We start from the raw sequence: 72,089 nt of genomic DNA on the forward strand, positions 1-72,089 counted from the left end.
CTTTGGGATGTGGTGGAACGGGAGCTTCGTGCCCCGGATGTGCATCCCTCAAATCTCCATCAACTGCAAGATGCTATCCTATCAATATGGGCCAACATTTCTAAAGAATGCTATCAGCACCTTGTTGAATCAATGCCACGTAGAATTAAGACAGTTCTGAAGGCAAAAGGGGGTCCAACACCGTATTAGTATGGTGTTCCTAATAATTCTTTAGGTGAGTGTATTAGTGCTGGAGAAGCCCTGTGCACCTCCATGGGAGACCTGTTACGACCTCATATTTGAGACCATAACAGCTTTCAGCCAAGAAGATCTGATGTAGTAATGCATAAAATAGTTTTTTGGTAACAAAAATATTTCCATAGTATTGTAACATGGTGGAAAGGGGGAAATCTCACTTCCTAGGAGAAACTTTAGTTGAATTTTTTTTTTTAAGGAGGTTCAGGTGTTTGGCTAGGGGCCTCTTTTATTCGAGATAATGGCATGTCCCTCACCATTGTACTCGTAGTCAGTGCTGCAGAAAGGGTAACCCCCATTTAACAATGCTGCACATATTGTGGTATTCTCCCGCTTGTATCCATCTATTACTGTAGCAATTGGACTGACAAAGAATTAATTACAACTTAAACTAAAATGTCCTTCTTCATTGTCCGGTTGAATTTGCACATGAATAAGAGATCAGTGTTGTGATTTGCTTGCAAATGAGAGGGGAATCTCAGATGACTGCTTCCTTTCAAAGCACTAACCATATTCAACACCTCCAGAGTTTAAGTGTGAAATAAATACTTGCAGATTAGAAGGGATGCAATAAACAGCGACGCTCTTTCTGTCAACAGCACAGCCTGCCACCCACACTCTGAATGAAAGACACTTAGAACAGGGCCGCTTTCTTACCACCTTCAAGCAGATGAGCTAAATCATTTTTTTCTTTACCATCCTAAAATGACTTGCTGGCCACACTATTTGGTCTCCATTTGGTTTCCATATTTTCAGCTAAAATTTGAACCTCAGACCTTGTTTCTTGGGTTTTGGGTGCCAGGGAGGGAAGTCACTCTGCCTCTAAGGCTACTTTCACACTCACGTTTTGTGCAGATCCATCATGAACGGATCCGTTCAGATAGTACGACCATCTGCATCCGTTCAGAAAGGATCCGTCTGTATTATCTTTAACATAGCCAAGACGGATCCGTCATGAACACCATTGAAAGTCAATGGAGGACGGATCCGTTTTCTATTGTGCCAGATTATGTCAGTGAAAACCGTTTGGCTCAGTTTCATCATACAGACACCAAAACGCTGCAAGCAACGTTTTGATGTCCGCCTCCAAAGCGGAAAGGAGACGGAACGGAGGCAAACTGATGCATTTTGATCGGATCCTTTTCCATTCAGAATGCATTAGAATGCAAACTGATCCATTTTGGACAGCTCAGAAGAGCCCATGACGGATCCCACAAACGGAAAGCCAAAACGCTAGTGTGAAAGTAGACTAACGTGTAGATGTGGCTAGAGCAGCAAACCAAATCTTTTCATTTTCAGGAGGGAGATTTCTTAGGTTTTCCACTGTTAAAGGGAGTCTGTCAGCAGTTTTGACCATGCTAAACTGTTGCCAGCACTAGGTAGGTGCAGCGGAGAGCACTACAAACATACCTAATATGGAACTGTTATCATCAGGAGCAGTGTGAATTAGAACTTTTATTCTGCCAGATTTTGCTTCATAAGTGCAATGGTGACAGAGCTTCACCATGAAGTGTTCTCTGCTCTCTGCACTCAGTTCACTTCACATCCCATCCTCTCTGCTCTCAGTGACAGTTGCAGCATCCAAACAGGAGACCACTACATCTGTCAATCAGAGCAGAAGGGAGGGGATGTGACACAGCTCAATTCAGAGAGCAGAGGGTACTTCTCCAGTGCCCAAAGCAGATTCTGGCAGAATAAACGTTCTAATTCACACTGCTCCTGATGATAACATTTCCATAAACGGTATGTTTGTACTGCTTTCTGAGCCCTTACCTGGTGTTGTCAGCAGTTTAGAATGGTCAAACTGCTGACAGAATCCAAGTGTACCATGGAATACTTTTGACAACAAATGGATAAAATGTAGCATGGTAGGTACATCGCTTAGATCAGCGCTTCCAAACTGATGACACAGCTTAGAAAAACACTGTTAAGGTCCCCACAAACATGAATTTGGCTCTGTTTTTTTTTAACCTGTGAAAATTTAACCTGTGTGGGGATTCGCTCTGGTTGGTAGGGTGAGCGGACGCAGTACAGAGGCACAAAAACAGTTCTTAACCAGAATTCATTGTTTATTCACACTTGGCAGGTTAAAAGAAAGCAAAGTCACATTCGTTTTAAGTCCTTCTGGTCAGTTCACACCGTGCCACGCGTACAGCGTATAGAGTTCAAGTCCTGGTGTGTGTTCACACCTTGCAGCAGATCCACGTATGGAGTTCAGGTCCTGGATATCGTCGACCTGTCCTCAAAGATAGGTCACAAACATGCGTCCAGCCAGAAGCACCTTAACACACACAAACCTACTACACTCTAGCTGGCTTTTTAAGACAGTTAGGCGTCCGCCATGCCCGGACCGGCCCGTGAGATCCAGTCTGGTGCTTGACCTCACCTTTCTGCAATCAGTCTCTGCAGCACATGCTGGGAGGAAAATATCTCCCATCCACCAACCGATCCCTCACTGTGTCACACCTGACAGAATTGGCGCATACCACATACATATAATGTGTATGGCCAGCTTAAAGGGGTTTTTCAAAGTGAAATTTTCAGGCATCATGGGGTATTTTGTATTATCGTATGACTTCTGAGGATCAACACAGTCAACATCCATAATAATTATTTTCATCTCTATTGCTCCTTTGTATGTTTTGATAATTATAATATCAATATTTTTGATAAGTAGGTCAGCGTCACTATATATAAGAATACATAAAATGCAATGTAACTATATTTTGCTCACATATATTTGACTTTGTGCCAACGACTTCTTAAATGCATTTCCTTTGGGAGAGACCGAGTTACAAGCCCAGCAATTTGCTTGTGTTATAAATGAGGATGAGAGATGAAAGGCAGCAACTGTTGTATGCAAACAAGAGCTGCCCACTGCAAAGTGGGATTAAAGCACAGCCTGAGATTAAAGTGGAATTTAATACTGAGCTCCATTTGCTCATATTTCTATGTACAACTTCAACTTCTTCCAGAGTGGATTATTATTTTTTCCATCAAGTATAGTATAAGTAGCGGCTGATTTTATTTTTTCAATCAAAGTTTTTTAAATATGTGTCTATGCATTAATTTGGGATAAGCCAAATTCAGATTGCAGGACTTCAATGTATGTCATTCAAATTGCTGAGTACAGAATAAAAGGAGAATCTTACACATGCACTTTCAAGTACATTACAAGCTTTCAAGGCTGCTCAGCATTGTTATCTGTACAATAGTACTCCTCTCATCTCCACACATCAACCAGAAGTAACCTCCTCGGACAAGCTTTCCATCAAAACTAGGGTTTCTCAATGTTTCTTAAGGTGCCCATATGCATTAGATTAATGTCAGCAGAATTGGCCAATTTCAGCGGGTCAGTCAGTCAACATGTATATGGGACTGCCCAGACTGTACCTCGAAAAGATCATATCAGGGGAAAGAAGGAAGAGGCATGTCAAATTTTATATGCCCAATCCTTTTTTCTCAGGGGAATTAAACTGCTGCCAAAGATGACTCTTGTTATGTTCCGGGGGCCCGGGCAGACCTCCGAAACGTCATGCAAACAGGAGACAGGCAGAAACTGACCAGGGACCAACAGAATACTTTATTACACATGTAATAAATGAACATGACAGTAATAGGTATGCAAGTTAGGCAATAGTGGTAGAACTACCACAGAACCAAGTGCACCAGCAGACCAAAGGCAAAACCCAGAGGGCGGAGAGCCAGTAAGCCCCGTTCTTCACAGAGCCCCTGGTGGTGGGGATGAACTAGGCCGAGGACTCACTGGTCACACCTCTAGGATGGTCCCGGTACACTTGACCCCTACCTGCAAAGAACCACAACAGGACTGGAACCCAACTAAACACAGAACATTGATCAGACGACAAACGGGAACCAGCACACAAGCAGATGCCTGGACCCCAAGCGAAATGGAAGCATGGTGGTCACAGGCAGAGCTGCACACAGACAAGAGATCCTCCCTCCGGAGAACCCAGGAGCCCTCTCACGAAGGCAGGACAGAAACAGGAGCAGTAAGGCAATGCAGGCAAGATATGGAACAGACTGGATCCACTGCTGCACTCTCTGGCTGTAGTGCTGTCCAATCGCAGCGCAGAGCTCACAGCCAGGGAGAAGGAACGCCCAGGGAGAAACAGGGCAGACTCCTCCCCCGTGTTTTCCGATAGTAGCAATTACCATACAGTGTGGGAGAAGGTAACGGGGCCACAGCGGACGAACGGATCGGCGCCCAGGGATAATAGTAAGTACAGTGAGATCCCTGGGCGCTGCGCTACATATACAGATAGTTATCTTACAATGTTTAGACCCATGAAAGGTCCTCTTTAATACATTTTTCAGGGCCCCTTCGCATACACTGGCGCGGCGGCGCCATTGGTGGCCTGCCCTGTCCCTTACACCCCCCCTTCCCCCGTGCATCTTAATGCCAGCCAGCCAGAATCAAGCCGGTACAAGCCGGCCCTGTTCTAATTAGGCCCGCCCACCAAGTTCCGGGCCCGGCAACTGGAAGTCTGGAAAAGAGGAGCCGCGTGGGAGTCGGGACAGGGACGGGACCTCACCTCACAGGTTGTGGACAACTGCGGCGGTGCCAGTGACAGTCTGACAGACTGTGCCCCTCCCGAGACCAGGCTCTAGATCCGCCACTGACTGGATCAGAAGAAGTTTAGCACTGCCAAGCTATCAGACACAGTTAGAGTACTGCTAGGCTAACATGGAACAGACAATACCAACTGAGTTTTAACACCGGGTTGTTAGAAACACATTGTGCTGTGATCAGCCGCCTGCTCCCGACGTTGTTTCGCCAGTGAACTGGCTTCTTCCGGGCTCCCCTTCTTCACTGGCTCCCCGGAAGAAGCCAGTTCACTGGCGAAACGACGTCGGGAGGAGGCGGCTGAGGGATCCACACGCAGCTTGGGGTATTTATAACTATTAATTCCCACGCATAGCCCATTACTTTGCCTTTCTATTGGACCTTAATGTCTGGGGTTTGCATTTTTTCATGTTGGTTTCCTGTGTGGCTTTTTCTGTTACTCTGGGTGCCCCAGCGTGCCGACCCCTCAGCCCCCTCTAGGGTTTATGTTCCTCACTGAAGGTATCCCCCCTTTTTTACTGCTGATTTAATATGTTACAAGTACTGTCTAATGTATACTTAATAAAGATTTTCTATGTTTCTATATATAGAAGAGTTGTAGTTCAATTTTTTGTGGAGTAACTGTCACCGCCAGATCTCTGAGAAGTTCTGACAGACGTTCTTCAGTACCTCTTACATGATGTTCTTTTTTTTTTGGTTTCGTTTTGTCTTCTCTCCTCCCTCTCCCAGCTGTCATCTATTAGCAGTGATCGCCTCCCTTTATATCCCCTCCCATACTGCTTCACTTTGCGGTTTATACCACTTCCTGGATTGTGCTCACTGTTAGATGCTGCAACTGCTGGTTCCTCAGATAAGTCTATTCCTTTATTTGTGTTTATTTGTTGGCTTGATTCTAGGTGACCCTGACTCCTTCCGTACTGAGTGCAGGGAGCCGGTGTTCGTGTCCCCTCACTATTATAGGGTTTTCAGGTGTTACTCAGTCTAGGTACGGGGGCATGCAACTTTCTATCATTAAGATCTTTGCATGGGCTGAGCAGTCAGGGAGAGCTCTAGGGCTTTTGTAGGGCTCACCCATATGTTCCTTAGTTTGGAATCAAGTCAGTTGGATCTTTATTTGTGACTTCTAGTTTTCTGCATAACCATCCGTGACAGTAACATGGAACAGAGTTGATCAAGACACAGAACAGGAACAGAAGAACAGACAAGGCATGGACAAGGAGTCAGGAGGAAAAGCTGTCGGCTGAACAAGGGTTTGGCCAATACAGCCTGAAAGATGAATAGACACAAAAAAAAATCTTCTTCCAAACTAAGCCAAAGTGGCACCTTCCATTTTAAATATCCAATTCAGTACACTAGTGTGCAAAGTAGGGCAGGACAGATGAAGATGGAGAATCACATAACCCTGGGCAGGGCCCAGAGTAGCGGGCCTGCCAATAATCACTCAGCCTCACAGCCAATCAGGAGGAAAAATATTGACTTGTCTATTAGGCATTATGTAAGGTCTCAAGCAGAGACGCCATTCTGGGCTCAGCCACTGATGTGATAGGATGTGTCTGTCACAGAAAGACACATAAGACAGTGAGGTTACGGTCTTACAAGGACAGTGTTCGGGATTGAGAAGATATGTTTAGTTAGGTGGATTGAATTACTTGATACGAAGTCAAGTTTTAGCTCTAGGGACAGGATAGGTTGGGTTAATTTATTCTGTGTTACAGGGCTGGAGCTGTTCACATACATAAAAAAATCTATTGACTGGTGATATTTTAAGCATCATAGTTGCACTGGGCACTATGAAATTGTGCCTTTTTTCCCACTTACGTGTACAAACATATTTTACTGTGTCACCAGCAGGGTATATTTTTTTATTGCAAATGTTGTCCAATTGCCCCTTTTTTCCCCCCAAAACCTGCTGCAAATTTTCTGTAGTCACTAAGTGCACAATAAGTATATTTTACAGCTAATATTTTGGCCACAGACCTTTTTTTAGTGGCGCCATTTTTTCCAAAAATCTGTTGCAAAGCTTCAGATTGTACAATTGCTCAGTTTATTCCCAAAACCTGTTGTACATTTTCTATAGTTAATAAGTGTAGTAATAAGCGTTAAAAGAGAGAGAGAGAAAAAATATTACATTGCTTGTCCTGACCTCAACTTGTTTATTGACTACAGTGTGCCTGATCCCTTGGTGCTCTGCACCAGTTTCTCTTGACCTCGGTTGGGTCAGTAGCCGCTAAACATAGATTATTTCAAGAAATAGCAGCCTGGAGGTTCTCCTACAGTGGAGTCCTGATCCCTGTATAGGGGTTAAAGGGTGAAGACCAGAAGGCCACTTAGATAATGACTTTTTCCAGGGCCCAGTTTTGTGAACAAAAATAGGCATTTGTTACGTAATGTGGGAGCTGCAAAAGGGGAAAATGCGCGTTTGTGCAAAATGGATACAGTTGTGTGAATGCCTACCTGAGGAGTAGCCCCAAGTCAATCTGGACAGTTGCTCAGTGGATCCACATCTGCTTCCATTGTTCTCATCTCTGCCAAGTTTTTCATGAGCAGAGACTATTTGAAACTCTAGTAGTAGCAATAGCAGTATCACCTGCTCAAGACACCAGAAGATCATATCTTATGAAACCATTTTTTGTATCAATTCTGCTTCGTCGGACTGAGGTCCTAGACCAAGTGTTTCTCAATGTTTCTTAAGGTGCTCATATGCATTACTTTACCGTAGGCCGAACTCTCCTAATGTAACCTAGCCCTGGCTGCTTGGTGCTTTTATAATTAATATTGCAATAGTGTTTGTGCTTATGAAATGTTGTGCAGCTATAAAGTAGCATTAGCCAGCTTTGATAATAAACCACATTTATGTGATTCTAAGGAGTGCAATCCCACATACTAATACATACTAGAATCATTGCTATTCTGACTTTGCAGAGATTTTTGGATGCACAAAAGGGCTATAAGCACAGGCCTGATAAAGATGTAAATTATATGGTTAGTAAATGACTTCCATTAACAGTCTATTGGGGTTCCAAAGCTACAATACGTCTTCACAATAGAGCTGGCTAATGGCGGAAATGATGGGAGATACTCATCACTGCGATACTGAATGCAAGAAAATTATATTGTTCCACAAGGCTTCTTGTCAGGGCTATGTGTTTATCAAATCCTAAAGCTTTCTCTAAATACGTTTCCTTTAATGAAACGTATTTGGATACATTTCCGAGGCAAACAACCCCGTTATTGATTTTTCTCTTGTTATGCGCAAAATGTATCTTAAAAGATTCCGGTGTCTGGGCTGGGATTATGTTCTGTGAAATGTAATAATTGCGGATCGCTCCAGAGTTTCTCTTTCTATGGCCCCTGCACTCCTAAGCCTGAGAATATAGATAGCGATTTTATAAAAACCAATATACATAATTACAATATTACTTCTTGTTGCGCAGGGGTCAATCTTCTATTTCTCCAGGGAGATTAACTGTAGGAAGAACAAAAGCAGCGTGTAAATTTAATTGTGCCGTTCCTGATACAGAGTTGGGATTTCAATTATGAAATAATAGGGTTTTTGTCACTCATGGACCACATTTTTAAAACTCATTTTCAGTGACATCTCCAGAGAGGTTGGTATTTGCAGAGCTCTATATGCCCGAGGTTCTCATAACTCTAGTGTAAAATGCAAAAACTGATACTGGTCCATCGGGATTTCCAGAACCATGGTTTCCATGGAACTGAAGTCAGGCGCTGAAGTATAACTTGTAGGTCCTTTGACAACAAATCCTCAAAAATCATAGTCATCCTGAATTACTATTACCGTATATCTTATCGATTTACAGTCGGCATTGGGGAAATATTTGACCTTGTGCACTCAGGTTACACTCTGTCCTTAGGTAAAGAAGTGCCCATGTTTGCAGGCTGTCAGATATCAGTCATTTAAGGACCTGTCACCTCTCCTGAGTCCAGACATGTCTGTTTTAGTGACTACTTGCATCCTCCATGTAATAACAATCCTGGAACATCTATTCTTATGACTCAATCATGTGCATTTCCTTTATTATTCCTAGTTTATGAATGAAATGCCAACAGTCTGCCATAAAGGTCCATCTGGTGTTACCAGTTGGGAAGGGGGATGTCCCTGCACAGTCTGACACACACTGGCAGAACGGATTGGATAATGTCAAATTGTGCAGAGGCACACCTTAGCTGGTAACTAGAGATGGCCTTGCGGTTCGCCCGGCGGTCGTTTCGCGGCAAACTTTGCGTGTTCACTATTCGCCGAACATGCGAACATATGGAGAAATTTGCGCCCGCCATATTCTTTTACATTGTGAAGAACTTTGACCCATGACACATCCATCAGGTTGTACAGGACAGCCAATTGAGACGTTTCAGCACATAGACATACCCCCTACCTTATAAATAAACCTGATCTGGCCGCCATTTTACATTCAGTCTTTTGCCAGTGTAGGGAGAGGTTGCTGTGTGGAGCAGGGACAGACTGTTAGGGACACCAAACGCTAGCCAATAGGTCCACAAAAGTTCTTTTAAGCACTAGTATAGGTGTGCTATCTACAGTTGCAAGAAAAAGTATGTGAACCCTTTGGAATGATATGGATTTCTGCACAAATTGGTCATAAAATGTGATCTGATCTTCATCTAAGTCACAACAATAGACAATCACAGTCTGCTTAAACTAATAACTCACAAAGAATTACATGTTACCATGTTTTTATTGAACACACCATGTAAACATTCACAGTGCAGGTGGAAAAAGTATGTGAACCCTTGGATTTAATAACTGTTTGAACCTCCTTTGGCAGCAATAACTTCAACCAAACGTTTCCTGTAGTTGCAGATCAGACGTGCACAACGGTCAGGAGTAATTCTTGACTATTCCTCTTTACAGAACTGTTTCAGTACAGCAATATTCTTGGGATGTCTGGTGTGAATCACTTTCTTGAGGTCATGCAACAGCATCTCAATCGGGTTGAGGTCAGGACTCTGACTGGGCCACTCCAGAAGACGTATTTTCTTCTGTTTAAGCCATTCTGTTGTTGATTTACTTCTATGCTTTGGGTCGTTGTCCTGTTGCAACACCCATCTTCTGTTGAGCTTCAGCTGGTGAACATATGGCCCTAAGTTCTCCTGCAAAATGTCTTGATAAACTTGGGAATTCATATTTCCTTCGATGATAGCAATCTGTCCAGGCCCTGACGCAGCAAAGCAGCCCAAAACCATGATGCCCCCACCACCATACTTCACAGTTGGGAGAAGGTTTTGATGTTGGTGTGTTGTGCCTCTTTTTCTCCACACATAGTGTTGTGTGTTTCTTCCAAACAACTCAACTTTGGTTCTGTCCACAGAATATTTTGCCAGTACTGCAGTGGGACATCCAGGTGCTCTTGTGCAAACTGTAAACGTACAGCAATGTTTTTTTTGGACAGCAGTGGCTTCCTCTGTGGTATCCTCCCATGAAATCCATTCTTGTTTAGTGTTTTACGTATTGTAGATTCGCTAACAGGTATGTTAGCATATGCCAGAGACTTTTGTAAGTCTTTAGCTGACACTCTAGGATTCTTCTTCACCTCATTGAGCAGTCTGCGCTGTGCTATTGCAGTCATCTTTACAGGACGGCCACTCCTAGGGAGAGTAGCAGCAGTGCAGAACTTTCTCCATTTATAGACAATTTGTCTTACCGTGGACTAATGAACAGCAAGGCTTTTGGAGATACTTTTATAACCCTTTCCAGCTTTATGCAAGTCAACAATTCTTAATCGTAGGTCTTCTGAGAGCTCTTTTGTGCGAGGCATCATTCACATCAGGCAATGCTTCTTGTAAAAAGCAAACCCAAAACTGGTGTGTGTTTTTTATAGGGTAGGGCAGCTGTAACCAACACCTCCAATCTCATCTCATTGATTGGACTCCAGTTGGCTGACACCTCACTCCAATTAGCTCTTGGAGATGTCATTAGTCTAGGGGTTCACATACTTTTTCCACCTGCACTGTGAATGTTTACATGGTGTGTTCAATAAAAACATGGTAACATTTAATTCTTTGTGTGTTATTAGTTTAAGCAGACTGTGATTGTCTATTGTTGTGACCTAGATGAAGATCAGGTCACATTTTATGACCAATTTGTGCAGAAATCCATATCATTCCAAAGGGTTCACATAATTTTCTTGCAACTGTATAGACAATTTGTCTTACTGTGGACTGATGAACAGCAAGGCTTTTGGAGATACTTTTATAACCCTTTCCAGCTTTATGCAAGTCAACAATTCTTAATCGTAGGTCTTCGGAGAGCTCTTTTGTGCGAGGCATCATTTACATCAGGCAATGCTTCTTGTGAAAAGCAAACCCAGAACTGGTGTGTGTTTTTTATAGGGCAGGGCAGCTGTAACCAACACCTCCAATCTCAATGTCATTGATTGGACTCCAGTTGGCTGACATCTCACTCCAATTAGCTCTTGGAGATGTCATTAGTCTAGGGGTTCACATACTTTTTCCACCTGCACTGTGAATGTTTACATGGTGTGTTCAATAAAAAACATGGTAACATTTAATTCTTTGTATGTTATTAGTTTAAGCAGACTGTGATTGTCTATTGTTGTGACTTAGATGAAGATCAGATCACATTTTATGACCAATTTGTGCAGAAATCCATATCATTCAAAGGGTCCACATACTTTGTCTTGCAACTGTATATGTGTGATACACAGAGGGGTGCGATATACTTATAATATACTTTTATAATGAGTCAAAAACACATAGATCTATATAGTGATCACCTGGAAGTCAGGAGCCTATGGGCTAGGGGCTTAGTAGGGCCATTTTTATATAGGGTAAGGTTCTGGACGAGGTCGCTCTTATCAGGGCAGGTGGTCTGTGGTTAGGCTATCAGGGCCAGAATAGCACCCCCCTGTAGGGCAATATCAGGGACAGTTCTTTGCCCACCCTGTCCTTCAATACCACATCATCATCTAGCACAGGGATGGATGTTTTTTTGCTTTCCCTCCTGGATTCATGGATGTGCACTGGAACCCCCCGGATTGTGGTAGGACATATGGTTTCTGATTTAGTGCCGCTGAACACTTGTTATTGCCTACCACATCTATGCTTTTTGGTTAACTTTAATAATTTAATATATTTTCATTTTGAGGGATATCTTTTCCATTCACACGTCCGCAAAATGGGTCCGCATCTGTTCCGCAATTTTTCAGAACGGGTGCAGACCCATTCATTTTTAATGGGGCCGGAATGTGCTGTCCGCTTTTGCGGATCCACATCTGCATTTGCAGATCCACATCTGCATTTGCGGATCCGCACTTCTGCATCTGTGCTTCCGTTTCCGCAAAAAAATAGAACATGTCCTATTCTTGTCCGCAATTGCAGACAAGATTAGGCATTTTCCATTATAGTGCTGGCGTTGTGCGGTCCACAAATTGCGGAATACACATTGCCGGTGTCCGTGTTTTGCGGATCCGCAAACACTTACGGACGAGTGAATGGACCCTCATAGTAACATTATTAAAGTTTACGTTTTATCTTCATGTATATTCTAATGGATTGCCTTTCTTGTACAATGTTATAATTTACTTTCTATGTTAGAAAGTATATTATAGTGCATTTGTATTGTGCGGCAGTTGTGTGCGGTTCTGCTGCGATACTGCAGGTATATAGAGGGACAAGCTTTATTGGAACAAATCATTTCTACTGGTGTGATATACCAGTCGTCCCCCAAAAAAACTGATTGAAGCGGGGTGTCATATACCAATATACATTCTTTATAGTGCATTTCGGTACTGTATAGTGCATTTGCGCATGCGTACGCAAAAATTGAATTGACGATTTTTCGCATTGAATTTTTTTTTGATGGAGATTGCAAATTCTAATAATTCATCTGGTATGTCACTGTCCATGTTGTGGGACTATTTGTGCACTTATATTATGGGACTATTTGTGCACTAGTAATTATTTCTTGGCTGCAAATATGAGCTGAAGGTTTTTCTGGTTCGCCTGCCATTAAAATTAATGGGACCCGCCGCGAACTTACGGTTCGCGAACATTTGATCGCGTTCGCGAACCTTCCCGGCAGATGTTCGTCCCTCACTACTGGTAACACCCATATGGACTGCTAGCAATTCATTAATACAATTCTAGTAGGAATAATAGTGGAACTGTACTACAAAGAGTCATATGAAATAGTGCCCCACAATTGTTATTACATAGGGAATGTAGGTGACTACTACTAAAGACCTGTCAGAAGAAGGTACGTATCTTCTTTAAATAAATCATGTCAATACATGATCAGGTTCCCTTGTGATGCCACAGAGAAGAGACAAAGGAGAGTTGGGGTTACCATTTACTCAATTTACAGGGGTGAATAAAGGTACCCAGGTGCCTATGCCCCATAAGACCATAGCAGTTACATAAGGGGCCATGTGGAGGTTTAATGATACTGAACACTTTTGTGTGTATTGCAGATAATTTAATGCTGTGATGTCATCATACACAATGATGTCACGGAATGTTCGCTGTACTGTTTACAATTGCTATAATGTTTGCACTGAGCCCGAGGATCACCAAGCTCTGGTTCCTGCATTATTATTGTCCACACAGAATAAAGTATGATAAGCCAGAGAACATCAATCAGTTTGTTCATGGCGGAGACCAAGTATGATCGTTATCAGAAATGATATAATATATTGTGGTTCAGCCATCCTAACTTCATGCAAATGCAGATTTATCACAGAGAACAAAACCCGGCACAATTCTTGACAAGTGTGATTTAAAGGGCTCATTATTATCAGCCACATTAGTATTCTCTGGCATAATGAAACACATAAATCCATAGGATGACGTGTGTAAATATATATTAACAAGTGGTGCACTTTATGGCACGTGGTTGGCTGACATTTTCTATATGGAGAATGACCACCAAAATGCGTCCATTTCTAAAGCGGGCACACACATTCGGTGTATGTCAGCTGAACCCACTTCCGTCTATAAGGACCTCCTGACTGCCTAATTCTTTAGTTCTTGGGGGATAAACCCCTGCCAGCTCCTCAGGCAGTGTTTTGTCCCCCTGATTCTTCAGGCATGTATGAGGTCATCAAGGTGATAGCTGTCTGCAACAGCCATCTTATGAGCGTGGCAGCTTAAAGGGGTTTTCCGGGATTTTAATATTGATGACCTATCCTCTGGATAGGTCATCAATATAAGATTGGCGAAGGGTCAGACACCCAGCACCCCCGCCGATCAACAGGTTAAGGCTCCATTCACACGTCCACAAATGGGTCCGCATTCGTTCCGCAATTTTTCGGAACGGGTGCGGACCCATTAATTTTCTATGGGGACGGAATGGATGCGGACAGCACACAGTGTGCTGTCAGCATCCGCATCTGCGGAGCGCGGCCCCGAACTTCAGGTCCGCAGCTCCGCAAAAGATAGAACATGTCCTATTCTTGTCCGCAGCTTGCGGACAAGAATAGGCATTTCTATAGGGGTGTCGGGCGGGTGTGTTGCGGATCCACAATTTGCGGGTCCGCAACACACCACGGACGTGTGAATGGAGCCTTAGTTAAGTTATTTTTTTTCCATTTACGGTCCGTTTTTTGCGTTCCGTATACGGAACCATTCATTTCAATGGTTCCGCAAAAAAACTGAATGTACTCCGTATGCATTCCATTTCCGTATTTCCGTTTCGTTGAAAGATAGAACATGTCCTATTATTGCCCGCAAATCACGTTCCGTGGCTCCATTCAAGTCAATGGGTCAGCAAAAAAAAGGAACACATACGGAAATGCACCTGTATGTCTTCCGTATCCGTTCCGTTTTTTGCGGAACCATCTATTGAAAATGTTATGCCCAGCCCAATTTTTTCTATGTAATTACTGTATACTGTATATGCCATACGGAAAAACGGAACCGAAATGGAAACACAACGGAAACAAAAAATGGAACAACGGATCCGGAAAAAACGGCCCGCAAAACACTGAAAAGGCCATACGGTCGTGTGAAAGAGGCCTAATGAGAAGGCCGGGCGCTGTGCCAGCGCTGCCTCCTCTTCATTGTTTACCTGCTCGCCGTCAACATTGCAGCGGTAAGCAGGTTTTATTACAAGAAGCCGTTCTATTCACTTCAATGAGACAGCTCGGTCCTATACACTTGAATAGGAAGGAGCAGACTAGGGTTGCATCGGGTATCAAACTTTCGATACCCAATCAATACTTTTGTACCCAGATCGATACGATACCGGGATTTGCTATTTTCTGATACTAGGCTGCGCTACTGCGCAACCTAGTATCTGTTAGGGATCATGGCACACGCCGCCCTCGGTGCGCACCATGTTCTCATCAGCCTGAACAGTGGAGAAGGAGACAGCCGCTGCCACCAATGAAGATAATTAACATGAATATAATACTGAGGGGGGAGGCCACTGCGCCACCAATGCATATGATTAACCCTTAAATACAAATGTAGGCTGCAGGTGCCAGCGGTATCACACAGCACGGCACCTGGCCTTTATGACAGAGCGCTGCCATTCGCCAAACCGGGTCAATTAACCCCTCAGGTGTCCCAAAAAGTCTGAACTATTAGGCCCCTTTCACAAGGGCGAGTATTCCGCACGGATGCGATGCGTGAGTTGAACGCATTGCACCCGCACTGAATACCGACCCATTCATTTCTATGGGGCCGTTCACATGAGCGGTGATTTTCACGCATCACTTGTGCGTTGTGTGAAAATCGCAGCATGCTCTATATTCTGCGTTTTTCACGCAACGCAGGCCCCATAGAAGTGAATGGGGTTGCGTGAAAATCAAGCAAGCAAGTGCGGATGCGGTGTGATTTTCACTCACGGTTGCTAGGAGACGATCGGGATGGAGACCCGATCATTATTATTTCCCCTTATAACATGGTTATAAGGGAAAATAATAGCATTCTGAATACAGAATGCATAGTAAAATAGCGCTGGAGGGGTTAAAAAAAATAAAAAAATAATTTAACTCACCTTAGTCCACTTGTTCGCGCTGCTCGGCATCTCCTTCTGTCTCCTTTCTTCAGGACCTGGGTAAAGGACCTGTGGTGACGTCACTCTGGTCATCACATGATCCATCACATGATCTTTTACCATGGTGATGAATCATGTGATGGACCATGTGACGACCGGAGTGACGTCACCACAGGTCCTTTACCCAGGTCCTGAAGAAAGGAGACAGAAGGAGATGCCGGGCTGCGCTATCAAGTGGACTAAGGTGAGTTAAATTATTTATTTATTTTTTTAACCCCTCCAGCGCTATTTTACTATGCATGTTAACAGTTGTTTGTAAGGAAATATACATAAACATTATGCAGGACATGGCAATATATGCATAAGATGATACAGGATCACCCATAAGAAGATAGTGGGGGTGTGCAAAAAAGTAATAATGCCACTCTAGGGTATTACATTCCCCGTCACTTAAGAACCAAGCCGCCCTCGGCTTGTTCTTAGGGTACACATAAATACCAATATATACATGCTCTTCAGGTACCTGAAACAAATACAATGTGCTGCATAGGAACAGACTTACATAGACTGACATAAAAGACGGCTACCTCTGGAACCTGACTGAGTTAGGGTGTCTTATAACGGTTCTCCCTCTCGCAGCGAACCAACTAAACAATTGTACTTCCTTTTAAGTACTCACAATGCACTAAGCGCTCAATACTCCAGTGACAACCTGGCCAAAGTCACCACTCTAGAGCATGGTGGGGGTGTCATGTACAGTAGTCCCTCCACATTCTTTGATATGCCCGCAGATAAAAGGGTGGCTTTATCCTGTATTCCCTTCTTGGCACCAAGGTCTTATAATGCTTAACACTTCGTCACCTTGATGAACACTTAGGTAGCTACACAAATTGTCCAATCTCTCCATACACATAATAGCAGCGGGTTACCCTACACGATCTTAGACGATCTGCTTGTGACTTTACTACTTGGTTCCTCTGGTGTAGCAATAGGCTATGTCACTCAGGGACCATTAGTATTTACCATCCTCACAGGCGGTCCATAATGAGCATGGCGATGTTAGATCTGCTTGGAACATACACTCACCTAAAGAATTATTAGGAACACCATACTAATACGGTGTTGGACCCCCTTTTGCCTTCAGAACTGCCTTAATTCTACGTGGCATTGATTCAACAAGGTGCTGATAGCATTCTTTAGAAATGTTGGCCCATATTGATAGGATAGCATCTTGCAGTTGATGGAGATTTGAGGGATGCACATCCAGGACACGAAGCTCCCGTTCCACCACATCCCAAAGATGCTCTATTGGGTTGAGATCTGGTGACTGTGGGGGCCATTTTAGTACAGTGAACTCATTGTCATGTTCAAGAAACCAATTTGAAATGATTCGAGCTTTGTGACATAGTGCATTATCCTGCTGGAAGTAGCCATCAGAGGATGGATACATGTTCTCATTCTGTTTACGCCAAATTCGGACTCTACCATTTGAATGTCTCAACAGAAATCGAGACTCATCAGAGCAACATTTTTCCAGTCTTCAACAGTCCAATTTTGGTGAGCTCGTGCAAATTGTAGCCTCTCTTTCCTATTTGTAGTGGAGATGAGTGGTACCCGGTGGGGTCTTCTGCTGTTGTAGCCCATCCGCCTCAAGGTTGTGCGTGTTGTGGCTTCACAAATGCTTTGCTGCATACCTCGGTTGTAACGAGTGGTTATTTCAGTCAACGTTGCTCTTCTATCAGCTTGAATCAGTCGGCCCATTCTCCTCTGACCTCTAGCATCCACAAGGCATTTTCGCCCACAGGACTGCCGCATACTGGATGTTTTTCCCTTTTCACACCATTCTTTGTAAACCCTAGAAATGGTTGTGCGTGAAAATCCCAGTAACTGAGCAGATTGTGAAATACTCAGACCTGCCCGTCTGGCACCAACAACCATGCCACGCTCAAAATTGCTTAAATCACCTTTCTTTCCCATTCTGACATTCAGTTTGGAGTTCAGGAGATTGTCTTGACCAGGACCACACCCCTAAATGCATTGAAGCAACTGCCATGTGATTGGTTGACTAGATAATTGCATTAATGAGAAATAGAACAGGTGTTCCTAATAATTCTTTAGGTGAGTGTATATTAACGTACTCAGAGGCAGTCCATAATAACTAAGCAATACATAAGTTTCTGACTATCTGATGACCTAAAAAAAGCGAAAAAACATAATCCATACAATAGTGCATATAAAATATCACATTGTTGCACCTACAAAAGAATACACAATGGGCATAATACTTGTAACATTGCTGAAAATGTATAACGTTAGTGCAGATCTATAAGGCATATATAAAGTACTCGGCACTGAACTGTTTCTAAAGTGCAATAACAGTCCTTTGTAATCCATGGGAACAACAATGTCACTTTTTGTAATCCAAATGAGGTAATAAAGTCATTTGTAATCCACATGGGCTTAAAAGTAGCAGCACAGGCTATGAGAACTGTTAGCAAAGGGCTCCCAAATAATCTGAAAAGGGGGGGGGGGACGACAATTTTTTTTTGCGCTAAATAAACCGCACCCGAAATGGAAAGGAAGGTGGGGGGAGTCCTTACTAAAATGACCATCTGGGTGAGGACACAACGGGGGACAACCTGAAGCATAAAAACAATGCCAACAGGCCCTCGCACCTTCAGGAGTAGTCCACGTCGTGGTGTCACAACCAGACAGTTGAGAAGCTCTGACAGGAGCTTTCCAGATCCTCCTCCTTGAGTTTCTTTGTTTTGGTTAAGTTCCTCATCTCGTTAGTCTATCTCAGCTGTCATGCAGTTGGACTGATTGCTGCCCTTTAAGTTCCTCCCCAGATTGCAGTAGTGTGCGGCTTATACAACTTCCTGGAGTGTGTGTGCATGCTGTTCCTAGTTCTCAGTCCACAGTCCCCAGTCGTCTGCAAGATAAGTTCTGTTTATGTATTTATGATTTTCTGTTTTCTGGATCCAGGTGACCCTGACTCCCTTCGTGTCTGTGTAGGGAGCCGGTGGTCGTGTCCCCTCACTATTGTAGGGTCATCAGGTGTAAGATAGTCGAGGTACGTGGATATGCGCCCATCCACCTTTGGGGTGGTCGCATAGGCTGAGCAATAAGGGAGAGCGGCAGGTCTCTTGCAGGGGTCTCCCTTTTGTTCCTTAGTTGTGGATCCAGTGAGTCATTGTTCATATTGTATTGTCTTGTTTCCTGTACACCATCCGTGACACGTGGCTCCCAGAGTCATTGTTTTCCTTTAAAGAAAGTCCTCCTCACTGCTGGAGCTGCTGAAGCTCATGAGAGGCTTTTCCTGCCTCTGAAAACCCATCCGGGCATGAGTAGTGGAGCGCCACTGCCCTCCGGTGTGGAATTGACCTGGTGGTCACACTTTTCATCTGCGCAGCCATCTTCTGTTTAATTGGTGCTGCCGCTCTGGTAATTTCAAAGGGGTCCAGGATCTCTGGCTGGAGGGGCGCTGGTAGTTAAACCTCCATTTGGGTCGGTTGGATCAATAACTGCAGCTGGGATTTCCAAGGTAATTGGTAGGACACAATAGTTGGACTATACACCAAGGCTGTCTGATACATAAGTCCCATCTGCCAAACTATGGTTGGGGGTGTGGGCAGTCCCGGTATGAGGGGTTCTGGCTCTGCTGCTGCTCTCTCTTGATATGTCGAACTCCGCTCTCCTTCTCCTGTGGGCGACTAACCCAATCCTGGGCAGCTGGGCCTTCCTGCCAGTGCTCCTGCTCGGGCACTGATGCCAGTGATTTATGGAGTAGACTCACTCCGACAGCAAAGAGACCCTTCGGGGACCGCATAGGGGTGTACTGCACCTGCTCACCTTTGTAAAGATTATGACGGGCCTTGGGAAGATATGGCCTCTTAACTGAGCGACGGTTCACAAAAAATTCCGTCCCCGACCGGTCATCTTGAATAAACCCTGTACCTCGGTCGCTGTGGAACCACAGCACGTTTCCAATCTGGCGCTCCAGTATCGGGTCATGAGGCAGTGGTTGGTCAAGGATCCAGAGGACCCAGTTCTCAACAGCTTTGTGATGCTCCCAGGCATCGGTGGCATGAGCTCTCACTCTCCGGGGTACCATGGGGTTGAGAAAGTCAGCCCTCTTACTGGGTAGAACGCTTCTTCGGGGCGGCAGAGTAGGATCTCCAGCTGCCCCCACCGCACCAGCCGGCGCAGGGCTTGCAGGCACCTACTTCCCCTATCCCTGGACAAGTTGCAGGAGACGGATCTCCTCTAGAGCTTCTTTCAAGTCGGAGAGGTTGCCCCTGCTGGGCATCTCTTCCCCAGTAGACTTTGGGGTGGTCTCCTGGTGTGGCTCAGTTGCCATCTTGCGATCTTTTGCGTGGGCTAAAACTGGAGAGAAAGGAGGAGCTGGAAGGGAGGAGCTTTCGCCTTCTCTAAGCATACAGTAACATCGCTCCCGGTGGGCAGGGTTAGAGTTTCTCGCTCTGACTGGGGGCATTGCTGTAGTTTCCCTCTTTGCTTGGGCATGAAGAAGCTGCGCCATAGTATGTAAAAATGGTGGATTAACCCTTCGGGCGCCGGCGCGCATGCTCCTGCACCTGTTGCTCCACAGTAAATGCATCAAAATCATTTTTAAATGCAATTTTGTAAGTCCAATAGGCCAGGCACATTACATGTTAACAGTTATTTGCAAGGAAATATACATACACATTATGCAGGATATGGCAATATATGCATAAGATGATACAGGATCACCCATAAGAAGATAGTGGGGAATGCAAAAAGTAGTAATGCCACTCTGGGGTATTACCCTAGGCATTGATAATGGGTGATTATAGTGGTTGAACACCTACTGATGTAAGTTGATATACCATAAAATCATTTGGTTGTGAGGGGAACACCGGACAGAACACTAATGTACATATTAGGTCATCTGTCTAACTATGCCCTAATAGTGATCTACTGCATTCTATATATGTCTCACCCCAATAATTCTTCTTTTGCAAGGGCTCCATTAGACTCATAACAGAGCATGCTCAATTGTCCGGATTCCATCTTTAAGCATTGACAATTGTACTCCATACATTTCCCTTGGGAAAGAAAACTTGAAATATCTTCTAAGTTCTAAGCAACAGCGTCTTAACTACATAAGTATGACATATGCCACTTGGGTCAATTTTCGGAAAGCTCATACCCCAGTTGTCTAGCTGCAGTAAATCTGTATGTAGGATGACTCTTACACTGATGACAGAAATAATTTGTTACTGTTTGTGAACTTTCTAAACTATTTATCACAATTTGGATTACTTGTGCTGAACAGATCCCAGAAAGGGGAAAAGGTTCAATCTTCCTTTTATTAGTTTTTTTTCTGGGATGTTCACACTTTTTTAAGAACAATTTTTTTTTTAAATACACAAGGGAAGCCTCGAGAAATCTATGGTCTGCCTTATAGGCCGTGAAGCTCTATTCATTTATAAAATGAGCTATGTACTAAACCAAAGGCCCACCCACACATGGTTTTGCCTAAACAAACTTTATATCATTATATCAGACCTCACAGAGTGGCCGACCCACTGTGGTGATCATACTGATCTGGTCCCTGCCACTGGGTTTAATCTCTACTGCTCTCTGGCCAGCTCTTCATTAGAGATGTCCTGAACTATTCGCCGGCGAACATCGCTTGTTCACGTTTTGCCGCGGCAGGCGAACATATACGATGTTCGGTCCGCCCAATATACGTCATCATTGAGCAAACTTTGACCCTGTACCTCACAGTCAGCAGACACATTCCAGCCAATCAGCATACCCTCCCTCCCAGACCCTCCCACCTCTTATCAAAAAGCAAGGACAGCATCCATCTTGGATTCATTCTGAAGCTGCAGTGTTAGTTAGAGCAGGGAGAGTGCTGCTGCTGCTGAATTAATAGGGAAATCGTTAGCTTGGCCAGTGTTCTGTGTCCATTCCAGTCCTCAAAGACTCATCTGCTGTAAGGACAGCGTCCTGACAGCACCCTAAAAAGCCCTTTTTAGGGCTGTACATCAGTCTGCTTTTTTCTTTTCTATATATATATTGCAGTTGCCTGCCCGTGTGTGAGAGGCCACAGGCCCACAGACTGTACTGTGTGCCCACCACTCATATCGGATGGCACAGTACCTTGCAGATAAAAAAGTCATTTAATTTTTTCTCTGTAATATAATTGCAGTTGCCTGCCAGTGTGTGTCAGGCCCACTGACTGTACTTGTCACAGTGGGGAGTGCGGGAAATCCCAGGGGAGAGACAACCTGTTCATCCCAGTCATGGAGGAACAGGAGTCTCTATCTGAGGCCAGGCTGCAAGGAGAGGGGAACACATACAGCTATAAGGAGATGGCAGGTAAGTGAAACCAGTAACACACTTACCTGACACAGACACACTGACTGGAACCCGTGCACAAGTGCTGGTGTCACTGTCCACACCAACATCAAAAGGACACAGCACACACCACAACCACACAGGAACCCAGGACAGGCATAGCTGCAATAAATGTGAGACACCATAAAAACATCTTCTATGACCACAAGGGTGGCCCTCACTGGACAGATGGAATATGAAGACCAGGAAGATAGCTCCAGCATACACCATGGCTGGAGTACCCCTCAGCTTCAGGCATCCAGCAGAGGCTAAATAGCCCAAGCAGCCACACCCACACACACATAAACCCAGTGTTAACAAAACACTAGGAAGGGAGTTAACCCTTCCAGCACCAGACAAGGGAAGGAAGCCACTTAAAGGGGAAGTGCACACACAAGCATAGAAAGCTACACGTGGCTGCAGGCAACAACATGCGTGGCAACCATGTCACGGCAATCGCCCAGAAGGCCGAGACACTGCCACCGCATGCACACACAGCAACACGTTGCCGCAGGCAACCGCAAGTGTAGCAACAGTGTCACAGCGCACACCATATGCCGTGACAGTACTGTGCCCACTGCCAGTGCCCACCACTCATATCGGGTGGCACAGTATCTTGCAGATAAAAAAGTAATTTAATTTTTTCTCTGTAATATAATTGCAGTTGCCTGCCAGTGTGTGTCAGGCCCACTGACTGTACTGTGCCCACTGCCCTCCACTCATATCGGGTGGCACAGTACCTTGCAGATAAAAAAGTCATTTAATTTTTTCTCTGTAATATAATTGCAGTTGCCTGCCAGTGAGTTTCAGGCCCACAGACTGTACTGTGCCCACTGCCCACCACTCATATAGGGTGGCACAGTACCTTGCAGATAAAAAAGTCATTTAATTTTTTCTCTGTAATATAATTGCAGTTGCCTGCCAGTGTGTGTCAGGCCCACTGACTGTACTGTGCCCACTGCTAGTGCCCACCACTCATATCGGGTGGCACAGTACCTTGCAGATAAAAAAGTCATATAATTTTTACCCTTTCATATAATTGCAGTTGCCTGCCAGTGTGTGTCAGGCCCACTGACTGTACTGTGCCCACTGCCAGTGCCCACCACTCATATCGGGTGGCACAGTACCTTGCAGATAAAAAAGTCATTTCATTTTTTCTCTGTAATATAATTGAAGTTGCCTGCCAGTGAGTGTCAGGCCGACAGACTGTACTGTGCCCACTGCCCACCACTCATATCGGGTAGCACAGTACCTTGCAGATAAAAAAAGTCATTTAATTTTTTCTCTGTAATATAATTGCAGTTGCCTGCCAGTCCCACAGACTGTACTGTGCCCACTGCCCTCCACTCATATCGGGTGGCACAGTACATTGCAGATAAAAAAGTCATTTAATTTTTTCTCTGTAATATAATTGCAGTTGCCTGCCAGTGAGTGTCAGGCCCACAGACTGTACTGTGCCCACTGCCCACCACTCATATAGGGTGGCACAGTACCTTGCACGCATAGTACCACTAATCTAAAAAAAAATGACAGGCAGAGGCAGGCCACCCCGCAGGGGCCGTCGTGGTCATGGTGCTGTGATTTCCTTTGGCCCTAGAATAATGCCCAGTGTTCAGAGGCCAAGTACCCTGAACTCGAAAAATTCTGAGGACATAGTTGACTGGCTTACACAGGACACCCAATCTTCTACAGCTTCCGCTCGGAACCTTGACGCACCATCCTCCTCCAGCTCAGCTTCGGGCACCTCTCAAGTTACCACTCGCCCGCCCGCCGCCACCACCAACACTAGCACCACAGCCGCTTTACTTGATCTGTCAGAGGAGTTATTTACACATCAGTTGGAAGAAATGAGTGCTGCGCAACCATTATTGCCAGAGGATGTAGATAACAGGGATATGTCTCAGTCAGGCAACATTACACACATGGACGTACGGTGTGATGATGATGATGATGATGTTGTACCCGCTACTGCTTCCTTTGCTGAGTTGTCCGATACAAGTGAAGCGGTTGATGATGACGATGTGTCCGTGGATGTCATGTGGGTGCCCGCTCGAAGAGAAGAAGAACAGGGGGAAAGTTCAGATGGGGAGACAGAGAGGAGGAGGAGACGAGTTGGAAGCAGGGGAGGTCGTCGCAAGGAGCTAGTGGCACAGTCAGACAGCATGCATCGGCACCCGGGGTCAGCCAGACAGCACGCCAATCAACGCATGCTGTTGCCACCACCAGAATGCCGTCATTGCAAAGCTCAGCAGTGTGGCATTTTTTTTGTGTGTCTGCCTCTGATAACATCAATGCCATTTGCAACCTGTGCCAAAAGAAACTGAGTCGTGGGAAGTCCAACACCAGCCTAGGTACAACTGCTTTGCGAAGGCACATGATCTCACATCACAAACGCCTATGGGATCAGCACATGATGAGTACAAGCAGCACACAAACTCAAAGCCACCATCCTCCTCCTGGTCCAGCATCTTCAGCCACGTCAACCACTGCTGTCCTCCTTGCCCCATCTCAACCACCCGCCACTTCGCCTCTCACCTTCAGCAGTTCCTGCTCATCTGCCCACAGTCAGGTGTCTGTCAAGGAAATGTTTGAGCGTAAGAAGCCAATGTCACAGAGTCACCCCCTTGCCCGGCGTCTGACAGCTGGCTAGTCGGAATTCTTAGCCCGCCAGCTTTTACCATACAAGCTGGTGGAGTCTGAGGCCTTCAAAAAAATTTTAGCTATTGGGACACCGCAGTGGAAGGTACCCGGCCGAATTTTTTTTCCACAAAAGGCAATCCCCAACCTGTACTCTATTGTGCAAAAGGAAGTCATGGCATGTCTGGCACACAGTGTTGGGGCAAGGGTCCATCTGACCACTGATACCTGGTCTGCAAAGTACGGTCAGGGCAGGTATATCACGTACACTGCGCATTGGGTAAACCTGCTGACGGCTGCCAAGCATGGAATGCGTGGCTCTGCAGAGGAGTTGGCGACACCGCCACGACTTGCAGGCAGGCCTGCTGCCACCTCCTCTACTCCTCCTACTCCATCCTCTTCGCTAACCTCCTCGGCTGAGTCCTCTTCTGCTGCTGCGTCTTGCTCCACATCAACTGCACCCCCCCAGCTCCCCAGGGGCTATTCAACATCCCGGATACGACAGTGTCACACCGTCTTCGGGTTGACTTGCCTGAAAGCAGAGAGTCACACCGGACCAGCACTCCTGTCCGTCCTGAACGCACAGGTGGATCAGTGACTGACCCTGCACCAACTGGAGATCGGCAAAGTGGTGTGTGACAACGGAAGCAATTTGTTGGCCGCATTGAATTTGGGCAAGTTGACACATGTGCCGTGCATGGCACATGTGTTGAATCTGATCGTACAACGCTTTGTGCATAAGTACCCAGGCTTACATGGTGTCCTCAAGCAGGCCAATAAGGTGTGTGGCCATTTCAGGCGTTCCTACACGGCCATGGCGCACTTTTCCGATATTCAGCGGCGAAACAACATGCCAGTGAGGCGCTTGATTTGCGACAGCCCGACACGTTGGAATTCAACACTCCTAATGTTCGACCGCCTGCTCCAACAAGAAAAAGACGTCAACGAGTATTTGTATGACCGGGGTGCTAGGACAGCCTCTGCGGAGCTGGGTATTTTTTTGCCACATTACTGGACGCTCATGCGCAATGCCTGTAGGCTCATGCGTCCATTTGAGGAGGTGACAAACCTAGTCAGTCGCACCGAAGGCACCAGCAGCGACATCATCCCATTTGTTTTCTTCCTGCAGCGTGCCCTGCGAAGAGTGCTGGATCAGGCCGTAGATGAGCGTGAAGAGGAAGAGGAAGAGTTGTGGTCACCATCACCACCAGAAACAGCCTTATCATCATCGCTTGCTGGACCTGCGGCAACGCTGGAAGAGGAGTCTGAGGAAGAGGAGTCAGAGGAGGAATGTGGCTTTGAGGAGGAGGAAGACCAACCACAGCAGACATCCCAGGGTGCTTGTTGTCACCTATCTGGTAGCTGTGGTGTTGTACGTGGCTGGGGGGACGAACAGACCTTCAATAAGATCAGTGAGGATGAGGAACGGGACATGAGTAGCTCGGCATTCAACCTTGTGCAAATGGGGTCTTTCATGCTGTCATGCCTGTTGAGGGACCCTCGTATAAAAAGGCTGAAGGAGAACGACCTGTACTGGGTGGCCACGCTACTAGACCCCCGGTATAAGCAGAAAGTGGCTGAAATGTTACCGAATTACCGGAAGTCGGAAAGGATGCAGCAGTTCCAAAACAAGTTAAAAAGTATGCTTTACACAGCGTATAAGGGTGATGTCACAGCACAACGGGAATCTAACAGGGGAAGAGGTGAAAGTAATCCTCCTCCTACCACGACCACGCCGGCAAGGACAGGACGCTTTACAGACGTGTTGTTGATGGAGGACATGCAGAGCTTTTTAAGTCCGACGCATCGCCACAGCCCTTCGGGGTCCACCCTCGGAGAACAACTCGACCGACAGGTAGCAGACTACCTCGCCTTAACTGCAGATATCGACACTCTGAGGAGCGATGAACCCCTTGACTACTGGGTGTGCAGGCTTGACCTGTGGCCTGAGCTATCCCAATTTGCGATAGAACTTCTGGCCTGCCCCGCTTCAAGTGTCCTGTCAGAAAGGACCTTCAGCGCAGCAGGAGGTATTGTCACTGAGAAGAGAAGTTGCCTAGGTCAAAAAAGTCTAGATTACCTCACCTTTTTGACGCATAGAGGAATAAAATTTATGTCATGAGTGTGTCAACTATTGACAACTCTTTGCGGTTGTCTAAAATCTATTCGATACACGTCCCCTGATAGGGGACGTAACAGGGATTAAACTGATAAGAATAGTACTACTTAACACACCACTCATATAGGGTGGCATAGTACATTGCACGGCGCACGCGCAGTGCCCCAAATTGGAAGTAAGTGGACCGACCAACCATCTTTTTCCATCTCCCGGTTCCTAAAATCTATTCCATACACCGGCCCTTGATAGGGGACGTAACAGGGATTAAACTGATAGGAATAGTACTACTTAACACACCACTCATAAAGGGTGGCACAGTACATTTCACAGCGCACGCGCAGTGCCCCAAATTGGAAGTAAGAGGACCGACCAACCATATTTTTCCATCTCCCGGCTCCTAAAATCTATTCAATACACCGGCCCCTGACAGGGGACGTAACAGGGATTAAAGTGATAGGAATAGTACTACTTAACACACCACTCATATAGGGTGGCACAGTACATTGCACAGCGCACGCGCAGTGCCCCAAATTGGAAGTAAGAGGACCGACCAACCATCTTTTTCCATCTCCCGGTTCCTAAAATCTATTCCATACACCGGCCCCTGATAGGGGACAAAACAGAGATTAAACTGGTAAGAACAGATTTAAAAAAAAAAAACAAAAAAAAAAAACAGGACAGCCTCTGCGGAGCTGGGTATTTTTTGGCCGCGTTACTGAACGCTCATGCACAATGGCTGTAGGCTCATGCATCCTTTTGCGGAGGTGACAAACCTGGTCAGTCAAACCCAAGGCAACATCATCAACCTCATCCCATATGCGTTTTTTCTGGAGCGTGCCCTGCGAAGAGTGCTGGATCAGGCCGTAGATGAGCATGAAGAGGAAGAGTTGTGGTCACCATCACCACCAGAAGCAGCCTTGTCGTCGTCGATTGCTGGACCTGCGGCAATGCAGAGAGAGGAGTCTGAAGAAGAGGAGTCAAAGGAGGAAGGTGGCTTTGAGGAGGTGGAAGATCAACCACAGCAGGCGTCCCAGGGGGCTTGTTGTCACCTTTCGGGGACCCTTGGTGTTGTACGTGGCTGGGTGGAGGAAGAGACCTTCAATGACGTCAGTGAGGATAAGTACTTTGGCTAGCTTGGTATCCAACCTTGTGCAAATGGGGAGTTTGCGCTTGTGCAAATGGACTGTTTGCGGTTGTTTGCGGTGCGTTAAACGGGGAGTTTGGTCTGTCAGAGTTTGGTCTGTCACTGTGAAGCGGGCGTAACCCTTACACTAACTGATCGATACAACATCATACCTGATCGTATACACACACTGGATGTTTTAAAGCACGTTATTCCAAACAATTTTGGAATGTTAGGTGATTTATGCCCTTTATGGATTAAAACCCAACTCTGCGTCAACTACGTAATTTTCCATGGGAGTTTTGCCATGGATCCCCCTCCGGCATGCCACAGTCCATGTGTTAGTCCCCTTGAAACAACTTTTCCATCACTATTGTGGCCAAAAAGAGTCCCTGTGGGTTTTAAAATTCGCCTGCCTATTGAAGTCTATGGCGGTTTGCCTGTTCGCGAACATTTGTGGAAATTCGCCGTTCGCGAACTGAAAATTTTATGTTCGCGACATCTCTACTCTTCATCTCCCTGGTGCACTGATATCAATGTGACCACTGCATCCAAACTCTGCCCACAGCATAAGGGGAGTAAGTCACCTCTGCAGCCATAGATTGGCTGCAGCAGTCAGATGCCCCCGTCAACAGCATGTTAATATCAGCTCACCAGGGAGATGAAGAGCTAGTCGGGAAGCAATAGAGACCAAACCCAGCAGAGGGGACCAGGTAAGCATGATCACCATCGTGGGTTGGCCAATCTGTGAAGTCAGATATAATATGGGATAACCCCTCTAATGTAGAATCCTAAAGTGTTTGAGGTCTAGGTCTTATAAAAATTATGATGAAATGATGCTGTATTATGACCACGTGAAGTGGCCTAAATAATAAATGAAACCCCTGTGTTATCTTACTCATATGCGCTGCTAGAGCTTATAGACATTATAGGGCAGGGTTCTGCACCCTCTGACGCACTAGAAACATCCATGTATTATATTGTTATCATGGTCTCATGATCTTCGATGTGCTGAATAGTGTTGATCGCGAATATTCTAATCGCTAATTTTTATCGCGAATATCGACACTTCGAGAATTTGCGAAGATGTAGAATATAGTGCTATATATTCGTAATCGCGAATATTCTAGATTTTGTTTTCATCAGTAACCTCCCTTCTTGCTTGTGGGCCAATGAGAAGGCTGCAATATCTTTGTCAGAGCTTAGCAACATCCCTAGCAACCAATAGGAAAGTTGCCTACCCCTTACTATATAAGAACCTCCCCAGCAGCCATTTTCTGCTGTTTTTTTGCAGTTCTGAGAGTGAGAGCAGTGACATTACTGTGCTCTGTGCTTTCATCCGGATCCTATTCCCTATCCAATTACATTAGATGGTTAGCTCATATATATAATACAGATAGTTACTGGGAGATAGTCAGTGTCGGTTAGATAGTGATATAGTGTAGCTGATAGGTTCCAGTGCAGGGTGTTAGGTAGTGTGATAGGAATTACTGTTTCTCTGCTGTCCATACATACATGCTACAGACATAGTGCTGTGATGTCACAACAATACATAGTGCACCAATCAGCAATATCTACTCAGACCTGATAAAATGTGAAGTTGCATGCATTGCGCAAAAAATATGTGCATCATTAGTGCCAATTTGCGCAATTGCGAAAATAATGACTGGAGATCACGAATTCACAAATTAATTGCAAATATTATGCAAAAAATTAGCGAAATATCGCAAAAACGAATATTGCCTATGCCGCTCATCACTAGTGCTGAATATGTCAGTAATACAGAACTTGATTGAACATGGAACAACTTTTAAAAGAACTAGTGTGGTGAGCTGTAATATAATCTGTGTATGATGCCTAAATGTAGCTGTTGGAATCCTTCTGCAGTACCCCAGACCTAGGGGCTATCTGCTATGTCTGGTTTGTAATGCAATGTTATGTAATGTTTGTAATGTTATGTCATGTTTCCACTGTACACCAACATGTGAGGTTTGGTTGGCAATAGGGATGGGACTAACCATCCCATTCCTCCCCTCTTGGTAGGAGTGGATTGATCCGACTTTCAGTCAAAGGAGGGCAGAGCTAAAGTAGCAAGTGAGGAGTGAGGGAGGACGACCATCTGCTCCTCCTCCATAGGGCCCCAGGACCATAAATCTAGCTCCAACTGTGAGGAACAGGGATACAGCTACAGCGTTTACAGTCAGCAGAGTGATCAGCAAACATAGCTATACAGAGCCTGCTGGAGTTGAGGGGAAACATGTTAAGACATCTATCACCATAGTTCAGTTCAGGGTACCTACAGCCACAAGTGCCAGCTTAGGCTATTATCTAGAAGTTCAGGAGAGACACATCAGCAAGACAGCATACTAGAGATGCTAGAGGTGTCATTATCTGCCCCATTTGTCAACCACCATACCTCATAATCTGGGGAGAGAAATTACAACTCCTATCTTGCACTAAGTAAAGACTTTTATTCTTCTACTTCTGGTCTGATTCCTTATATCACCTCTTCACTGCACTGATCCCTAAGGTGCAATGACCTGAGGGTGTACACCATGACACCTCATCTCATCAGGGCCACTACCACTCCCATCCTCTGCAACGGCTCTTCAGGCTCTTGCTGCACATTCTATGTAGATGTTCCTTTGAGATCATAGGATGCATTCTCCAAAAATGCTGTTTTACTTTTGTAGCCAAATTTTCTTATAAATCCCTGTCACTCGATGCTATTTTAGTGTAAGTCCTCTTTAAAGGAGCTTTTTAGTTGGCATCACCATCCTGTGAAATAATGATTTATGAAGGTAACTGTAATTTTATAATGCATTTCTTTTATAGTTATTGCTGCTATCTCCAGCTCTGGGCTGTGGTCACATGACCATGTCTATGCAGCTCTTTCCTGTGATGTTATGTCCATGGGCATGTCAAAGCAGCAACAGTGATAGGAGGGTGTCTTTGTAACTAGCTGGATGTTGTTTGGGGCAGTGATAGGGGAGTGTCTATGTAACTAGCTGGTGGGAGGAGCTATAAACTAGCTGGATGTTAGGGGCAGTGATAGGAGAGTGTCTATGTAACTAGCGGAGTGGGAGGAGCTATAAACTAGCTGGATGTTAGGGGCAGTGATAGAGGAGTGTCTATGTAACTAGCGGGGTGGGAGGAGCTATAAATTAGCTGGGTGTTGTTAGGGCTATTCTAGAGCTGTAGCAGGGAAAGGAGAAGTGCATCATGGGTTTGGTTGGATACAGCAACAGGAAGTGCCACATACAGGATGGAAATAAACCAGAGTGATTTGTTTACATGGTGAAAACGGGTCAGAAGAGTCTATAGTGAGTGGGGAAGAGGTACATGAGGTAAACAACTACATGAGCATATCTGTTAAAACCATAGTAATCCTGGAAAACCCCATTTGAGGACACCTCTGTTGTGTAATATGATGAAGACATATATATATACTGTATATATTTGTGCTGGACTGGTCTAAGGACATAAGACCTTTGTATAGGATTCTGTGTCTGCATTTTACACATTGACCTTTTTCCTTCATGTTTTCTGACAAGCATATGTGATTTCCTAACAGGCATCAGCAAACACATCACTGACCGCTCCCAGCTAACGGCGCAACAAATTACCCGAATGACGGCTATTTTGCTGGCTCTTCAGCAATGAAGCCATTGATGTCAAAACATTTTAATTAATAGTACATGGCAGAAAACATTACTCATATATACAGCACTCAGGCCTCTTTCAGAGAAGACAGTGGAATATAGCCATGCCGATCTTAGATAATGAAGACAAAAGCCACATACCAGGACGTCTCATTAAGTTTATCATTTAATTGTTGCTTACCTACACACATGTAAAAACCTTGCCACGGCCTGAAATGAATATTCACGCTATGAGAATCGCCGCCTTCTCATAATGAGGCTTTTGTGATCTGGCAGAATTCATCATGCTCTCTTCTACCCCTACCTTTCACTATGGGGTGGCTTTTCTCCAAGGTTAAATTGTAAAAGAAAAGACAGCTTTTCCTTGACAGTCTTCAAAAATTCCCTGCCTTAATTTAATTGCGATTGTCTAAAAGAACATACATCAAGTCATTGTAAATGCGATTTCACATCCAGATTATTGCGAGGGCTGAGTTATATCACAGGTCGATCACAGGATATCAATAATGCATGGTGCTGTCTGGAATCTCATCAGGATTTTTATTTAGCTCCATGTATTTTTAAAGCTTTTATGGAGTAAATGAAATTCTATAAAAAGGTTCTGATTTGTTTCGATTTATAGAGATATTGCGTGTAATCACACTAGAAAGGGCAGACATTGCTGGAAGCCTTTAAAGGGGGTGAGGAGCTGTGCCACCCCTTGTCTGCTTTAGGCCTCATGCCAAATCCATATTCTAGTAAATTCACTCATGGCAGAAATGAAAATGGGGTTGATTCTGCTACATGTGAATGGATTTCTGCAAAGCCCATTCAGGTGAACTGGACATCCACAGAAATGTCTGCAGTAGTCAACCATAGAAGGTCATTACTGATCTCTGCTTGCTATGAAAGATTGTTAACATCAAGGGAGAGATGCTCAACCTGCGGCCCTCCAGCTGTCGTAAAACTACAACTCTCATCATGCCATGCTGTAGTCTGTCTGGACTGCCTGGGAGTTGTAATTTTGCAACAGATGGAGGGACACAGGTTGGGCATCCCTGATCTAGGCCATTTCCAACTAAAATAAAGGGCCTATTAAGGCTAGGTGGAGATGTTTGCCGTTCAACAGCAAGTTTCGGACAAGTCACGTGACCAAAACCATTTGTATGACTTGCCCATGACTTGCTTTTGCATGTCACTTTTAGAATTGGAATTTGGCTGTTAATGGCAGGTCTTATCCAACTTGCATTGCTCTCTATCCTGGCATAGTCAATTGCAACTTGCAACCTAAAATCCTACCGTGTTGGACATTTTGTGACAGTCATGTCCCTGCCTCGGTGGAAATGGGACATATCAACTCCCCGCATGTCAATATTGTTAGCCCAACAGTGGTCTCATCAATCAGTCATGTGTAGCTGGATGACCATTTTATACTCATAAATAGAGATGAGTGGATCAAATCCCACGAAGTGAAATTCGATCCGAATTTCAGGATAAATTCAATTTGCCTCAAAGCCGAATTTCCTTGTGCTTCATGTTAGGCTACTTTCACACTAGCGTTGTTTTAATCCGGCGTTCAATTCCGACACCGGAACTGCCCGCCGGATCCAGAAAAACGTGTGAAAACGGATTACATTTGAATCCTGATCAGGATTTTGATCACAATGAAAAAATGCATTGGAAAAAACGGATCCGCCATTTATGGACTTTAACATTTTTTTCACATTTTTCGGGTTTAACATGCAAAAGCCGGATCCGTTTTGACTGAACACACAGCGCCAGATCCGGCGTTAATGCAAGTCAATGGGAAAAAGGCCTGATCCGGCGTTCAGTCAAAATGTTCAGGCTTTTTGGCCGGAGGTAAAAATACTGCATGCTACGTTTTTCTGAAAAGCCTGATCAGTCAAAAAGACTGAACTGAAGACATCCTGATGCATCCTGAAGGACTGACTCTCCATTCAGAATGCATGGGGATAAAACTGATCAGTTCTTTTCCGGATTTGAGCCCCTAGGACGGAACTCAGGGCCGGAAAAGAAAAACGCTAGTGTGAAAGTACCCTTAGCGAATTGATTTAAACTGAAATGGTGTAAAAAACTAAAAAAAATCATACTTACCTCCTCCATTTGCTCGCGACGGGCTACCAGCCGCTATCTTTATTGGAGATCTCTCAGCCGAAATCCTGTGCGTGGTGACGTATGACATCATCACCCCGGCCGGCGTGATGACGTAATCTAGTGCAGTGTGAGATTTCGCTCCAGATCTTCAAGCAAGATGGCGGCGGCTGGCCCTTCACGAGCAAATGGAGGAGGTAAGTTTGATGAAATTTTTTTAATGTTAATTTCACACAGTTTTTACACTCAGATGCCGCGATTATGTATGAACGCGGCATCTCATGGGCAGTGATGGCCAGTTCGCCCGCGAACACATGCGATCTGCCATCTTAACTGACAAGTCCGGCGATGCACAGGTAAGCCCTTACTACGGAGTGCTTCTGCGGGGTTTCGTCCCGTACTTCCATCCCGCAAAAAGATAGAACATGTCCAATCTTTTTGCGGAACGGCCAGATCGCGGACCCATTAAAGTGAATGGGTCCGCAATCTGCTGCGGCTGCCCCACGGACTGTGCTCGTGCATTGCGGCCCGCATTTTGTGGACGTTCGTGTGCAAGAGGCCTTAGCCAGACATTTCTCTTGTGGCAAATTTAGTATCATATGGTGACGATAAAGTTAAATTGCCATCCATATAATGGATGGCTTAGGCTACTTTTACACTCGCGTTTTGTGCAGATCCGTTATGGACGGATCTGTTCAGATAATACAACCGTCTGCATCTGTTCAGAACGGATCCATTTGCATTATCTTTAACAAAGCCAAGACGGATCGGTTTTCTATTGTGCCAGATTGTGTCAGTGAAAACTGATCCGTCCCTATTGACTTACATTGTGTGTCAGAACTGATCCGTTTAGCTCAGTTTCATCAGACGAACACCAAAACGCTGCAAGCAGCATTTTGGTGTCCGTCTCCAAAGCAAAATGGAGACGGATCGGAGGCAAACTGATGCATTCTGAGCGGATCCTTTTCCCTTCAGAATGCATTAGAATGCAAACTGATCCGTTTTGGACCGCTTGTGAGAGCCCTGAATGGATCTCACAAACGGAAAGCCAAAATGATAGTGTGAAAGTAGCCTTAAAGAGGACCTTTCACCGATTATTACTCTATGAACTAACTATACAGACATGGAGAGCGGCGCCGGGGGATCTCACTGCACTTACTATTATCCCCGGGCGCCGCTCCGTTCTCCTGCTATGTCCTCCGGTATCTCCGTTCACTAAGTTATGGTAGGCGGAGTCTGCCCTTGTTCTTCTGTAGCGTTGGCCAATCGCATTGCAGAGCTCACAGCCTGGGAGAAAATAACCTCCCAGGCTGTGAGCTCTGCGCTGCGATTGGCCAGCGCTAGAGCAGAACAAGGGCAGACTCCGCCTACCATAACTTAGTGACTGGAATCTCCGCCTACTATAACTTAGTGAGCGGAGATACCGGAGGGCATAACGGGAGAACGGAGCGGTGCCTGGGGATAATAGTAAGTGCAGTGAGATCCCCGGGCGCAGCTCTACATGTATGTATACTTAGTTCATAGTGTAATAATCGGTGAAAGGTCCTCTTTAAGTCCATTCCATCCTGCCAGAGCTGATGAGGATGAGGTCCCAAATGGGGAACTCCCTCTCCATAACATCCATGTATTCTTATATGGTAAACTGGAAAGAGTTGTCATGAGGCAACCTCTTTAAAGGTGGTCAACTCCTTAAGAAGTGATGGTCCAGCCTCAGGATAGGCCATCACTATCTTATCAGCAGGGGTTCTTACACCCTACGGCCACGCCAATCAACTGCTCTGCAGTAGCTTCAGCACAGGAAGTCATAGCTGGCCATAGACCCTACAGGGAAATTTCCCAGTGGGCTGATGCCCATGGGGCTGCCTGAGCCCTCCTCAAGACCGCCATCTGTGTACATAACAATCTCATGCTCTCAGCGTAATGCTAGGAGCACCAGCTGCATATGCACCTGGCCGGCGGCCGCAGATACCCTCCTAGATTCAACTGTATCGTTGTCCTCAGGAAAGTTGAATACTGTGTTGAGGTTGACAGTATTTTGTGCTGCACTGTGGTATTTAGTTCTGTTGGGCGGTACTTTTTGCTGCACTAAAGTATTGCTGACCCCCACCTACTTGTATTGCCCTGCCTTATGTCAGTTGGGATTCGTCTACAACAGGGAACCACTTTTAGTTTTTTTTCCAGCACCACTTTAAGTTCTCAGTCCGTCTCTGTTTAAGGACATTGGCCTAAAGTCCTCTACTATTACTATCTGTAAATCAACAGATGGTTGGCAACCCTGCTCTTCCCAATACCCAGAGAACAGTAAGCGGTCCAGTTTATGGACCCCAAGTAGGGAAAACTTCTAACTAGTCTCTGTTGAAAACCAGAAACCCCTTTAAGAGCTGGATATATTTAGTTGACAATTAAGAAGGCCGAATATGAAATTTAGAGCAAGCAGTACAGAAGTCTTAAAAATAAACGGATTTGGGAGATCATTCAGTTTTTTATGCATCGAGATATGAAGACCAATTTTATCACGATGAACCATATTTAAGAATTTATCGTTGGTTAATTTGCACATTATCCTCTAATTAAGGTGCATTTAATTTTATGAACGCTCATAGTCTGAACACTAATTGCTTCATAGATAGAGGCCTCGGGAAAAAATAGTTTTCTTTGAGTTGTGTTTAAACTGAAGGACTAGAGTACATTTATATATGAATGAATTGAATTTGGTTCTTCTGATTACATTTCTAATTTGCCTTAAAGGTTTTTTCCGGTAATAATTATTTTGATCAAGTTCCTGCAGCATGCCCCCTGAAACAGAAGATTCATACTTACCTGCTCCACAGCACTCCAGTAGTCCCCGCTGCCTTTGCTCTCTCCATCTTTTGATCCCCACGCTGTTTACATCTGGCTGGCCATGGCCATGGTCACATTCACCACTCCAGCCAATGACTGGCTTCAGCGGTGATGTTACCACAAGAAGCACATCACCACTGAAACCATTGGCAGGAGCAGTGTCTGTGACCATGGCCATAGCCAGCCAGATGTAAGCAGCGTGGGGACCGGAAAGGTCGCGACAGCCGGTGCAGCATGGAGGATGTAAGTGTGAATCTTCTATTTCAAGGGGCATGTTGCAGGCACTTGATAAAAAATAATTATCACCCGAAAAGTCTTTTAACCCCTAAAATAATAAAGGGGTTTATATGCTCTCTTAGGCATTTGGACATAATAGAGTAGTGAATCCTCTGCTCAGGACCCACTTTTTTAGTCAGAATGCAGAGTCTGGCATATCCATGGTTGACTATAAACTCAACTAGCCAGTATGGAATACTAAACTTTCCATTCTGTGGCCACTTCAATGGAAATATCTGGCCAGTTGCTGCCTTTCTTGCTGCTAACATTTGTTTGGCAGGGAAACTGGAAGCTGGATTTGGGATGGTGGTGGTCAGCTGATTACTTGGTGGGCTGCAATCTGAAAATGGGTGGTCTTCATTAGATATCTCCTTTAAGAATGCTATTAGTGATGAGCGAATCAAAGTGCACACCTCATCCCTTTGAGCGCGAAGAGCCCTTGATTGAAGATCCTGCAAAATACTGTGCGTGGTGACGGGACTCGCAAGATTTTACAATGGATCTTCAATCAAGATGGTGGCGACGGGTTCTTTGCGATCGAATGGATGAGGTAAGTATGATTTTATTTATATATTTTTATTATAGGCTTAAATATTAAAGTCAGATGCCGTGATCAGCGATGAACGTGGCATCTAAGGCTACTTTCACACTCGCGTTTGGTGTGGATCCGTCATGGATCTGCACAGACGGATCCGTTCAGATAACACAACCATCTGCATCCGTTTTGTATTATCTTTAACATAGCCGAGACGGATCCGTCTTGAACACCATTGAAAGACAATGGAGGACGGATCCGTTTTCTATTGTGCCAGATTGTGTCATAGAAAACGGATCCGTCCCCATTGACTTACATTGTGTGCCAGAACGGATCCGTTTAGCTCAGTTTCTTCAGATGGACACCAAAACGCTGCAAGCAGCGTTTTGGTGTCCGCCTCCAGAGCGGAATTGAGGAGAAACGAAGCCAAACTGATGCATTCCGAGCGGATCCTTTTCCATTCATATTGCATTAGAATGTAAAATTCGTGGAAGTAGCCATATTGAATTTTAGAGAACTTCGATCAACACTAACTGCTATAAAAAAGTGATTTCAGTAGGAAAAAAGTGGCCAAGAAAGGTTTAAGGGAGGCCTTCTTTATAATACGATCTGTGAGACTTTATAGTGCAAACAGACATTTTCATTTTCAGACATTTTCACTCTGGATATTCTAGAACTGTCCAATGCAGATACTGATTTAGTGCTGTGCATGCCCTGGCTGCTCTCTGACCTCAGATACAGTCAAACAGGGGTATTTACACGCGCAGCAGTATTTGTCAGGCCAGCTCCTCGGCATATTTGCAGAGAATGGGGCCAGATGGAACCTCGGCAGCGCATGGCAGTGCCCGGTATTCACGGATCTGGCAGGTTGTTGACGGCCGGAACAGTCTGCCGGATCTGCTTATGGGTATGTAAAACAAGCCTTAGGGCTTGTTCACACGACTGTATGGCTTTTTCAGTGTTTTGAGGGCCGTTTTTTTAACAGATCCGTTTTTGTTGTGTTTCCATTCCGTTTTTCCGTTCCGTTTTTCTGTATGGCATATAAAGTAATTACATAGAAAAAATTCGGCTGGACATAAAATTTACAATAGATGGTTCAGCAAAAACGGAACGGATATGGAAATGTACAGAGTACATTCCGTATGTGTTCTGTTTTTTTTGCGGACCCATTGACTTGAATGGAGCAACGGAACATGATTTGCGAGCAATAATAGGACATATTCTATCTTTGAACGGAACGGAAAAACGGAAATACGGAAACGCAATGCATACAGAGTACATAAAAAAAAAATTGGGGTGGAACCATTGAAATGAATGGTTCCATATACGGACCGTATACGGAACTCAAAAAACGTCCCGTATACAGAACGCAAAAAACGTTTGTGTGAACGAGCCCTTAGACACATTTCACATAGATTTTGGCACGGAATACATGGCAAAATCCGCGTGGAAAATCCATGATGTGTCGTACCCTTAGGGTCCATTCACACGTCCGTAGTGTATTGCGGATCCGCAAATTGCGGAAAGAATAGTACATGTTCTATTTTTTTCAAGAGCCGTGGACCGGAAGATCGGGGGCACGCTCCGGAAATGCGGATGCGGACAGCATGTGCTGGTCCGCATCCATTCCTGCCCCATAGAGAATGAATGGGTCCGCACCCGTTCCGCAGAATTGCGGAACGGTTGCGGACACATTCACGGACGTGTGAATGGACCCTAACAGTTGGAAACTATTAAAGGGTTTCTGTCACCCCGCAAAACTCATATTTTTTTTTTTGGATAGTTAGATTCTTCATAGTGCGATATAGGAGAATATAATGCTCTTACTTACTTTCATGCGGCCGATTCTTTATAAAACGAACTTTTATAATATGTAAATGAGGGCTCTACCAGCAAGTAGGGCGTCTACTTGCTGGTAGCTGCTGCAGAAATCCGCCCCCTCGCCGTGTTGATTGACAGGGCCAGCCGTGATCTCCTCCTCCGGCTGGCCCTGTCAGTAATTCAAAAATCGCGCGCAGGCGCTCTGAGATGAGGAGGCTCGTCTCCTCAGCACTCCCTCAGTGCGCCTGCGCCGATGACGTCTTCTCTTTCGGTGATGTCATCGGCGCAGGCGCACTGAGGGAGTGCTGAGGAGACGAGCCTCCTCATCTCAGAGCGCCTGCGCCGAATGACGCGAGGCGCGCGATTTTTGAATTACTGACAGGGCCGGCAGGAGGAGGAGATCACGGCTGGCCCTGTCAATCAACACGGCGAGGGGGCGGATTTCTGCAGCAGCTACCAGCAAGTAGACGCCCTACTTGCTGGTAGAGACCGGATTTACATATTATAAAAGTTCGTTTTATAAAGAATCGGCCGCATGAAAGTAAGTAAGAGCATTATATTCTCCTATATCGCACTATGAAGAATCTAACTATCCAAAAAAAAAAAAAAGAGTTTTGCAGGGTGACAGAAACCCTTTAATGATATATTCAAGTGTGTCAAATTTGTAGCAGAATTTTCTGTAACTGTTGCATCCATGTGAATGGGGCTTGCAGAAAGCCATGTGTTACTTCTGACAGAACCCTATTCAGATAAATAGAATCGACTGTCAGTTGCAGAAACTTCTGCAACAAATCTGCCATGAGTGAACATACCTGTACCTGACCATCTTGACAATGTATTCCTTCCTTTAATGGGTTGTCCCATTACAACAACTTAAGGCCTCATGCACACGACCGTTGGCTGTTTTGCAGTCTGCAAATTACATATCTACAAAACACTGATACCGGTCATATGCATTCCAAATTTTGCGGAACAGAAATGCCGGCCTATAATAGAACAGTCCTATCCTTGTCTGTATTGCGGACAAGAATAGGACATGTTCTATAATTGTGCGCACAGCACGGAATGGACGTGCGCATGCGGACAGCACATTGAGTGCTCTCCGCACCTTTGCGGCCCCATTGAAGGGCTCATGCACACAAACATATTTTTTGTCCTCATCTGATCCACATATTTTGCGAGTCGGATGCAGACCCATTCACTTCAATGGGGCCATAAAAGATGCGGACAGCCAACTGTCATGTGCATGAGCCCTTAACAAGTATCCACTGGATAGGAGATAAGTGTCTGGGCTGGGGTCCCCACGACAACTACAACAGGGGCGCCAGCTGTCGGACTTCTGCTGATCAGACACATCCCCTATACGGTGGGTAGGTGATAAGTAGTTGTAATGGGACAACCCCTTTAATGAATATACAGCTTTTATTGTAGGATGCTAACCTTGTAATACATGCCCTTGCAACAATTGTTGGAGAGGATACACTTTTCTACTATAAACATTTAATTCAAGGTAAAAAAAGAGAACATATAATATAAGTTATGAAAGGGAGAAAATATTCAGAGAAAATAATCAGATAATGCCCTATTTGTGCAGAGATATGGACATGCAGTAACAAACCCAACCCTTGATTTGTGTTCTTTGGGAGATAGAAATAAAAACAAGTAACTACCAGTCAGATAGATTCTATGGCTGCTCTCTCCTTCCACAGTTCTCACCAGCACCAGAAAATTTGCTTTTAGGTGTAAATTGCAAAATGAAACCTCTCTGAAAGATCACCTCTTTGGGAAGACCACCAACACCACCGTTTACCGTGACATATTTAATCAAGGATAGTGTTGAGCGAGCATGCTCGGCCGAATACCAGTTTGGCTCGAGTCTCCTCTCTGCACGTTTCGTGGCTGCTAATCAGCCAATAAACATGCAGGTAAGTACTGCCATCACTGTAATGTCAGTAGCTATGTTGGGTACTGGCATTACAGTGATTGGCTGGCCGAAACGCGTCATCGGGTGCTATATAGAACCCGATGACGCATGTTCGGCTCATTCGAAGTCATGGAGAACTGCGCTTAGGAAGGGACAGAGACTGTAGAGAGTTTAATTGAATATTATTTCTGTACAAAAACGTTTTAAAGACCCAAACGTCCTTGTAAGGACTATTGTGTGTGACAGCAGCAATATATGTTTGTAGCGTAACCTGCGCTAAATTGCTCAGTGTTAGGGAGAGCTGTGCATAGGAAGGGACAGACAGTGTAGGGAGTGTAATAGGAAGATTTCTATACAAAACACTTTTCAGAGACCCAAAAGTCCTTTTAAGGACTATTGTGTGTGACCAGGGCCGTCTTTAACGCGGGGCAAAAGGGGCAGCTGCCTCTTGAGCCCCGCTGGCCACTGCCCTCAAATTCAATGACATCGATTGGCATGCATAGGGGTGGGGAGCTTTTTTGTGTGAAGATTACATCAGGAAAAAGTGACAGGGGTTATGCTAATATACTGTAAGCTACTGTATAGTGGGGTGCTGTATAGTGTCGGGTGCTATACTGCTCTACTGTATACTATGGGGTGCTGTATACTGTGGGGTGCTGTATATTGTGGAATGCTATACTGCTCTACTGTATACTGTGGCGTGCTTTATATTGTGGAGTGCTATACTGCTCAACAGTATACTGTGGGGTGCTGTATACTATATAATGTGGGGTGCTGTATAGTGTGGCCTGCTGTATACTGTGGGCTACTGTATACTGTGGGGTGCTATACTGCTCTACTGTGGGGTGCTGTATAGTGTGGGGTGCTGTATACTGTATAGTGTGGGGTGCTGTATACTGTATACTGTGGGGTGCTATATAGTGTGGGGTGCTGTATACTGTATAGTGTGGGGTACTGTATACTGTGGGGTGCTATATAGTGTGGGGTGCTGTATACTGAATAGTGTTGATCACGAATATTCGAATTTCAAATTTTTATCGCGAATATAGGTAATTCGAAAATTCGCGAATATTTATAATATAGTGATATATATTCGTAATTTCGAATATTCGATTTTTTTTTATTGCGAATTTTCGTAATGCAAATTTTTATCGCAAATTTATTTGCCGAGTAAAAACATTATTCCTCCCTGCTTCTTGCTTGTGGGCCAATGACTCATTGGCCCACAAGCAAGAAGCAGGGCGGAATCATGACTTTAAATGAGAAAAATTATGAATATTCTGAAAAACTTATATATAGCACTATATCGAATATATTTGTTTTTTCAAATATTCGTAATATTCTAAAACAAGAATATATAACAATATAGCGAATATAAAAAAAAAACGAATGTAGAGCAATTTAGCTAATATAGTGCTATAATCTTCTTTGTCTAATAGTTGTAATTTTAAAACTATTGAAAAAAAGATTATAGCACTATATTAGCTAAATTGCTCTATATTCTTTATTTTTTTTCGAATATTCGCTATATTGCTATATATTCTTATTTTAGAATATTACGAATATTCAAAAAAATTAATATATTTGTTTTTTAGAATATTCGTAATATTCTAAAACAAGAATATATAGCTATATAGCGAATATTCGAGAGAAAAAAACTAATATAAAGCAATTTAGCTAATATAGTGCTATAATCTTCTTTGTCTAATAGTTGTAATTTTTTTTCTCATCTGAAGTCCAGATTGGAAAAAAATTACAACTATTAAAAAAAAAGATTATAGCATTATATTAGCTAAATTGCTCTACTTCGAATATTGGCTGTATTGCTATATATTCTTGGTATAGAATATTACGAATATTTGAAAAAAACTAATATATTCGATATAGTGCTATGACTCATTGGCCCACAAGCAAGAAGCAGGGAGAAATCATGTTTTTGCTCGGCAATTGAAAAATTCACGATAAAAATTTGCATTACAGAAACTTGCATTACAAAAATTAACATATTACACGATCATTACCTTGTCGATTTTTCGAGTAAAACAATCATAGAATATAACGAATATTCGAATTTGCGAATATTCGCCGAATATTCTACAAAATATTCGCGAAATATCGCAAATTCGAATATGACTACTGCCGCTCATCACTAATACTAATACTGCTGTATACTGTATAGTGTGGGGTGCTGTATACTGTATAGTGTAGGGTGCTATATAGTGTGGGGTGCTGTAAACTGTATAGTGTGGGGTGCTGTATACTGAATAGTGTGGGTGCTGTATATTGTGGGCTGCTGTATAGTGTGGGGTGCTGTATACTGTATAGTGTGGGGTGCTGTATACTGTATACTGTGGGGTGCTATATAGTGTGGGGTGCTGTATACTGTGGGGTTCTATACTGCTCTACTGTATACTGTGAGGTGTTAGGCTACTTTCACACTAGCGTCGGGGCTCCGCTTGTGAGCTCCGTTCGAAGGGTCTCACAAGCGGCCCCGAACGCATCCGTCCAGCTACCAATGCATTCTGAGTGGACGCGAATCCACTCAGAATGCATCAGTCTGGCAGCGTTCAGCCTCCGCTCCACTTGCAGCGTTCGGGTGTCCGCCTGGCCGTGCGGAGGCAAACGGATCCGTCCAGACTTACAATGTAAGTCAATGGGGACGGATCCGTTTGAAGTTGACACCATATGGCTCAATTTTCAAACGGATCCGTCCCCCATTGACTTTCAATGTAAAGTCTGGACGGATCCGTCTGAACAACTTTCAGACTTAGAATTTTTTCTAAACTATAATGCAGACGGAAAATGCAAATGTGATCGCACACTGCATCCAGCACTCTGCCCTCGGATCCGTCATTATAGGAGAGGATCCGTCTGTGCAGACACCAGACGGATCCTCTCTGAACGCTAGTCTGAAAGTAGCCTTATACTGAATGCTATAGGATGCTTTACTGCATACTGTGGGGTGTTATACTATGTATTGCATACTGTGGGGTACTATTTACTGTGGGGCGTTGTATACTGTAGGGTGCTTTTTACTGTGGGGCGTTGTATACTGTGGGGTGCTGTATAGTGTGGGATGCTGTATACTGTGGGGTGCTATATAGTGTGGGGTGCTGTATACTGTATAGTGTGGGGTGCTGTATACTGTGGGGTGCTATACTGCTCTACTGTATACTCTGAGGTGCTATACTGAATGCTATAGGATGCTATACTGCATACTGTGGGGTGTTATACTATGTATTGTGGTACCCACTTCCAGCCCTGAGCCCAGCTGCCTAGGGCCCTGATCCTGAGCCTGCTGGAGTCTTCAGAACTGTAAGTATGTACAGTAATTCACTGTACTCTATGAGGTGTGTGGATTTATTTTTGCATGTGTGTATTGTGGTGGGAAGGCGGGATCCAGGGGGCCCAAGTAAATTCTTGCCCAGGGTCCAATTAATATTAAAGACGGCCCTGTGTGTTGCAGTTTGTACTGGAGGTGTGGCTGACACCTCAGTCGAGCACTCCTGACCAGCTTGTCTGCCCCATAGGCTGATTTTAATTAGTATGAGTATATAGCTTGGCCTGCTCTCCCTCATTCACTGGAAGCCATTTGGCACCAGGAGAGATATAGTTGTGGACTCTCATTGCATTCTTTGGTGGCCATTTGGCACCAGGAGTGGTGTGGAGTGGGCCCGGCATGCATGTTGGTACCTGCATTCCTTGGGTATAATGGAGGCCATTTTGGCACTAAAAATGACAGAAATTAAAGCAGGCCCAGCATGCATGTGGAACCTACACTCCCTGAATTGTATGGTAGCCGTCATGGCACATAACAGGTAGAATTTAGTGTTAGAAACCCGTCTTACAGAGATCGCCTTGACGTGTGGCAGACGGGCTCAAATAATTTTGTACAAAATGATTTGCCAAGCATCTCTAAGTATAGCACTAGCAATTATTATACATTTTTGTACTTTACGCAAAATACCGCGTAATAGGCCGATGCGGACAGTATAGGCCACATCTCCTGTATAAATTGTGCGCATCCCTAAAATATCAGTGACATCCAGTGTACTTTTTCCGTAGACGGTGACGCTGCGGACAGTTAAATTATCCGCGCCACATCTCCTGTTTAATGTGTGCGCATCCCTAAAATATCAGTGACATACAGTGCACTTTTTCCGTAGACGGAATAGACAGTGTCCTCTTCTGACAGTGACCTGACCAGGCCCACATCTGCTGTGTAACGTGTGCGCTTCTAAAAATTTTCTGTGACATAAAATTTTATTTTTCAATAGACGGTGTCCTCTTCTGACAGTCGGGAGTGGGTAATTTGCGCGCCCCCCCCCCCGCTTGCCTTCCTTGGATGTGGCAGCCGTTTCTCAGCCTCCCTCTCTGGAATCGAACACTGGTGACCCCTTACCCGTGGTCACCATGCTATGCACATAAAAGAACATTGAAAGTTAATAGGGCAGACATCCAAATGGATCACTGACGTCACGGGGAAATGCGTTCAGGCAGAAGTTATCTAGAGTCAGCAAAGCGGCAGCAGGCCCTCGCCCATAATGTTTGCGATGGTCAGCTCACCTGCAGGCCCTCAAGCATAATTTTTTTCGATGGTTAGCTAAGCAGCTGGCAATCTCCCATAAGAGTCTGGTCAACTCAATCCTCACCGCCGGGGGTCACGTAACTAATTAGCCAGACAAATCACTCCCCCAACTAAGAATAGCCATGCACCACCACCCACAGAATCGAGAAAGAGCTATCAATCTGTCAATCCTTTCTGTGTTCGTGCCGGGTGAGGTTTGCTGTGTTGAGTCAAATTAAACCGCAGGCTCCACTCCTGGTGGTGCCCTTCTGTCAATTAGTTTAAGTTTCAGCTTTGGTTTCCCGGAAGCTACTCGGCAGGTTATGGGAATAACGCCGCCGGATCGCCTGTCGGATTGTCTTTGAACCTCCGACTTTCGTTGTTGATTAATGAAAACATTCTTGGCAAATGCTTTCACTGTGGTTAGTCTTGCGCCGCTCCACGAATTTCACCTCTAGCAGCGCAATACGGATGCCACCGGCCGTCCCTCTTAATTATGGCCCCAGTTCCGAAAATCAACAAAATTTTGGGCAGCACTTGCACTTTATATACAAGTAAATATACAGGAAAGAATGTTTCTTAACAATTTTTCCTCTAAAATCGATTTCATCTTCGGTTTTGTGCGTATCATTGTAAAAGTGACGCACTACTCGGACAACATCGTTCCCAGCAGCGACCTGGGAGTCCAAGATGCATCCAGGCATCCTCCCCATGCTGTTCCCGAACCATTTCAGTGGTGTTTCCATAAATTTCTGACCTTTTCCTATGAACCAGACACCCTCCCCTCTTCAGAGCAGGGGTCGCCTGGTTTAATGTATAAATATGTAGAGAGAATCTCTAAATCGCACATCCTCATACCTATGCTTCTGACATAACCGTTTTCAATTATCAGCATTTCTTATGATAAAACATGGCTATACAGCACTGTTATCAATCATTTGCTGTGCACTATAAAGAGGCAATTAGTATACAGTTTGATCAAAGAGCATAGGCCCACTTACCGCGACAAGGTTGCCTCTTGTTTAAGTGGGAACCTACTCTAACCATGGCGCAGAGCCGTGCGGCGACCACCACGCCTCCACACCGCTCCAGCAGGCAATGGGATCCAGCAGCCGCACAGCAGCCCCACTATACAGTGAGGCCACCTGGGCCCCGGGTCCCATCACTCCACCAGCACGGCACAGAAGCAGAGACGGCCGCCGTCCAGCGCCGCATGTGAACTGGTGCAAAGAGCTCACCTGTTCACAGCATCTCAGGAACTCCAACTGAGATGTGGTAGGAATTTATAGACCCTTTGGTTTAATGCTCGAGTTCTCCCATTGACTTCCATTAAACTCGGCTGCTCGGTCGAGCACCCGAGCATCCCTCCCGATGTGTTCCGCCCGAGCCCCCGAGCACACAAGCACTACGATGATCGATCAACACTAATCAAGGAATGAACTTGTCTTGTTTGCTGAAAAAAGAACTGGGAGGCCGAACATTGGGTTACCTTGACACTATAGCTACTGGTGCAAACCTAGAAATATAATGATGATTTCTTTGAAAAAAAGAGAGACATAAGAGTAGATTTATAAAGCCCTTTGCACCACAATAGTGACACCCAAAGTTACAAATTTTCACAGAAGTTTCATTTTGAGCAGAAATTTGTGACTTTTTGCCCTTTACCTCAACCTGACCACTTTTGTGACTTTTTGCCCCTTATAGCACCCCATTTTTGTAAAAAGTGGGTAGGGCACAGGTGGGAAGGGAGAGGCCTGTGCGCCCATACACATTTAAGATTACTTGTGCAAGTTTTCTGGTGCAAATCTCCCGAGATGTACCAAAATTATTAAGAGGCAGGAAGGAACATCTTAATCATTTTTATAGCATCTCACTCCATCACTAAGTAGATCAAGACTGGTATTAGAAACACCAGTCTTGATACATCTCCTCCATACTCTGATATTAATGACCAATCCTCAGGATAGGTCACGAATATCAGATTGGTGTAGGTAAGACACCTAGCACTTCCATTGCTCAACTGTTTTTGCTGCCAATGCTATGAGATGGAAGGTTCATCCACTGTGTAGTTTTCCAACACCATTGTTTGAATGGAATCTGAGTTGCAGTACCCCAGCAAAGCCACCACTCAGCAGATCGAGCCTTCTGCTTCTGGCTCTTTCTACTGTATTGTTTCCAAAGCAGCTGATAAATGGGGGTGTGGGGTGTCAGACCCCCACTCATCTGATGCTAAGTATTTTGGCATTCTATACTGTCAGAAACATCAGATGCCATACACTTTTCCATGAGGTTTTGAGACTTTGTCTATTTTTGACCACTTTAGCAAAATAAAAAATGAACTTGAACTCCAGGGCCTAAAGATGTATTACTACATATGGTGGTAACCCTATGATTTATAAACCATGAACTGGGTGAGATCTAGTGTATGTGATCTCTGTATTCTACACATGTTGCTGCTCCATGGTCCACTTTCTTAGATGTAGGGTTTCTGAGGAATCTTTTGTTTCTCGGAACACAAAGTCACTTCAGCACAGTGAAACCAATGCCTGCCATTTACAGCCTTGCTCTCTAATCCTCCTCTTTGGTGGGTAGTTATTTATGGGTGACAACTGCAACCCCAGAATAACTTCCCACAACATCACACAGGCATTTCAGCCCCCAGTATAAACCTCAGTAGTAATTACATATAATATCTATAAATACATTGTCTTGTCTTCATCACAAAACAAAGAAAGAAAAACCACGTTATCTTATTTATCCATAAGTTTCATTAACATCTATCCTAAAGAAATAATATTCACAGCGGTCGTGCGGTACCACTTGTTTTGCGGTAAAATTTACAGTCATTGCCCACTATAGGTGGGTGTGGTTTGGCCGTATGCAATCAGCAGCACTGTCTGGTCTCATCCATAGGGCTCATGCACACAGCCATAAGTGTTTTGCGGTCTGCAAATCGGATGCGGACATAAACTATGGCCATGTGCATGAGCCCTTAAAGGGACACTACCATTAAAAAGGTTTTATCACATATTAACAAACTATATTTGAATATTCTATGTATTTTTTATATATTTTTAAAGCTTTTCATGTATTCTTCCGGTCTTGGCTGTTAACCTGTGACCGCCATAAAAATGCTACTTGGTGGTCACTAACAGGTTACGAACCAGGACAAAAAGGAAAAGGCTTTAGACTAGGCTACCTGCTTTTTACGGCGACCTAGTCTAAGAGCTGCACATGACAGCTGGAATCCTGCCGATCTGGGCAGTTTAACCCCTTACATGCCGTCGTCAGTAGTGACTGCAGCATCTAAGTGGTTTAGAGGGAGGGAGCTCCCTCTCTGAGGCATCAGAACCACCGTCAATTTGATTGTGGGGTGCCAATGTCTTAGTATGGCAGCTAGGGGCTCAATAAAGGTGTCCAGATATGACTTCAGTGTATGCCTGTAAGGCTGTGCCTCTCTGGCGCAGCCTGATAGTGCCTGTTAGTATAATACTGACAGTATAATACACTGTACTGCATAAGGGAAAAGGGCAAAAGTTTTTTTTTTTACAGGGTAAAAGAACAATTACTGTATATATTGCAATTTTTTTCAACACTAATTAATGATAGCTGATTTACTCAATAGTCCTGATCATAACATGGAAGCTTACAACATAAAAACTATCATAGGCACTGGCCAAACTGAGTGTCACGATGCGCTCTGTGCATGGTTCCAGGAGGCGGGGACGGCCAAGGCTCGCTCGCGTCATCAGCACACTCGGCGTCGCCCGTTCCCGTGGGAACCACACTGGGGCTGAGTGCCGAGCTGATCGCTCGGCTGTATGGGCTGCATTGGAACTCAGGAGTCCTGTGACGCTGGCCACGTCACATGACTCCACTAGTGCACTATTTAAACAGGCAATCTGCTGGCCACAGATTGCCTCTTATTGAGGTCCTTCCTGCATGATACTCACCTGTTTTTTTTGTTCCTGCTTGGCTTCCGATTTCCCGTCTGTCTCATCCTCTGGTCTTGGCGTGCTCTCCTGGTTTGACTTCGGCTTGTCCTGACGATTCTCTGCTTGCTCCTCCGGTACCTTTTCTGCTCTCTTGGTTTTGACGCGGCTTGTTTGACCTTTCTGTTTATGTGTTGTTTGTCTTCCCTGCACTATCCTAGCTAAGGGTTTGTCGACCAGTTGTCCCTTGTCGCTAGGACTTGCGAGGCAAGTAGGCAGGAACAGGGGTGAGGGTGGAGTTCAGTGGTCACTACCCCACCCACTGTGTGTGTGACACTGAGCCAACCAATCATCCGTCATGGATCAGCAAGAAAGCTTCCGTTACTTATCCGTTTGTACTATCTTTAAAATAGCAATGACGGATCCGTCTCTAAAACCATTGTAAGTCAATGGGGACAGATCCATTTTCTATTGTGTCAGAGAAAATGGATCCGTCCCTATTGACTTACATTGTGAGTCATGATGGATCCGTCTTGCTCCGCACCATATCGCGGACAGAAAAAAACGCTGGTGCACTCCGTTTCGTTTAGTTCAGTTTTGTGCCCATTGACAATGAATGGGGACAAAACGGAAGCATTTTTCTCCAGTATTGAGATCCTATGACGAGGAAGCGCAAATGTGAAAGTAGCCTAAAAAGTGTGGCTATGTTCAGGCTATGTTCACACAGCTAACAAATGCTGCCGATTCCGCCACATAAAATTTTTACACAGTGTAATATGTGTTCAAAATGCTACCAGCACCCTAGTAGGCACCCTATAGGCACACATTTTTATGTAGTTCAATAATTCAATAAACACTCCAGAAGTTAGATTATTTCATTTATTTATTAATGATATTGAGGGGGGGATTAATAGCACCATTTCTATTTTTGCAGATGACACTAAGCTGTGTAGAACTGTACAGTCTATGGAAGATGTCCAAAGACTACACCTGACTTGAACACTCTGAGTGATTGGGCATCAACTTGGCAAATGAGGTTCAATGTGGATAAATGTAAAGTTGGTAGTAATAATCTCTGTGCTTCATATGTCCTAGGGGATGTAGCACTGGGAGAGTCACTTATTGAGAAGGATTTGGGTGTCCTTGTAGATCGTAGTTTAAATTACAGCATACAATGTCAATCAGCTGCTTCTAAGGCCACCTGGATATTGTCATGCATTAAACAAGGCATGGACTCGCGGGGCAGGGATGTGATATTACCACTTTACAAAGCGTTGGTGCGGACTCATGTGGAATATGCAGTTCCGTTCTGGGCACCATAGAAAAGATGCCCTGGAGCCGGAAAAAGTACAGAGGAGAGCAACTAAACTGATAAGGGGCATGGAGGGTCTTAGTTATGAAGAAAGATAAAAAAAGAAGTACATTTATTTAGTCTTGAGAAGAGACATCTAAGGAGGAACATGAATAACCTATACAAATATATACTGTAAATGGGCCATACAAAAAATATGGTGAAAAACTGTTCCATGTCAAATGCCCTCAAAAGACAAGGGGGCACTGCTTCTGATTGGAGAAGAAAAAGTTCAGTCTCCAGAAGCGTCAAAGCTTCTTTACTGTAAGAACTGTGAAGCTGTGGAATAGACTTCCTCAGGACGTGGTCACAGCAGGAACAGTGGACAGTTTCAAAAAGGGTTTAGATGAATTCTTAAAAGAAAATGACATTAATGCTTATGAAAACATGTAGAAATCTGAGTCTCACTTCCTTTTGGGATTCACGTCGACACCTATCCCTTGGTTGAAGTTGATGGACTTAAGTTTTTTTTAAACCGTATTAACTATGTAACGTTACTTTACGAATCATTTTTATGATGCATTTCCCATTCATCTGAATTGGCAAGCGGTAAAATATACTGACGCGGGGCTTATTGGGCAGCATTTACCATGCCTAAAATAACCTGATCCGTTTCTGATCGCTCATGTTTTTCTGCACACATTTTTGCTGTGTGAACATAACCGTTGTGAACGTAGCTGAAAGATGCACCAAATTTATCCTCTCAAAGATCATTAGACTGTCTAATCTGAAGCCAACAATACACATTCAGTAGCTACTGGCCGACTGCTACCTCTTCCGACTCCCCCATACGCATACACGATCGTTTCAGGTTAGTTATCAATAGGGAGAGAGCCACTTCTGGCAGCAACTTATATCCCAGGAGAAAAAGGATTGGGAGAAAATATTTACTTGGTCTGTTCCTTCTCTCTCTGCTCCCCGACATCATCTGTGAAGGGAGAATCAGGAACTCCCTGCAGATATCAGACTGCCGACCAAACCCACAATTAATGGTGGGTTCAGCTGACAATATACTAAAGTGTATCGGGGGCCTTAAGAGGAGATTGTAAGAAAGGCTTTGCGCCAGAAAAGTGAAGTGTTTTTTTGCAAAAATGAGTAGCTTTTGCAAAAAATATATGACAAATCTGCAATATTATTAGTGGTTTGTGGCATGCCCAGCATTTAGTATTTGCCAAGGGTGTATATATATTAATAGTAAACCTATGACATGTTTGTACTGAACATAATGATCAAATAAAAGCATGTGAATTCATTTGAGGTGTCCTCTACTCAAATGGGGTGTGAATTGAGGCAGTTCGTACATGCACCCCTATATTTTAGGAGATTTATAGCTGTATTAAAACAAGTGACATATTGAATAAAGAGAGCTAACAGTTCCATCCCTTCAAAACCAACAGATTATTGGCGTATCCAAAGACAAACGGTTAATTTGGGTATAATAAAGCTTTAAACTGAGACTCTAATGATTGTTTGAATGGGATAAGAATTAATGACCCAGACATCATTAATTCACATTGAAATGAGACATTCAGCCCAACAGGGCCAGACCTCTTTCCACAGCCAAGTTCTTCAGACATAGCGGATTATGCACACTGAATGGCAAATTAACCTTGGCTCATACAACGCTTCTATATTCCCTTTCTACAGGCTGCTGTCACACAAGTTGTTTTTTTTTTTGCGTTTTTGGTGCATTATTTTTTTGCTGACTTGTTTGCAAAGTTCTTTTTTTAGGCAAAAAACCTCCAGCTTCAGATGTTACATGGAAATCTATGTGAAATATTAAATGCAGGACAAAGAGGCTTTTTGCTGCAGTGTGTTCTGTTTTTTCATCCCTGGGGCTCATGCACATAAATGAGCCAATGCTGCGGACAGCAAATAGTTGTCTGCAATACATGGGCACCGGCCGTGTGCCCGCCATTTGCAGATTCACTTGAATGGGTCCACGATCCACAAGATTCAGTCTGCACCGCAAAAAAATAGAACATACGCTATTTTTTGCAGAAAGGAGGCACGGACTGAAATCCCACGGAAGCGCTCCATAGTGCTCCCGTGGGCTTCCTCTCTGTGGGCCAAAACTGTGTGTGGCAGCACCATGGAGGACAATTTAAAAGGTAGTATGTATATGTTTTATAGTATTTTATAATTACTTGAAATATTTCCTGACACATACATTGTCTACATTAGGTGATCGGGTCATTGGCTTGCCTAGAATTTAGGAGAAGAAGAAGAAGCAACTTGAGCATTATGAAGTGCCCACAGTATAAGGGAATACTGGGCAGAGTTATGAAACTGCCTTTATTGCCCATATCAGCCAATCACAGTGCAGTGGCATTTTAGTGAAGAAGCAACCCCAAGTGATTGCAGCATAACCCATGTACTGAGCAGCAGGACATAGGAGCTGTAAATACCATGCAGTGCATAATCCCGATCCTCACTACCGCCATCAGTCATATAACCAGGATGGAATATTGATGTGGTGGTCATTTCTGCTGTGGGTCCCTATGATGCAGCTGGGTTGCTAAAATGATATATTTATTCCCTCTGGACTTTTGTATTGTATATGAGTATGGTCTTTTCCACTTCTTTTTATTCATCTATTTTAAAGGGAATCTGTCACAACATATATCAGCATTAATCCAGCTGACATCCCTGTACAGTGTGTGCGCCGAACGTGTTTCCTCGAGACTTCAGGGCCAGGTGTGAATATGTTTTCACTGCCTGGCTTGTCAGTCAAAGCAGTTTGAGTGTGGCATAAGAGACAGGAAGCAGAGCATCTGGGTGCACCAAGGTGCAATGGCACCACCCTCTTTGCACCAAGGGGCTAATTTATATATTATAAAATAAAAATGTTCTCAACTTTGCGGCCACCTATGGAGTTCGGACTAATAACATTACATTCAGCTGACAAACGTCACATCTCTGGATTAATGCTGATATATGTGGTGACAGATTCCCCTTAAGCATCATGGGCATTCTACGATTCCTGGGGTCCTTTGAGCTTAGGAATTATTACCTTGTGTTTCTCTCTACCACCACCTTCTTTCTTCATTTTTGATTGAGTTTATCTCTTAGTCTGTGTCAGCACTTTGTGTGTATTTGTATTGATCAATCAGTAACATATTTGCAGGTTAATAATATTGGTATCTGAGCTAGGCTGCCCATATACTTTCAGGAATTGATCAGGTTTTCTGATGCAATTTTAAAGCTAAAACCAGTTGTGGATTCACAAAAGAAGAGTTTTTTTTCCCATGATTAATGTAAAACATGAAAATCGGATATCCTATAATACATGGCAGTCTCTTTCTAACAACTTAAGGGTCCTTTACACAGGCTGAGAATTGAACAGATCATCACTAATGAGCATTCATAGTAATGCTTTTTAGCGATGACCTGGCGGTGTAAATGTACCGTCGATTACCTAATGAACGAGTGGACCGCTTGTTCATCGTGTAATTGGATAGTTTTTGGATCTTTAGTTTTTTTTTCAAGCGTGTGAAAACGCATCCAATATGGGTGGGGAAAAAAACACAGACAAAACTAATTGAACTTGTGTGCAAAACCATCAGTTTTTTTCTTGAACAGATCCTGACACAATCCGTATCGCGTGTGTGAAAAAGGCCTAAGTCTTGGACTAAATGGCGACATGTCATGTGCATTGCAACATCACATCTGTTTTAGTAAATCCTTGTATCCTTCATGAAATAACAATTCTGGAGCATCTGCTCTTAAGATATGCTATTATTCTTTTATTCCTCTTACATTATAAGAGCTGACAGTGTCTGACAGTGAACAACCCCCCCTTCCCCATCCCCATGGCAGATGGAATGGTAATGCCCAGTTGTCTTTTCATACAGAAACATCTAGGAGGAATAAGGCTTCTTTCACATGAGCGATACAGATTGTGTCAGGATCTTTGCAGGATAAGGCCTCATGCACACGACAGTTGTTTTTTGTGTCCGCAAATTGTGCGTCCGCAAAAAAACCGGATGCGGCATCCGTTTTTTTTGGAGGATCCGTTTTTTTCCACAGATCCCTTGTAATAAATGCCTATCCTTGTCTGCAAATGTGAAAAAAGTAGGACATGCACTATTTTTTTTGCTGAAGGGAAACACGGACAACTGACACGGAACACAAACGGATGAACTATCAGCATTTTTTTGCTGACCCATTGAAATGAATTGGTCCCCATCCTATCCAAAAAAAAACTGAACGGAGACCGAGAAAAACAACTGTCGTGTGCATGAGGCCTAAAACTGATAGTTTTACATGCAAGTTCAATCAGTTTATTCTGTGATTGCGTTTAGCATCCGCATTGTATCCGGCAATTTTTACCGAACGCAAACATGATGGGTGAAAAACGGATGCTATACGTATACTAAAGCAGACAAGTAATGGGTGGTAACACATCCTCTTTAACAATTTATGTTGTCAGACAGGAAAATTATTGGGCATGAACCATTGTTTTCAAAGACCTGCATGAGATTAGAGAAGCATGCATGCTTTCTTCCAGAAACAGTGCCTCTTTTGTGTGTAGTATTGCTCTTCAGCAACGTTGTTATTGGCCAATAATACAGAGAATATTGACTAATTGACTAATAATACAGAGAAAATTATTCTCCAGCCCAAACCCCATATCATCAATAAAGTCTAATAGGTTTTGATACAAATAAATAGACCCCGGTGACAAGTTATTGTCTCCAAAGGAAAGTCCAAATGTGTTTTTTTTTCTCCTGGACCTTTTGGGCCACTATAGAATCAGAGCCTGGGCCAACCGGAGGATCCTCTGATACTCTGGTGGACCACTCCGACGCTCCACTTTATATTTACTATTCAATTTTTCCTGTCCTAAAAAAATACTTTGCCTAATTCTTTGTCTTTGAAGTGGTTGTCCCATTAAGACAACTTATCCTCTATCCATGGGACATGCCCCAAAGGTGAGACTCTCGTCGATCATGATAATGGGGGCCTGTGCTCCCCAGATTGAATAAAGCTGCGGTCATGCATTCGTGCTGCCCCTACATTCAACTCTACGGGGCTGCCAGAGGTAGCAGAACGATTGTCCGCAGCTATCCCTGGCAGTCCTATATAGTTGAATAGAGCAGCGGATATGCATGCGTGTCTGCTGCTCCATCCTGTGGATAGGGGATACTTTGTTTTAATGGGACAACCCTTTTAAAAAATTAAATGTAGACCCAACAGAAATAACAATGGTGGGATATTTCACATAACATACCAACCTCCTGCTTTCCCATTTATACATCCACCCTCTGGCTAACAGGATAAAACAAACAACAATGATATACTATATATATATAAAAGCAGGGACTTCAAATAAAACAATATGATAAAAAAAAAGCATTCACATTTCCCAGTTCACAGATATTAAGCCCAATTCTGTGAATATTATGGCGAATATATACAGTGAATTGAACATAACCACCTCCATGCAGACTGGACGCTCACATGCTAATGCTCCTTAGGAAGCCCCAGCTAGGTAAGGATGAATAAAGCAAAACATCAATATGTTAGGTGTTGCGGCTCCATAAATCAATATGTAAGTATTGTCTCATTCCCTGTTGCACTCTCAGCATTATTCATGTAGACAAAGATACGAATTGTGTGTGACCAGGAAAAATGAACAGTAGTGATATCAGTGATGTAACTGCTGAGGGCAAGCAGAAGAATAGGAAGAGCAAGTCATTTGCAGGCACTGAACGTGCTAGGGGGATATTCTCTGGAGGATTGTGTTTGCTAAATTAATATTTTTCCTTTTACGTGTCAGACTTAGAGGGAGATGCTACAAAACTCTCAACCCGACATTGCAATACTAAACATCACAGAATGGAAATGAAAAAAGCTAAGAATATTTTGTTAAAGGGACACTAGCATAAATTTTTTAAATCACATATTAACACTCTATAAGTGAGTGTTCTATGTAATTTGTTTTACAGAAAATGGGTGAAGTCCATGTATTCTACATCCTACATGGCAAACAGTTTCTCTTGACTTTCTCAGTCAGACCATAGACTTAGACCAGATAGGGAAGGGTAAATTACTCAATTAGAGCATCATACTAGAGATGAGCGAATTTCTTGAAATTTGTTTCGTGTCTGATTCATAGAATTTTTTAAAAACTTTGATTTGTGTCTGAACCAATTCTACACTAATCAAATACTGTCCAACTGGCCTGAAAATTGGAATATGACACTCTGAGGTCATCTAGGACTTAGATTTTTTAAATATCTTTTCATTATCTTTTTTATTTTTATTTTTGCTCCTCCTCCCCCCTTTCTTTTAAGCTCTCGTATGCAATGTCAACAATAGCAGATAATATCAGAGTGACACTGACATGCATAGCTATGGTTAAAAGTAGGGTTGACAGCTTTAATAAACAACTCCGTTGGGTTAGTAGTAGTAGTAGTAGAAGTAGGCTGTGTAGTGGTAATGGTTATGGCAGTAGGGCAATTAGCAACAGGCAGTAGCAGATGTGGCGGTTGATGTAGCAGCAGCCCTAAGGTACGGAACATGATGGTAGGCAGCCAGACAGCGTCAGTGGCATGATGGCAGCAGCAGCAGCCATATACTGTGGGGCACTGAGAGCAATGGCAGATCTATTCATTAGCCTCAGCCAGAGGTGTGTGAATATCCTCATGGATCCTGCCCATTCATTTTGACAAAAGTGATGTTTTGTGCATTGGCAGAGGGTACCTTTGTCTGTTTCGGTGTGAGAACGGCAACTACCGTGCTGAAAACCCTATCTGAGATGATGCTGGAGGCTGGACAAGACTCTACAAAGAGAGCAAACTGGGCCAGCTCCTGCCATGGTTCCAATCTGGCTGCCCAGAAGTACCTGGGGTCAGGAAACATGGTATGCTCCGGAAAAAGGCCAGTTAGGAGAGAAGCTGGTTGTTCAGGTGGTCTATCTCAGTTTGCTGGATAGATCATCAGCATCTGATTGGCTGGGGTCCGACACCTGGGACCCTGCTGATCAACTGTTTGAGAAGGAAGCTGCTCTGGCAGTAGCGCCGTGGCCTTCTCATTGTTTCCCGCAGGTCCTGTGACATCACGACTAGTATCACTGCCCTGGGCTAAGCCCCATTGAAGTGAATGAAATCATCAGTAGGAAAAAGCTGCAGAACCACTTTAATATCTAGGGTCTTAAAGTATGGCTGTCCAGTAATCATCAATTGTTTGATGATAAGGATATGCTTGTCATTACATAAGCAAACAAGCATACAGCATGCCATTCTCACCAACATTCCTGAGCATCCAGTTCTTTCTAGTTCTGCTGTCCCACTGACTAGTCATCATTGCTGGTGGCCTCATCATCATCATAAGACTCATCCTACTGCACAATTGGCTCCTCCTGCTCCTCCTCCTTTTCCTCTTCCAGTGGTAGCTCATCCTCATATTTCACTTCCTCCTCCATGGGACTTTCTTGATGTGGTCCCTAACAGCTACAGGATTCCCAGCAAGAGTCTTACACTGTTCTTTCTCCGTCCCTTGCTGCATTAGAGTGAGCGTCTGCTCTAACATCAATATTAGGGGAACAACATTGTTTATCCCGAAGTAGTCCCTACTGTCAAATCTGGTGGCTTCTTTGAAGGGCCTGAGGACTCGACACGCGTCTTTGATGAGCTGCCACTGCCTGAACATGAAACACATGGTCCCTGCTGAGGTGGTCTGGTGCATGAAGACATTATTCACCACATTAGGCTGCTAGTACAGATGCTCTAGCATATGCAAGGTGTAATTCCAGCAAGTTGGAATGTCGCGGATTAAGCTGAATGGCTGATATGTGAGGACAGTCTCCTGGACATGGCCAGCACCCTCTGCAAGCCACTGCACTTTTCCAAAAAGCATTGAATGACTAAATTTATCACATGCGCCATTGTTGCTGACCACCTTGCACAGTTGGAATTGACTGGGAGACAGGCAGTGGGATATTTACTGCCTGATGCACTTTAGCAAGTGATGGGCTGTGTGGCTACTCTCGCCTAGCTCTGACACCACATGGCAATGCTTCACTTTATGCTAGCCTAGCCGACAGCCACTTCTATTTTCCTACAGTAAATGGTGATGCAGCATCATGGGCTGCAATAGAGCCCATGGCTTATTTTCAGCCTGCAGATCTTGCAGACGACAATGCTTTTATCTCCTGGCACTGTGAAGATAAAACTGCCATATGGTAGATACTCAAATACTTTGCACAGGACTAGTGGCACTCAAGCTTGGCTTAGGTCTGGCATGCTTTGAACCTGCTCCCACAGTATCAGTGCATCACCAGTTCCTGAGCTGACCATAAGAGAAGCATATCTGGCTCTGACAGTTGTTTGGGACGTTCTGGCCATACGTTGCCTCTGTTCTTAAGTGCTGCTGCCTTTGCCACCACCCCCTTCTCCTCAACACCGCAGTCTGGCTTCCAGGTCTTGTCCTGTCCAACATGCAATCATCGTCATCCTCACCCTTCACAACACTTTTGTCAGTGTGATATGTCATTTTAGGCTCCTTGGCCCCCTCCTTATTTCCTGCTCTGTATTTGCCATGAGTGTCACTATCGCTACCACTGTCCCTACCATCACCACCATGGCTACAAGTGCCACTACTACCACCACATCCAACACAGCAATGCATAGAGACCCATACCTCCTTCTGAACCTCCTCCTCCTGGCAATCCAAATGCTGCCTGTTTTCACACAAGTCATCAACAGGGATATTATCTTGAGAATCTTGAGTGTCTTCCATAGCACATAGAAAAGAATATGCCACACTAAGAGGGGGCAGTGAAGACAGAGAGCATGCAACTAAAAGGCCTTTCTAAGGTTTCAAGGAGGAATAGAAGGAGGGAAACTGCGGCCCCTGGCTCAAAGGCACAGTGTCAGACTTAGAAGTGACATCCACATCATCCTGCTATGACTGAGAGGACGAGTGAGCCATCAATATCAGCCTCAATAATAATGTGGCGCCTATCGGATGCCAGAGAAAACTATTATCTATACTGTACTACTGGCTTTATGGCTGGTGCTGCTGACACTACCTACATTATGACTCTTGTATGATGAGGCATGGGTGTTTAGTTTTCTGCTCTTCCATTTTTCAGACATTTTATTACTAAGCCTATAAATGAAAAGTCATGGATTTGGTACATAGACTATTAAACTGTACTAGTAAAATTGCAGGTGTTTTTTCTTTAATTTATAGACGGATGCAATTAAATGTCCCCCCCCCCCTTCTACAAACACAATGGGCACTGGTATTGACAATTTACTTTGGTAATAATGCAGTTTTTGCCATAAAATAAGTTTGAACTACATTGTGTATTACAGTAATAGAATGCATTCAGTAACACGTGTATGACAATGCAATTTTTGCAGTAAAAAGTGTTTAAACTACATGATCAGTTTCAGTAATGCATTTACTAACATGGGTATAACAATTCAAAATGAGATATATTGGCATGTCTCATGATCTAGAGTACAGAGAGTCTGTTGGGTGCGAGACAAGTAGTGTAAAGGACTGATGTTGCAGCCTAGATTTGTGGAAAGAGGTGTTGGACTCTGCCATCATTCATGGCTGAAAAGGTAAAGACCTCAAGAATACTGTGGTTGTGGACCACTTCCAGCACCCTGTTCCTGAACCAGACTGCTGTATTAATAGGGTCTGTCAGGGAGAGTTCTCTGTGCATAGAGAAAGCCCTGGGCATTCTGCAAATGCTTTTGGAATACCAGAGTATTCTTTTACTGAGAGCAGATAAGTTTTGTCATTCCTGCCTCTAACTGTGACCAGATACCACAATGGTGCCAAAACCATGGTGGTCTTGCATTAATTAAACTCATTAACTTAAAAAAAGAAATTAAAAAAATCTGAGTTGCTCTTTGAGCTCCACGGACCTTCTATCCGCTTAGTTATATGCCCAGAAACTGGAACGGCCAAGTTGTGTCCCCTAAGACTGTAAAATTTAAGTTGTTTGCCCAATAGGGATTGGAACCAACAAGCTGTGCGCTCACTAAGGACTGTAACCACTAAGCTGTATACCCATATGAGACTATAACTGCTAAGTTGTTTGCCATAACTTGTAACCTTCAAGCTATGTGCCCAATTAAGATTGTAACCACTAAGCCAAGTGCTACTGTTTGTATTCAGTTTACTTTGTGCCCCAGCCTCAGCAATGCTTTGTTCATTTGAACTATGCTGTGTCCCCTTCCATTACTGTGCCAGCCTCGAATGGATGGTACCGTGGCAGGGCAAGGGGGACACACTAATAACTGACCATCTTGAACTTAGGTGTGCAACTTAGGAGTGCATGTACCTATGATTTTTTTGTACAATATAATGGTTTAGCTCAAGAACAGTAGAGTATTGCAAGCTCAGTGTAGTGTATGGTTCTCAGTATACAGATTTTCTGATAATGTATGTGTCAGAAGTAGGAGGTTAATCAGAATATCATATTCATAGCATAGATCTTCTTGATAAAGGTCACCAAAATCAAGTTAATTAGCATACAGTAGATTACAAAGATTGACTTCACAGTGTGCATATGCAAGAGAAGTAGAATGTCCTTGCTGAGTCAATGCAGAAATAAGTGGAAATTTAATTATTTATTTGTGGTCCCCAATCATGTAAGTGAAAAATTCTGGACTTGTCAACAACATGAACTGCTGACTCATTCATTTGCTCCTTGCCAGTCAGAATTCCCACCAGAATCTCCCCCATCCCGCTACACACATGTGATACATACAGCTCATATATTATCGAACTTTTCCAACTGGTCAGTAAACAGGTAGTGAAAAAGCAAAACAAGATGGTAACCTGAGAATTCCTCCTACGCCTTCCCTCTCAGACCTCGCTTTTCAAACCAATTCCTCTCGTTCATCTTTTTTGTGGTTAAACTAAAATCTTACTGGAGGTTCTGAAGCAATCCCCGCGACACCAAAGCTTCTCTCCAAAATAAACTCCCCGTTTTTTTTTCTAACATTGAAAACGATACAATAACAACCAAGAACATGACACAAGGAGGAGAGCAAAGTGTACAACCTTATACAACCCTACAATTAGTGAGTTGATTTTGTAGGACAAGTATGAATTTGGTAGAATTTCTTCAGCAGGACATAACCTGGGCGTTCAGTCATTAGAATAATATTAGTGTAACACATTTTTATTTGTCAGATTTTTCACTTTGAAGCTTATTTCTTCAAAAGACTTAGGTAAAAAACATTAATTATCAAGTCAGTGCTTCCAGAGTGTTGAAGTTAGCCATCATTTCAAAGGATATTACAGTGCTTCCATGTTGACCTGTGGTGGCACAAAACTGCAGCATAACTGTACTACAAAAATGTGGAAAAAATGTTAGTATGTACAATCTTTGATGAGGATGGGCCACAGCTGATGATTTTGGAGGAGTTCTTGGAGATATGACTAGAATTCCTTCTGTAGGAAATATTACAGTACACAGCTAAAAGCCACCCAAACATATACACAATATAAAAAAGATATACTCAGGCTCGGACTGGCCCACAGGGGTACAGGTGAGTCCCCCAGTGGGTCCCTGAGCAAGGTGAGCCCCTAGTCTGCCACCTCGTGAACAAGTGGCATATAACAAAGTAGACTTACTGCACTACATACGGTACATATACCTGTATTCCATGTACAGCACCTCCACCAGCCTATGTTCATATAAAAAGCTTGATAGATTATTAATGAAACTCCCCGGTTAATTATTATAGACGCGATCAGAGATGAGATGACTTCTAGGTATAGAGGAAAGCTACCAGTATCCTCTTCTCCCCAGGACATACCTTCTCAAAGTTGCTGCAGGGACCCCCACATTCAATCATCTGGTAGCATCTTGCTGCTGTGTGTGCAGGTAATATTTAAATGTACGGTGGGCCCCCAAAATAAATTTTACTGGTGGGTCCTAGGCACCCCAGTCCGACCCTGAGTATACTGTAGTTGTGAAAACCTTCCCCTATGAAGAGCCTGCCATTCATTCTGTATCATGTGTGTAAAGTCACTTCATGTATGGTATCAGGGCTAAAGAGCTTTATGTTGACTTCTGCAGTAGTGCAGCAATTTGGGGAAGCAATAGTCTTAAATGGAGTCAGTTACTTCGAAAATCGGTTTCAAAGGAAGTATACAGCCATGTAGGGTAGGTGTTCAGAAACAACATAACCATAGCTTTTTTTTGTGAAAATCTGGTCCCCTAATGCTGAGAAATGCTTCATTTTATTTTAATGAAAATACTGTTTTTATTGCACCATGGGTGGAGGAACTGATTTGGTGCGCCATTCCAGCACCTCCACCTTTTGTTTGAGTGACAGTCCCTGAGATTTTAGCGCTGATAGCAATGATGCAGAGGACATCAGGTGCACTGAAAAGATCAGCCCTGCCACGCTGCACCAAAAACCTTAATAGCAACTCTACCCCTACAACCCTCATAATCCTTGAATGCTTTAAATAAATAAGAAGCCGACACATGCTGTATTGGCAGAGGCTCCTGAGCTACAGTTGCCCGCCTTGTGCCATTACAACATGGTTCAGAAAGGCGTAAACATTTGCTATAGTTTTGTGTCTATAGCTCCTATGTACATCCTGTGCAGTTTGATCGACCAGCACATACTCTTCTCCATTTGTCCCCTATTTCTTGCTGAATTACTCAGTATAATTTAGCAAGAAGTAGGGAACAGAGAGAAGGAGGTCAGTGTACAGCAAAGGCACATAGATCTGCCCAGGAGCTTTAGTAATAAGAGAAGTTGCTTTGTTTTTAATTTTAGATACATTAAGTACAAAACATAAAAAAAAAGGAAAGTGGTGAAAGTGGACATACCCTTTAAATCCTTCACAAGAAATTAGGAAACAACTCCATTCAGTGACTTTGCAAGAACCTATCAAGATCAAATCTAATGGAACAACCGCACTATTTAGACAAGTCACTGGATGGATGTGCCACATGCAAACACTCATAAGTACTTTAAGCACGAGCCTGAGGTGCACCGTGTACAGTGGTGGGCTTTAGCAAGGTATTTTTCCAAACGTCTTTAGTATTAAACCTTATGGATTTGCACAAATCTGTTGAGCACATTTGGTCTGCTCAATGCAAACAGCCCCAGGGAGTAAGTAATTTGGACAGCAGCATGACAGCATTAATCAGTCAGACTGTGACCTTTGTGTCTAGTTTACAAATGTGCTATTTCTCTTTTGGAAGGAATGTCTGCAATAACAGTAACACACCTGAGAGTGACATTCGTTCCTGACAGCCCCCATCCCAACCAACTTCCTGTGAGTTTCCAGCTGTAACAGCAGAGGTAAATGGAGAATGCATACGAGATACAAATCCATCTGTTGGGAAACAAAAATACATAGGAGCACATAGTCCACATTTTTGTGTCCTAAATTTGGCATCAGAGAGCTATCTTTTCTTTTTGGAAAGGGAGCTAATTTGCCTAGCATGTGTCACTTACATTTAAAAGAGGGTTTGTCAGCTCTCCGAATATATATGGTTTATTATTTGTATTCCCCATGAAGTAACAATTCTGGAGCATAATTTCTTAGATCTCTGTGTTATTCCATTCCTCTGATCAGGGGTGTATACAGGAATCATTGGGCACCATAGACAAGAATCTAAATTGGGGCCCCATGCCCCATCCATAGCCCCTCCCACTACTTATTTCTGGCCCCTCCCCTTGCTCCATGAACTGTGCTTGCTACTGCGTATTATATAGTGTGGCATCAGGGATGGACTGGGATTACAAAACAGCCCTAATTGTGGCTTGAGTCACCTACTGACTAATTTTTATTTTATTTACATAAAACTTATATCTTTATTATTTCAATTTAAAAGTTCAACTCTAAATTAATGGTTAAAAATCCTCAGATTCAGATCGAGCGCAGTGAGCCTCCTTAGTAGTGACACACATGCAACTAAATACCAAGTTGCTGTCAAGATTTAGGGACTAGGGCAAGCCCTGAGAATGTTATCAGGAGCCATCCCACCCAATGGTGTATACTGAGAAGAGGTATACACATATATACACCAGTCTCACAGCTCAATCTGAGGATTTTTAACCATTAATTTAGAGTTCAACTTTTAAATTGAAATAATAAAGATATAAGTTTTATGTAAATAAAATAAAAATTAGTCAGTAGGTGACTCAAGCCACGCTTTGGTCGCATGACCCCTGAAAAATTTCTGCTATATACTGTAATAGCGTGGCCACCTCCTGGAGGACCCATTAGTCTGTTTGCACACACATACAAAACAGCCCTGGCACAGAAACCTTACCAGCCCACATATGATATTGCATAAAAATAATGGTGCGCAATGCACACTGCTGAGGTAAATTTCACTTTACTTGATCATGCCCCTATGTAAATCATTGATATAAGAAAGGAAATAAAGCTAATAAAAGGAAATAAAAATGCCTAATAACGTGGTCAGGGACATATAGTGAAAGAGTTGGCACCCCTGAAATTTTTTCAGAAAATTAAGTATTTGTCGCAGAAAATTATTGCAATTACACATGTTTTGTTATACACACACGTTTATTTCCTTTGTGTGTACTGGAACAACACAAAAAAACAGAAAAAATGAGAAAAATGATATAATTTCACACAAAACTCCAAAAATGGGCCGGATAAATTTACTGGCACCCTCATCTTAATATTTCTGATGCACACACTTTGGAAGAAATAAATGAATTGCTTCCTATAACCATCAATAAGCTTCTTACAGCTCTCAACTGGAATTTTGGACCACTCTTCTTTTGCATTAAAGCACACAGCAGCTCTCACCTTCCCCTCCACCAACCGAGCATGGATGACGCACCTGGATACGTTGCGATAAATCAGGAAAAGTAGAAATATCCAGCTCGAAGATGATGAAAAATCGGAGCTTTATTGCTGTATAAAAACGTCAACATACAGGACAAGTTCAGTAACTCGTTTCAGACCATACAAACTGCTACAGGTCTCTCATATTTGAAGGGTGCCTTCACCCAATAGAAATTTTAAGATTTCTCCACGGGTCTTGAATGGGATTTAGATCCAGACTACTTCAGAACTCTCCAACACTTTGTTCCCATCCATTTCTGGGTGCTTCTTGAAGTATGTTTGGGGTCATTGTTCTGCTGGAAGACCTATTGTCACGAGGGTATCAAGAGCCACGTCTGACTCCGTTATACCCGGGGTCAGGAAGTCGCAGCGGGTGGCTGCGCGCTCTATATCTAAAGATCACAGTGTTTCTTAGTTATTGTTTTCTGTGTTTGCCTTGCTATCCTTTTTGTCTCTCTCAGGGATCCGTAGCTTCTCCTCCTCAGCTGTTTCTTGTCTGCCACTCCCTACCTCCTTATATTCTCCCCTCACACTTCTCTAGTTGCCAGTTATAGAGCTTCCTGCCTGGACATCTATACTGACCCACTGGAGTGGTTAATCCTGGTTGTTGTTCCTGTGTGCTACCCTCCGGATCCCTGTTTGGCTTATTGTTGTCTCTTGTTGTCGCCCACCTGGGAATATATGTTGAGTCTGTGTTGTCTGTCCTCCCCTTGGTGTTTTCCCTTAGAGTTAGTGGTGCGGACTAGTGTTCCCATCGCCCTGTTCACTACCTAGGGCTCAGCTCAGGGAAAGCCAGGGCTTTAGGCACGTGATCGGCGTACGGGTGAGGAACCCGTCTAGGGACGTCAGGGCAGCCAGGTGCCAGCCGCCAGGTGAGTCAGGGGTCACCATCTTCCCTCTCACTTGGGCAGGGCCTTCCTCGTTCCCTCCCTCTGTGTCACGTATGTGATAGCCACGCCGACCGTGATACCTATGACCTAGGATGCAAACCCAGCTTTCTGACACTGAGACCTACATTGCAACCCAAAATTATTTGGTAATCTTCAGATTCCATGATACCTTGCACACAGTCAAGGTACCCAGTGCCAGAGGCAGCAAAACAACTCCAATACATCTTTGAACCTCCACCATATTTGACTGTAGGTGCTGTGTCATTTTCTTTGTAGGCCTCATTCCATTTTCAGTAAACAGTAGTATGATGTGCTTTACTAAAAAGCTCTATCTTGGTCTCATCTGTCCACAAGACGTTTTCTTCGAAGGATTTTGCCTTACTCGCGTACATTTTGGCAAACAGCAGTCTAGCTTTCTTATGACTGTGTGTCGGCAGTGGGGTCCTCCTGGGTCTCCTGACATAGCGTTTCATATAATTCAAATGTTGACGGATAGTTTGCGCTGACATTGATGCACCCTGAGTCTGCAAGACAGCTTGAACTTCTTTGGAACTTGACCGAGGCTGCTTATCCACCATCTGGACTATCCTGCATTGCAAATTTTCATAAATTTTTCTCTTCCTTCCACGTCCAGGGAGATTAGAGTGCCAGGGGTTGCTAACTTCTTGATTATGTTGCCCACCATGGACAAAGGAACATCCAGATCTCTGGAGATGGACTTGTAACCATGAGATTGTTGATATTTGCCCACAATTTTGATTCTCAAGTTCTCAGACATTTGTATTCTCCTCTTTCTGTTCTTCATGCTTAGATTGGCAAACACAGACACACAATGCAAAGATTGAGTCAACTTCTCCCCTTTTTATCTGGTTTCAGGTGTGATTTTTATATTGCCCACACCTGTTACTTGCCACAGGTGAGCTTGAACGAGCATCACATGCTTGAAACAAAGTTGTAAAGGTGCCAACAATTTTTGGAGTTTTGTGTGAAATTATGTCCAATTTGCCTTTTTTCTCTGTGTTTTTGTGTTGTTCCAGTACACACAAAGGAAATAAACATGTGTAATTGCAATATTTTCTGTAAGAAAATACTATATTTTCTGGAAAAATTTCAGGGGTACCAACACTTTCAGCCATGACTGTACGGTACCCTCCCCAATGGCGACACATACCATGATAGCACTCAAAATACTTCTGAGCAGCGTCTGATATCAGCGTTCATTGCCAAATTACCTCTCCAACTTCACCATATAAATACAACATTGCAGCACAAAATATTTCCCCAAAAGTACAAAATAAATATCACCAAGTACAAAATGCCCAGCCTTATTGTCCACTGACAACCCCTGACAACCCCATCCCCACTGGCAGCAGCATTGTCCCCAATTACATCTCACTTCTGTTTAGGACTTGTAGGACAGGAGAAGTGAGGCTAGATTTGGAGAGCGTTCTGGTATCATGTATAATAAAGTGTGTAAAAGAAGTTGTGACGTCACAGGTCGCATGTGTTCGATGGTCAGTTAGTAAGAGCTATAATAGAGGCAGTATGTACAGATATATAGTATGTACAGCAGTGTACTGCATACACACTACATTTATTATACCTCATACCTCACATATCAATACACTGCTGTATATATTACATATCTGTAGCCACTGTGTCTATTATTCCTTGTACCTTGTACAAAAAAAGAGCAAGGATTTAACAAGGTAAAAAAATCGCATTTTATTTGTTATAAATCACATGAACATTACAGGTGAGACTCAAAAGGGACAGAACATGGAGACTGGGCCACAAAAGGGCTCTGCAATGTGGAGAATCACAATGGGGGATAATGTGACCATATACAGCAGGTAACAGACAATAAACAGAAGCTGTGAACATTGGAGTAGTTGCGGGTGCAATTGCTGTCCCCTAGTGTTGAACAACTACCTAGCTCTTATTCACAGCGTCCAAGCAATGGATGCTGTAGGGTATAATTGGACGGTGCAATACTACTCATAAAGATGGCATATAACAATAACTGTAAGTCACTAGTCCCACCCTAATACAGATACCATGTTACCTACCCATGTTGCTGCTGAAAAATGGTGACACAGTTCCCCCACTGCTTCGACCTCAACACGTGTTTCGCCACGTAGGCTTCGTCAGGAGGTACCTATGGTCACATTATCCCCCATTGTGATTCTCCACATTGCAGAGCCCTTTTGTGGCCCAGTCTCCATGTTCTGTCCCTTTTGAGTCTCACCTGTAATGTTCATGTGATTTATAACAAATAAAATGAGATTTTTTTACCTTGTTAAATCCTTGCTCTTTTTTTGTACAAGTTGCAGTAAGTTGGTGAGTGAGGTTCGGTTTTTGGGTTATTGTAGGCTCTAACTATTATTCCTTGTACCTCACATATCACTACACTGCTGGATATACTATATATCTATATACACTGCATCTATTCTACCATGTAATATGTGCAGTGTGTGTACATATATATAATATATTACATTTATATATATTTTATATGCAGCAGTGTACTGATGTGAGACGTACGACGTATAATAGATGCAGAGTTGACAGATATATGTGGTCAGTTATACATTGCGGTACTCAGTTATAATGTATAATGAGGCACTTTTGAGGTATGAGAATCAATGAGGCAAGAGGTACTACTTCTGAGTGAAAAAAGGGAATGGGGGTGGGGGGCAAATAAAGAGAAATGGGGAGAACCTCTTTATACCACTCCATTCTAGACTTATTGGAGAGCTCATCTTACAGTTCTTCTCTATGCTGTTGTGGTTTGAAGGACCTGTGATGAGGTCATTACGTCGTGGCAGATGAACCTTCCTAACCTGGAAACTACACAAATTTATGTGCAGTTCCTTTACTAGATGGTGCAGAAGCTGTGATGATGATGTCATCACAGGTCATGGCAGCTGAACTTGGTAACCTGGGAACTACACTATTCTCTGTGCAGTTCCTTTACTAGATGGTACAAAACCTGTAATGTCATCATCGCAGGCACTTTAGCTTTCTGCACTGACAAAAGGGACTCTGTACTGGAGCCAAAGGATCCTATATTGAATGTAATTTGGGGTTGGGGCCCCCTTCCCCACAGGCCCCATAGCAGCTGCCTGCCCTGTCTCCATTTGAGGTACACCACTGCCTCTGATATTCCTCCTGGAAACATATTATTCATCTTATTGGCAGTCTTGCATTTTGAAGACTCCAAGTCCTGCATAGTCAGGAGGGTGCTTGAGGCTTTATAAAGAGCCACAGACATCCTCAAATTTGGGAAAAAAATCATAATTTCATGGATGCATTGCTCTCAAGTGCTGATAATAGCTGTGTCCTTAAAGGGGTTCTCTGGGCTTTTAATATTGATGACCTAGTCTCGGGATAGGTCATCAATATCAGATCTGTGGGAGTCCGACACCCGGCACCCCTGCCGATCAGCTGTATGAAGGGAAGGCGCATGTGCCGTCTCCCGTCTCTCTTCCTGCTCGCTGCTGCTATGTCTATGGCCAAATGTTTGTGTATTTAATGGTGAGAGAGGGGAAAGCCGCTGCCAGACATTTCTTGTGGCAGCTTAACTACCGAGAGAACAAAAGCATTGGGTGAAAATATTCCTTTCTTCCGATCCGTTCTTGGCAGATTTAGCCAACAATACCCTAATGTGTATGGGGGCATTTTGTCGGGTATATAAAGCATTTGCTTTATATACCCGACATAAAATAGGGGCTTCAATTGGTGCATGGTGCACCCTATCATCTAGCCACGATGAACTGTTCTCCTGCACATAATCAACCTTTGTGCAGCAGCAGTGCTACAGAGATCCCGAGCAGCAAATTGGAAGCCATGTCAGTTTATGGGAAAGCTGGGTGGCTTGTCTACCATGACAGATCCAACAACTGTACCGCCCATAACTCACAAATCTGAACAGCAAATCAGCCTAGTCACACAGTAATATGTGGGATGCTGTGTAACATGGCACTTTTGTCATTTGGGTTACTGGGAAACAAACCCTGCAGCAGCTGTAATGAGGGATATATAATCACAAACACATGATGAGTAATAGCTGAATTCATATTTAAAAACCTGGCCGTCTGAGAACAGATCAAGGATTTGGGTTCAAGAAATAAAAAATAAAAACACAGTGTAATAACATTTCAGTATAGGACGATGTGAAAAATAACTGGCTGCTCACTTTCAATGGTTGTGCAATGGGGCACAACACCATGTATAGCAAGGTATCAGTAAAAGCCTGCGAGTTCCCAGATCCACATGCCAAACACTGGAGTGGGTAAATCGGTACAGCAATAGGATGATCCCCTAGAAGGAAATACTCATTACCAAGGAGATGGCTCCGAAAAATACTGATGAGTATTACCTGGCAGCGTGGTCATGATAACGGATCATCCTCTTGCTGTACCGATTGACAGAGAACAGGATGAATAGTGCTGCATGCTGCGCTCTTTTTCTTGTATGGTCTCTTCATATTAGTTGTACAACTGATCCAGCAATGCATTCCAGAAATGAACACCATGACACAAGTATGAATGGAGCCTTGCATTTTTATTTATTTTTTACTTTTTGTGCGGCGAGTTGTACTGTAGCTGGAAGAAGTTGTCATGGTGGTCTCCGATGGCATTCTCAGTATGGTGGTATCAATCACCTACAGTAAGGTGGTGTTTTCCAGTCTCTGTATGGTAGTGTTATTTAGTCATGGTAGGGTGGTGTTACCCAGTTATGGTGTGGTGGTATTATCCAGTCACACTGTGGTAGTGTTATTTAGTCATGGTGGTATGTTGTCACAGTATAGTGGTAATATTTTAGTCTCTGTATTTATTATTATTTTACAGATTGCAGATTATGATAAGAACCAGCGTCTGCCAGGTCCCATTGTGAAGTGGTGTAGACTGTGCTCCCAAGACTCATGTGCTCAAATGGGAAATATAGGGGACACTATACCACAATCTGGACTCTGCATACATTACATACATACATTATATTAGCTCTACACCCCCTCCAAGCCTTAGGCTGGAGTTACACATTATGTCGGCATTGATGCTGCTGTGCCGCAGTTTTCTGAAATTGTGGTAAAACATTGTATTTTTTTGTTGCAATGGTAGAAAACCGTAGTAAAAACGCATAGTGGCAGCAACGTGCACGTCACTGCTGAAGCCAGTTATTGGCTGCAGCGAAGCATGTGACCATGCCCAGGCAGCACCGGATGTAAACAGTACGGGGACCAGATCATGGACATGCAGGAGCCAGTGAGAAGGACCGGAGCAGCGT

The sequence above is a fragment of the Bufo bufo genome, chromosome 1 (assembly GCF_905171765.1).
Source record: "Bufo bufo chromosome 1, aBufBuf1.1, whole genome shotgun sequence".
Classification (NCBI taxonomy): Eukaryota; Metazoa; Chordata; class Amphibia; order Anura; family Bufonidae; genus Bufo; species Bufo bufo.